The sequence below is a fragment of the Mustela erminea genome, chromosome 2 (genome assembly GCF_009829155.1).
Source record: "Mustela erminea isolate mMusErm1 chromosome 2, mMusErm1.Pri, whole genome shotgun sequence".
In the NCBI taxonomy this organism is placed as follows: Eukaryota; Metazoa; Chordata; class Mammalia; order Carnivora; family Mustelidae; genus Mustela; species Mustela erminea.
In genome coordinates this window covers 55,233,648-55,305,736 of record NC_045615.1, presented here as the reverse complement: position 1 = coordinate 55,305,736, position 72,089 = coordinate 55,233,648, and the positions used below count along the sequence as shown (strand labels likewise).

The window sequence follows — 72,089 nt, the reverse complement described above, 5'->3', positions numbered from 1 at the left end:
TTTCTAGATGTTTTTCTATATAAGTATATAAAATATTACACGAGAAGCATGTTATATCAATGGAAACTTCACTGGTTAATTAGAAAGTGATACTGGGAATATTTTTTATCAACTTGGAAAAAAGCTTGAATCCCTTTCACACACATGTCATTTAAATAAATTTCAAATTTGAGACATTTGTGTGGCTTGGTTAAGGATCTGACTCTTGATTTTGGCTCAAGTCATGACCTTGGAATTCTGAGATCAAGTTCCACAGTAGGATTCCACTTGGGGGGTGGGAGGTGCTTCTGCTTCACAACCTCTCCCTCTGCCCTTCCCTCTCCTCAACCTCATGTGTGTGTGAGTGTGTGTGTGTACACATACTTTCTCTCTCTCAAACAAATAAATAAATAAATCTTTAAAAATAAATAAATTTCAAATCTGTTAAAAATTCAAATACCTTAAAATTAAACCATGTAGGGCATCTGGGTGGCTCAATTGTTTGGGCTTCTGACTTTGACTCAGGTCATGATCCCAGGGGTCTCAAGAAATCAAGTCCCTCATCAGGCTTCTTGCTCAGAGGGGAGTCTGCTTCTCCCTCTGCCCTTCTTTCCTGATTGTGATCTCTCTCTTTCATGTTCTTGCTCTCTCTCTCTCAAATAAATAAACAAATAAATAAAATCTTAAAAAAAATAAAAATAAAAAATAAAATTAAACCATATATATCCTAGAAGACAATATGGATTATTTTGAGATGAAATCATTCATTCAGCCATTATTTTTTGCATATTGCTTGCTAGGCAGTATAAGTGTTGGAAGATGATGGCCTATCCAGGTTTAATATCAAATATAGAAATAATAAATTAAACATTATAGATTTATCATATAAAAAACTAAACATATAAATTTAAGTCTCAATAACAAACTGAAGGAAATCTTTAAATCATATAATAAGCAAAATATTTATAGCCCTTAATATGTATTTTTCCTATTAATAAGTGAGAACTTAACAGAGCTCCTGGGTGCCTCAGTCAGCTAAGCCTCTGACTGGCTCAGGTCATGATCTCAGGATCTTCGGATCAATGGCCGAGCTGGGTTCCCCACTTAGCAGGGAGACTGCTTGTTCCTCTCCCTCTACCCCTCCCCCTGCTCATGCTGACTCTCTCAAATAAATAAATAAAAATCTTGTAAAAAGTAACTGGGAATTTTAAGGCTCTGAATCGTGTAATTTATATTTATTTTGATACTCATTCTTTCTGCAATTTTGTACAGTATTTTTGAAAAGTAACCAGTGATAGATGTTTATGGTAAAGTTATATTCTTATCAAACTGATTTCTTTAGGTTGGAATAGATCTGGTTTCTTGGAAACTTGAAAAAAGTGTTATGTCTTATTTTAATTGCTTCCTTATAAATTAATAATTCTATGCTATTTTAAGTGGAACATTACATCATTTTAGCCTTTATGAAGTACTTAGATTTATTCTATCCAGAGATTTGCAAACTTCTCTTGAGGACCACAGGGATTCAAGATCAACTAGGGAGAAAAAGGACCGGGTAGAAAACATATTGGAGGAAAGGTTGACCATGACCATCTTTGCCTCTAACAGGACAACTCTGCCTTATGTGTTGATCATATAAGATTCCTTTTTGTACTTCATTTAAAGAGAGATTTCCAATGTATTAGTAGTTGTAATAGTAGCAGCAAACGCAGTAAGAAATAATCCTACTATGACAGACAAGAAAATGCCCCCACCCTTGATGATAACAGATCCTAATCCCCGGAACCTGTAAATGTTACCTTGTATAGAAAAAGGTTTTGCAGATGTAAATCTCTTGCGATGGGGAGATTATCCCAGAGTATGCAGGTGAACCCTAAGTTTATCACTGTATCTTTACAAGGGAGAGATAGAGGGAGGTTTGGCCTATAGAAAAGGTGACATAAAGATGGAATAGAGAGAATTTTGGAGATGCTGGTCTTAAAGCTTGGAGTGAGGCAGCCCCCAGTAGAGGCATACCTTCAGCCACCAGAATCTGGAAGAGACAAGGGCCAGAGTCTTCCTTAGAGTCTCCAAATTGAGTGTAGCTTTGCCAACACCTTGATTTTGGCCCAGTGTTAATTATTTAGGTATTCTGGCTTTCAGAATGGTAGAATTTCAAGAGAATAAATTTTCTGTTCTTTTAAGATACCAATTTTTTAGTAATTTGTTACTATATTGAGGAAACTAATAGAGCACCAGTAAAAATCAGTAGTCTAGTTCAGCCCTACTCCATCTTCAGTTTGGGAAATTCAGGTCTGGAAGAACTAAAGAGAATCAGTCAGGGTCACACAGTCAACAAATTAGTATTAAAACTGCAGTGCAGTCTAGGTCATAGGTCTTTGGAGTTTTAGTACAATCTTTACATTATGCCTATTGCATTGTGTGAGTTATTAGCTGTGCTATTAATGTGAGTAAAGCTGTACTAAAAAGATAAAAAGGGTCCTTTCCACCAAACAATTAAAATTTTGGTTATTTCTGTTTAAATGGAAATTATTCATCTTTCACTTTTTTTCTTTGACATTCTTCCCTTGAGATTCCAATATGTACTCAAATAAACATATACATTATTAAGTGGTACTGATGATTCAAGTGCAAGGTAAGTTAACAACTTTGACACCATAGAAACTGTAGTTATAGTGGGGTGATAGGCAATTTGCCTTTCAATGACAATGTGGTTTGCTGTGATAGCAGAACTGTGGGGGTTGCTATTGAAGACCCTAATGCTACCCAGAGATGCTGACAATTAACCCAGGTCTGATGGGGCTCAAGAGTGTGCTAATTGTGTGTGTTTGTATGTGTGTGTGTGTGGGGGGGAAGGATACATGCCTAAAAGAGGGTATGTAATATACAGCATGGTGACTGTAGTGGCTAATACTATAGCCACTATATATATAAATACTATAGCATATTTGTAAGTTCTTAGATAGTATACCTTAAAAGTCCTCATCATACACACACAAAGAAATGAAAAAAGTTCTCTAACTATGTATGGTGATGGATGTTAATTGAACTTACTGTGGTGATCCTTTTACAATGTATACATATATTAAATCATTATTCAAAATTTACCTGAAATATTGAAATGAATATACCTGAAACTACTATAACATTATATGTCAATTGTGCCTGAAATGAATATAATATGTATCTTATGCCTTTGTAAAAAAAAAAAAAAAAAACAGAGATACACAGACACAAAGAGATTCCTACCCAATTCTAGAAGTTCAAGGCAGTTTTCTTAGAGTAATGACAATAAGCTGACACTGGAAAGATAAAGCAGATCAATGGGACAATGAGGAAAGCAGCATGTTCATGGAGCTTATCTTTAAGCAGCAAGAGTGTGAACAGAGTAGCAGGCTAGCAATACTGAAGCAGAGTTGGGCGGCTTGTATAAACAGAACAGGAGACAGCAGGGGTTTCTTTTTGGTAAGCCAATTAAGCTAGTCACAAGTTTTTCAAAAGATATTTGTTGCAGATTTGAGTTGTAGGCCAATAATATCCTGAGCAAAGGAATAGGATCCTTTTAGATAGAAGCATCAATAAGTTATTGAAGAATAACAAGTATAACTCAGCTTTTCAATTAGGTGGCAACTACAAATGAATGGATATTCTTTATAGGTTAGAAAGTACTGTGCTTACATGGTTCTTTTTTTCAAACACAGTCTTATACACAAATGAAAATTATAGTTGTATCACAAAAATAACTTTTTTAACAAAATTGCTAAATTTATAGAGTGCCCTACATCTGTACTCAATAGAGTACACTATGTAGTGGAGAGGGTAATCCAACTTTCTACTGGTTTGCCTGAACGTGGTCTTGAACAAACATTGTAGTATACCTTTTGTCCATTCCATTAACACTCATTAATGCTGAACCAAAGAAATTAAAAAAATATCCATCACTTTTGTCTGTATTCTTGGTGATTCTGTATTTTTAGTGAAAAATAAAGCTGAAAGGGAATGGTGAATTATATTTGGAGTTAAGCAAGATGACTAATTAAGTGCACGTATCATTGTTTTAGAGAACAAAAATAAGTATCCAAAAAAAAGCACCCAGCTTTAAGATGTTTAAATATTTTTTGGAACAAACATTTTTGCATGAGTCCAATCTGCTGCTTTTTGTTCTGATTTTCAAAGGGATGTGTCTCCTCATACATTCCTTATTAACATATCATTTTGGAGTACGCCATCACTGTTTGCCTCTGTTGAAGTCTGTTTCTATTTAAAAGCAGGGTCCTGTTTTGAGCTTTTAAAATTTTATCACAACATATTATGAAATAACTTTTTTTTAATATTTAAAATTTGAGGTTATTACTAAAATGTAAAATCTGCCCCTGGGACAGATTTTTGGCCATTTACATAGAAAACATAACTGAAGGTCAAGTTATGGAGGAGGTAGCCTCATGAGGGAATGCACTGTGAGTAAAGTTGAAGGTATAACAGCCTTCAAGAATTGCTAAAATGAGTGTCCCAGGAAAATACTGGAAGGATAAAGGTGTCTGAGGAGGACTAGTGAGAGATGGCATGGAAGCAGGATTGTGTCATGTCATCTGTGCCAAGAGAAGACTGTTCCAGAAAGAAAGGAGCATCCAACAGTGTGGACTATTGATGGGGAATCAAGTAAATGAGGTGTGGAAAGTGTTACCAGTTTCCAGACATGGCCATGAGATGAGGGACCAATAGCAAGAAGATCAAAGAAAATCCCAAAAGATTTTAAATAATTTTTAAATAATTTTAAAATCCCAAAGATTTTAAAACCTCTAAGTCAGAAGAATGATGAGTATTAACATGGAACACTGTCAAAGAATATACACAGGCAGTATAGTAGAGAATGTGCAAAAATCTCTAATATTTGACAAATGTTTTCAAGCAGTTTGTGAGTGAAAGGAGAGATAGAGAACCATAATTAAAAGAGATAGTGGGGTCCAAGAAAGAAATTAGTTTAAACATGTTTTAAGGATGATGGAAAGACTCCAAGGAGAGGAAGTTTGTAAAACAGGAGTAGAGAAATAGTTGGTGGTATGATGGCCCTGAGAAGAAACGGGTGGTGGTTCTGCAGCACCCATCGAAATTCCTTTATGGTACTACTGTAAGCAGTTCCTCTTTTTCAGCAGTGGGGAAGGAGAAAAAAAAAGAAAAGAATGCTGGTAATTTTGGTGGTATTGAAGAAAACATCTGTTATAAATTTTTTTCTTTTCTTTTCTTCTCTTTTAAATAAATTAAGAAGCAAAGTCATTTGTAGAGCCTAATGGACATTGTTGACTCTTGGTTTATGGTTGAAACAATCTACTTGTTTTGTAATTATACCCAACAATCCTCAGCTGATTGAAAGTGGGCCTGCCTACAGCAGGTATTTGATTCCATTCAGAGCTATCATTTTTACAGAGGGGAGGAAGGCAGAGGGGAGGAGGGCAGAGGGAGAAGGAGAGAGAGAATCTTAAGCAGGTTCTCCCCCAGCATGGAGCTTGATACAGGGCTTAATCTCACAATCCTGAGATCATGACCTGAGCTGAAATCAAGAGTTGGATGCTTAACTGACTGAGCCACCCAGGCACCCTCAGAGCTATCATTTTTGACCAGGTAAGTGTTATGAAAAATATGGAGAGTTCAGGTAATTTGGGGCAATGGCCAGAGTGTTATTAAAATGGTGCTCTTAGGACTCTAATCCACAGGTGGTTAAAATTGAAGAGAAGGTTTGTCTTCTGAGAATTATGCTGAAACAATGGAGTTGGTGACTGAAAATCTCCATAAAGATGAGTGAAGCTCCAGGGATAGCACTGCAGAAGCAGTCTGGAAGGAATGAGCTTCTAGTAAGATAGTGATTCTTGAGTAGGTGAAATTTATATGTTCAGCAATTTTGGGTTCAAGATGAGGTTGTGAGTGCATTGTGGAGAAATGAATACTGAGAAAGGAATTAATAATAATATCTTATATTTATTGGGGGTTTATTATGACCCATGTAATATTGTATCTACTATTTTTTTTCCTCTCAACAATCCTAAAATGAGATATTGTATCGTACCTATTTTACAGATGAGAAAGTTAAGATACTAAGAATTTAGTAACTTACTTTGGGTTTGGAGCTGTCTGCTGCAGAAAACAGGCAGGCAACCTACTCAGTCCACATTTTTGTCCCTCACCTCTATTGCTGCTTTGACATGCTTGGTATAGAGTCGATGCCAAAGTGATCCAAGGTGTTTGTGGCCGAAGATAAGACAAAATGTTAAACTCTTCAGTGAATCAGTGAAAGTGGCCCAAATTCAGATGAAAAGCAGCATGGGAGAAAGAGGTCCACTGAACTACATGGAAAGAACAATAATTAGTCTAGTTTTTTTTTTTAAAGATTTTATTTATTTGACAGACAGAGATCACAAGTAGGCAGAGAAGCAGGCAGAGAGAGAGTGAGAGAAGGAAGCAGGCTCCCTGCTGAGCAGAGAGCCCGATGCGGGACTCAATCCCAGGACCCTGAGATCATGACCTGAGCCGAAGGCAGTGGCTTAACCCACTGAGCCACCCAGGTGCCCCAATAATTAGTCTAGTTTAACAGAAGGAATAATATGAAAGGTCTGGGAGAGAGCCTGTAGATACAAGGAAGATTTTTGATGTTTGAGGATAAGAAGATATATGATGATGATGATAAGGATATATACATAGCAAACATAATGAGGATAAGAATATATACATAATATACATGATATATACATACATATATACATAGCAAACATTTGAGATAGTTCTAGGAAAAAAGAAGAGCATTCTCAATAAAGATCCTCATCTCAGTTAAGTGAAAAGATAGAACAAAAAAATGAGATTCAAGATACTGGGGATGTGTTTGAGAAGAAGAAAGGGATTCAGATGGCTCTCAGGATGAGTTTGAGAAGGAAATGAAGAAAATGGTTTGAGGAAATGCAGAAATCATAATGCATTATTAAAGAAGATAGTGTACAGGAAGATTAAAGAGTAGGGTTGGTTATATTTTGTGCCATGACCAATGAAAACAGGCTCCAACAATCCCTTTGAAGAGGGTGCATACTGGGTTTAAAAGCAAAAAGATTGATGGGGTGAAAGCAGCCTTAGAAAATGCACATCTCAGACTAACCATTGGTAGAAATGATCTGGAGGACTTACATTGCTGATAAAAGTTATAAGGTTATATCTTAACTCAGTAGGAAGGAGCAGTGTGACTGAATAGACGGCTCTACCAGGAACATCATAAGAGATGTGGAGAACCCGTGTGCCTGCTAACCCAGATTCATTATTTATCTGGCAATCACATCCATAGAGTTGGCCATTGTTGGGCACCTGGTCAGCTCAGTTGGTTAAGTGTCTGACTCTTGATTTCAGTCCAGGTCATGATCTTAGGGTCATGAGATTGAGTCCCACATTAGGCTCTGTGATGGGTATGGAGACTGCTTAAGGTTCTGTTTGTCCTTTTCCTCTGTTCCTCCCCCTACTCACACATGCATGTGCTGTGCCCAAGGTCTCTCTTTCTCTATCTCTCAAAAGCAAAGAAGTAGCCATCATTGTGATAAAATATTTAACAAAGAAACTACTTGTAGTATACTTTCCTCAAGAAATGTCTCTTTATAAGATTTTTTTTTTTCAAAATATTGTATTTAAAATAGTGTATAACAATTTGGGTCAGACCAGGGAATATATAGCCCACTCAAAAAGGTTAGGTGAAGAATATTAGAAGAAAAGACTATTGACTGAAATGATAAGAAGCTTAATGGAATGAATAAGAGACATTAAAGCACCCAAAGACTTGTAATAGCAGGAATATTAATGTTCCTAGGCTTATAGGGTCATGGTAAAGAAGTGTTACAGGATCCAAAGAATGAGACTGCACGAATCTAGCTGTGGCAAAAATAAATAAATAAATAATAAAAGAACAGAATGGCTGATAAAACAAATCCCAACAGTGGGAGAGCTAGAAAAATGAGCACCCGGTCCTTTCTCCTCCATCCTCCCAGAGAACTATCACAAGGCAGTGGATGGTTTGGAAGGGCTGCTGTAAAATGCTCCCCAAAAAGATGATGTCATGGGCTACCACCTGTGTTGTGCCACTTATGCACTGCACAACCCCAGCAGACACCATCCCCATGCACAGCAGTACTGAGTGCAATTTATATAGCCATTCATTTAGTGCCATTCATTTAGCCAAGGCTGTGATTTATTAATCTTTGATTGTACAACTAAACTGTGTTTTTTTTTTCTCATAATAGTTACATTTAAATGGAAGGAGGTAGAGGGATGAAAAAAAATTTCTCTCTACCCTTCTGAATTTTTATTTGAGATCCTTGTAATAAAAGACAGATTAACAAGAGAAAAACAAACAGAAGTTTACTAACATGTATATCGGATTTATACTTAGGAGATACCCAGGGAAAAATGAGTAACCTGTGAGGTGTATTAGAATTTAGATTTAAATACCATCTTCATAGGGAAAGGGGAAGGGAGGTGTAGGCCTCTTAGGCGAAAGTAAGTTATTTTCAGGAAAGATGAATGGGCCCTTAGAAGAATTGATAAGAAGTATGATAGTTTATGACAAAGTTTGTCTGGGTATGGTGTCAGCGTCTAATTTCCTGTCCTGTGATAAGAGTCAATCTTTCCTGGTTGATAAAACTCCCAGGGAGGTGATCTATGACAATTGAGTTCCTTTTCGAGGATCTGTCTTTACACAGATAAGGGAAGTTCCGAGAAAGCCTCTGTCTTTCTGCTACCTGCTGTTTTACAAGTGCACGCAGCTCAAAGTAATATAACAACGCAGCATAATTTGGAATAGCATATCCTGAACTGCTATAGTAATGTTTTAGGGTGACATATTCTGGGACAGTTCAGGGGATTCCAGGTTGTCATAATATGGAATGGCAATATCTGTCACAGATCGAGATTCAATGGACAATTCAGGTCCATTCATTGGGATGCAGTTCTCATACAGGATAGTCTTACACAGGTGCCCATTTCTTTCCTGATGTTTGTTTATATATTAGTAACACATGATGGCTTGTAGCCCCCAACTGAACTCTTATCACATCAACAAATACTTTATTTTCTAGTAATGATGTGTGAAATAGACTTCCCGAATTCTCCATACGGTTCTAGCCTTGCGAAGTTTAAAGAAAGACTTTAGAGAGCACTGAATGGAACAGATGATGTTTGTAAGGGGCATTAACATCTTCATCACTGTTGTTATACTAGTCTCTTGCAAATAAAAAAAAAATTTTAGGTATTCTTAATAAAATCATGACTATCAATAATTCGACACATTTTTCTTTGGTAACTCAATCAAATGAAGCTTGGGAGAGATAGGAAATTAATGAAGAGGTAAAGTTGTGTCATTGATTCAAATTTAGAAACATAATTTGAATGTATATAAGTTGAATAAACTTTAAAAAAATAACATTAATGGTTATAAGCACTCGTAGTACAGGTGATCCTTGGACAATATGGGTATGAACTGCACAGATCCACTTAATATGCAGATTTTTTTCTGTAAATACAGTACATCATCGCAAATGTATTTTCTCTCCTTATGATTTTCTTAATATAATTTTCTCCTCTCTAGCTTTGAGAATACAGTATATAACTATACATAACATACAAAATATGTGTTAATTGACTGCTTATGTTACTGGTAAGACTTCCAGTCTATAGTAGGCTATTAGTAAAGTTTTTGGGGACTCAAAATTATATGCAGACTTTCCATTATGCCAATGTCATGCCCCTTACCCCCACATTGTCCAATGGTCAACTTTACTTAGGTTTTATAGGTAACTAGATTCAGATAACATGCTTTTGCTAGTTTAAATTCCAGTATATAAACTGTATACTTATGAAATATCTTAAATTGGTAGCCAAGTGGGGAGAAATCAGAAATTCTGTAAAACTGACCAAGGATGCTTTTAGCTAGTGTTCTATGTCTTATTCAACCATATCATGTTCTTTAAAAATAGGACTGCTAAGAGCAGATTTACATTTTACCACTTATTCAGCTTAATATCCATAGAAAGAAACCTTGATAGAGGATGGAGCAAGTTTTGTTATCAAAGTTTATGGTGAAAAAAAAAAAAAAAAAAAAAAAACCCTGACTGAGTTTATAGAGAAGCATCAGGGTCAGAAAAGAAAAGTTAATATGCACAGTGTGGGGCATCTTTTCATTCAGTCAACTACATTGCACATTATGTAAATACATGCTAAAGCACTGAAATACTGTTTGAACTATATACTGCAATATTTTAAAACTTTACCTAATAAGAAAATTGTAGAATATGATTTTTTATTAATTGTCAGAGTACAGAATATGATTTGACATAGTGTCTTCAAATAAAAGATATCTGTGACAAGAACTCATAGAAACTATAAAGAAAGAGAAGTGAGGGCAAATTTTAATGTATTCACATCTTCTGTCTATTTCCTTAGTTAGAATTTCAATTCAAGGTGTCAGGTTTTTCTCAAACTTCTAAAATAATGTAATTGTGTTGTACTGTCATTCTAAATTCCACTACATGTCACTTATGTCTCAAAGTTCAATTAAAGTGACAAGTATGACACACGTTAATAGTTTTGGAATAAAAATGAAAAGTGAGGGAACTTCTAAATGATATTTAATTATGATATTATGGTAGAAATTATTCTAGAAAGGAGGGAAATGCAATAGAAAGCAAGATTTCATATTTTGGAATTTTCTTCCCCAGAGACAGTTAACTAACAAAAACTGTAGCAGAGTTTGATTAAGTCTGCATGTTGTTCTTGACCTCATTAATGGAATCAGCTGATGGATTTCCAGATCAGTTTGTATGCAAATATAACAGAAATAGCAATGTATTTTCACAACTCATCTGTCTACTTGCACTGACTACTTTTTTTTTTCTTCCCATCTTTTTTATGCACTAAGTGATGTTTGTTGGTGCACTCAAAACAGCATTTTGATAACTGATTATATATGTTAAAGAAAAGGAAGATGTGATTTAAAAAAAGATTTCTTTATGTATTTATTTATCAGAGATTGAGAAAGACAGAGAAAGAGAGAGAGAGAGTGTGCACAAGCAGGGGGAACAGCAGGCAAAGGGAGAAGAGATTGGTGCAGACTGGATCTCAGGACCCTGGGATCATGACCTGAGCCAAAGGCAAATGCTGAACCAACTGAGCCACTCAGGTGTCCCAAAAAAGATGTCATTTTAGACATTTGTTTCATATAAGAGTATGCAGTATTTAAATACGCCCTAATGTTTTCTGAAGACTTTTCCAGCTATGATTTTCTTTATTCCTAAGTTATTTCCATGCATTCTACTATATTGGGAAGTGATTAGTAAGTACGGAACACTGCACAGTTAAAGCCCATCCACTTCCTAAGGTAGAGGAGACATCCAGTCACAATAAGCAAAATGGGCCAAATAGAGACATTTATTGCTGGAAATAATTTTATTTATTGCTGGAAAGATTTACAATTATGTGTTACATAAGTTATATCTATTTTTTAGGATAATGGATGAAGTATCAATCTGATTTCTCAATGAATATTATCTATATGGTTCACATGTTTGAACAAATATTTATTCAACTAAAGTCAGTCAATGAATAATCTCTTATAAAGTATCTGCTTAAGATACTCTTTTAACAGACATTATTAGAAATGTTTGGAGAAAATTTTATTACACACACACACACACACACACACACAAACTGAACTGGATTAATGAAGTCAATAAACCTAAAAAGGGGAAACTTAAGAAGCTTAAAGGAGGAAAATGTTTGTAAGCCTTATGACTCGGTATGCCAAAGCATGTGAAAGCGAGTACTAGTCAACCGCAACTGAAGGAAGACCTCCTCTAGGACACAGAAGAGTGACTCACTGAATAGAGTAGGTGCATTAAATAGCAGCTTATTGAAATGAACAAGCCTTCATGAAAAGACACTTTTATTTTATGTTCCATTTCAGTCAGATGGACTGACAGTCAGTGATTTTTCCTCCTTCTCTCATGATCCTATTAAAAAAGATATTCAACAACAACGAAAACCTTGCTGTGTGCACGAACAGAGACGAGCTACCACAAACTTGGAATGCAAAATTCTCACTTAGCACAAAAGTTAATAGATAATATCCACAGTTATTGAGTTAATTTACAGTGCCATAAACATGTGATCTACAGTTTTCCAAGGAAGTCACTGAATAACAGGTACAGAAAACTGTTAAAAAAAAAAACAAAGTTGTGGGGGTGGGTCCCAGAGTAATGAGGCAACGGGACTGTTGTCGCTTTCCTTTGTACGTCCTGTGAATCTTGGGATTTATGAACTGTCTGTGTGTATGTGTATGTTATTTTGAGAAAGCATAACTATACTGAGGGGAAAAATAACACCTGTTATTTGCATTAAGCAGATAGTAAATACTCTATTTACTTTAAATGGGAATTATTAATAAGCCATTTCAACTTCTTTCTGCTGCTTTATAATTTTAGTCAATACTGTACTTTCTCACAGCTGTTATTTAAACAATTTTATGAAACTTGAAAAATTAAATGTGATATGGTATTCCATTTAAATTACTTATGAAGGGTTGACTTAAAATGCTGATAAACCCTGTGGTTCAGATGTGTCCTTATTGTTTATAAATGTGGTACACATTCATATACTACAGAATATAATGCTATTTATATGCCACAGAATATGATGTATAATATATCATAGAATATTATATATACCTTATATTATAGAATATGTAACTTATGACAGAATAGAGTATATAATGTACTTTTATATATGGCATAATATGTAGAATTACTACTATTCAGCACTGGTTAGAGTTTAAATTAGCATGAAGATTCATAAAACTGATATTTTAGGGCATCATTATTCAGAATCAGATCATCAAAAATCATTTCAATTCCTTTTGAAAAATAAGGAAATATGTTGCCCACTGTTCTTCAGGTGTAGTGAAGGGTAAGGGTTCTCATTTTAATCCACTTTCTATTAAACCATCAGTCCCTGTAGATTCACAGAAAATTTCCAGCAGGCATGAGATTGAAAAGTAATGCCTACTATTAGAGGAGCTCAAGGCCCACAAAACCATTGATGACTAGATGCCTTTGTTAAATGCTCTGATTTTTTTTTTTTTATTAAGAGTTTCAATGAGATACAATTTACTCATCATAAGTGTACAATTCAATGATTTTAGTACATTAACAGATTTGGGACAACATCATCAAAATCTATTTTTAAGCATTTCTAATATTCCAACACACTTTGTGCTCATTTATAGTCACTCTTTATTTCTACCCCAGCCCTACATCACCCCATTTTCTGTCTCTGTAGGTTTTATTGTCCATCCTTTATGAATAATTTGTGATTATGTTTTCAGTTAACTAAAAGTTTGGATTATGTTGTTCAGCCAAAATTTTAATTAAATAATTTTAATGCATAATTTTGCTTAGTAACTTTTCAAAAAGCAGAATGGAATCCATGACTGCTTTCAAAGGTCTCTAACAAATGGTTTGATGTTGAGATTTGTGTTGTTGTTTTAACCCACATCCATTTAATACATATTTGATCCGAACTGGTTGATGAGCAGTTAGTGTTATAATTGTAAAAACTAACCAGATAAAATAGCATAGTCTGGGAGAAAAAAAAGAAAAAACAAACTGGTTCCCTGTAAAATTTTCTTCACCCCAGAAATTCAGATTCAGTATTAAATCTTTATGTGTTTACAATTGGCTAAAAGATTTATTCTGAATACAGATCCAGCAATTTGCATGTGTGTATTGGGCAATGATTATATTGCTAAGCTTTCCCTGAACTGAAGAGTTAGCCTAATTATGCCTCAACTTTTATAAACAGTGATGTGACTTTCTGTTTAGTGCTAGCAATATCTGCAAATTATTAGCTAAAATCATTATTTTATAATTTATTCAAATCCCAGTGAATAGTTTAGATTAAGAACAAAACACTATCATTTTGTAGATAAATATAAAATAATATAGAAATGTTTCTTTTGAAAATTATGCATTGGTTAGATGATGGCTTTGGCAGAATGAGTCCATTAGCCTAGTATCTTTCACCCCACAGCATGAGTAAGAGGAAAGGTTTGTCATTCTCAAAGCTGAAACCTTGTCAGCCTCGCTGTAGATTTATGAGGCGATGTTCTAATCCCTCATGATTATCTGTCCTGTTGTTCTCCATTACTGCTTCCTCAAGGAGGCTATTTTTTTGTGTTCTTCTCATGTCATGCTCAGTTGAAGTATAATTGACTGGAAGACCACCTACACTTATGGTGCATTCACACACAAATGAATGGATGCTAGAAAAGTTGTACATCCATTAAGCAGAGCATTAGTTTTGATGTTATTCATTTATCTATCAAATATACTTAGACATATGAGTTCTCTGAAGGCTTGTTTACTGAGAAATGGCACTTTGCTCTTAGATGAGCGAAATGAAAGATATTGCTGCTGTCAATGAATTTAAAGGCTTTTATGCAGAAGTCTGAAAAATGAGAATACATGCCATTCTTCCATTGTCTATTTTGTGGTGCTTTAAAGTGAAGTCTTTCAGCAGGCTATTTTCATATTATGATCAGAGAGAAAACACACACACAAACACACACATGTGTGCACACGCTACATTGAGTTTCCTTGCTTTATCTTTAAAGAGAAAACATCCAGAGATACAAGTCATTAGTTCTAGTTGTATGTAGTTCTTTTAAATAAAATAAGTAGATGATTAAAAATGTCAATTTTCATTTATTAGCAAAAGTAGACTATATTTAATGTTGTGTGGCATAAAAAGGAAACTAAGGAGGTAAGTTCAGTGGTCAAAGCATGATAAATTTTGTGAAGAAGAAGGAAAGGATGTTATGTAAAATAATTGTGGACATTAATATGGGTCTGAGGAATCATGAAAGTTCTTTGAAGACGTGGCAGATAGACCTGTCTCTGAAAGTGGAGGAAGACAAGTGAAAAGAAGAATATTTTATATAAGAAATAACAGGTGGGAATAATTTGAGGTAGAAAAGAACAAAGCACCTTTGAAGAAAGAGTTCAGTTTCACTGGAACACAGAGAAATAGGAACTGTGAGCTAGGTTGGGTGATATAGGGCCTCACAGGCTTTGTTATTAATGTAAGATTTTATTATAAGAAAAACATTAACCACTAAAGGATTTTAAGTTGAAGAGTGACAAAAGTGAAAGTCAATTCTTTAAAAGGACCATTTTGGCTGTCATTTGGAGAAGAAATTGGAGTAAAGGAGGTAAGCTTATGGCTATTGCAAATAGTCCAGACTAAGGAGAGCTGGTTGACACTGGCTGGGGGGATAAAGTGGGGGGAAAAAAATCTAGGAGATATTCAGGTGAGAGTTATATGAAAGACAGGCATTAATTTAGATGTTTTCATATGCATTATCTTGTTGAAATTCCAAATAATTGTAATATAGCCATCATCGTGTCATTTTTGGATCTGCAAAAATGAAGCTTAGAAAACTGAAAAATTGAAGCTCAGAGTATTAGAGACATGAAGGTGTTTAGACTAAACTTGAACTTTATAAATTAAAAATCAACCATCTCTCAAATAACAGTCAACTTTTAAAATATCACCTTTATATCAAGCTCATTTTAAGAAACTATCTTTAACATTGTCACTAGAAGCTTATTAGTTCTTAGTAGTGACACCATGTTGAACTCATGATACCTAATTTAAATAACAATGAATGACCTAATTGTTTCCTGGTTTCTTTTTAAAAATATTAGTGATATTTTGAAATTTATATGACACAAATATTTCTCTACTTATCTATATCTACTCTGTGATCATACTTCATTCTTAACATTTCTAATTTTTTTCTTTTTTTATTTTATTTTAACTTTCCAATCTAGGAGAGAATATCTAGAATATCTATTTAAGCACTCTTTAGATATTTTGATATGCATTGTTTTAAAAGGTGCCCCACTCTTACCTCTCACAAATAAAACTATAATTTTATCTTAAGTTAGTTTCTTTCTGCCTTACTGAAATTAGTCCAAATGATTTTAAGCTTAAAAATATATGCACATTAAAGTTATTTCTTAAAGAGACAAACTGTCAATATATTCACATTCCCCATTTTTTTCTGTCCCTTCTTCAGTAAGTTATGCATCTGCCCAGAGGCAGTTATTGGGCTGCAATACAGTACTTTCTCAATTGATGAAATATCTGGTAACACAACTTTAAGAAACTCACTGTGAGTTTCCAAGGAATTGTCCAAAGGTGTTAACTCTTTGGTGTAAGAAACCGAATGAACATGATAGTGAGACCACCCCACACAACAAAACCCTGACCCCAACCTCTGCAGCAGTTGGCCCAGGTCTTGGTCAAGAAATACTGGCTTCTTTATTTTTTTACACCCACTTCCAATTCAGAACCAACTAGAGAAAGCCAAATATGTTTCCCAGACTGATCACATAAGAAGCCCTGCTTCTAGTTAGCTGATCTCCGGTTTCTCCGTGCAATTGGGCTCCAATTAGAACATGCCTGAATCCTTCCTTCTTTGGTACTGTAAGGGACTACTTAGCCAGTGTGATTCCATCTCGGATTAAACAACCATTTTGTTGTTTTTGCAGTAAAATATGGTCGACCAGTCCCTGATAACAGAGCCCAGAATACAAGGACAAGTCAGGCCAGGTGGAGACATCCACTTAGTAAAGCGCACATACTATCTCCCTAACTACCAAAGAATGTGGGCCCCGCCTTTTGGGTGCCTTTTGGGTGCCAATTCTGACCAAGGTGATAGGCTAGTTCAAATAGCTACTATGGGGTGAATTTGTAATTCAATTGGCCACCCATGTGTGACCTAGCATGACTATGCAACTTTCTCTGTGTGTTGCAATCTCATTGGCCACCTGTGTGTGGCCAGGCTCAACCACATGGCCTTTGCTCTATAAAAGTTAGTCTGTGAGGCTGGAAGGGGCTGCTCTTTCTGTAAGAGGCGGCCCAGACCAGTCAGTTTGATTCTCAATACTGGCGCGAAATAAAGCTTTGCTTGACCTTCGCTTTGTATCAGTATCACTCCTTTGATCATGAACCCTAACCGGTACAAGGCTTTCCCAATTCAATTTGCCTTTTAAGTTTTGCCAAATGCAATTGATGGTGGCTGACTTCTTTTGCAAGTCCGGAATAAACAACTTCTGTTTGCGGTCAGTTGATTTGTCTTCTGTTTCCACAAGTGATAGTTTGAAAGTTGTGAGGCATGAGAAAGAGGGGGCAGGATTCAGGTCCAGAGTATATTTAGGGGGCTACCTTCCTGAGACCCATCACCTGGAGAAGAGATGAAGCCAGCAAGACAGTGGCATTTTGCGATATCCAGCAGGACTAACCTACAAGCTTAAGCTGTCCTTGCCAGGAGCAAAGGGATCTTTCCTAGAGAGGAGAGAGGGAAAGACAGAGGGTCTTACTGTGGTGTAGAAAAGGAGAAATATCTCATCCTGCATGTAGCTTTGTCAAAAATCAGCACAATTATTAAATATGTGATGTTAGGTGACCACCTTCCCTAATTACCTTCCTATGTTTTCTGAAGATATTTACTCTTACTTATGTGCCTGTCCTTTTACACGTTTTGAATACAAAATGTTTATTTATTTATTTTTTGATCATACATAGATTTTCAAATATTTCCTCTCAGTCAGTGGCTTATATTTGCATTCTCATAAGCATGTTTTTCACAAAGCAAATTAAAAAAAAAATCCTAAACTCAAATTTAACATTTTTTCTTTTCATGGTCGTTGTATACCATTATTTTTTCTTCTCTTTGTGGCACTCCAGCTGCATTTGTGTTATTCCATTTGATACTGCCCCAAAGCTCATTGTGCTCTATTCACTTTGTTCCATCATCTTTCACTCTGTGTTTTTTTGGAATAGTTTCTGTTACAAGTTCTTCAAATTCACCTTTTTTTTTTTTTTTTTTTTTGCCTTCTTTAACTAAAGTTTGACGCAATCTCTCCATAGAACTGCATGGGTCTCTCTAGTCTTTAATCCCACAAATCCCAGGCACCTTGTCTTCCCCAGTTGCTTCATTTGTCTCTTCCACATATCCAGACCACCAGACTCTTATTTCCCTCTTGGCACTGTGGCTTCACTCTGTAATAATTATAGCATTCACCTTGTTTCTTTCTATTTTCTCACACATTACTTTCTTGAGTTATCGCTAGCCCAACGACTGACAATTTATTTCAATTATTTTGTTCTGTCTTCTAAGTGTTTAAGGCAGGAGAGTAAATCATATTCCTATTACTACATAGGCAGAAGTGAAATTCCTAGTAACTTTTCTTAAATACAGATATTACGTATCTGCTAGTTCTCTCACTTTTCTCACAAACTGATCATAATTTGTCTCTGATGTTTAAATTACTCAAAGGTTTGCAAGTGATTACAGGCAGAGCACCACTAATCTACTAATCATATTTATAGGTCAATTTTTTAATCAATCAGAGATGTACCAGTCATTTGATTTTAATAGCTTAAAATCACTTTTTGTTTTATTAATAGCTTAATTATTTTTGCTTTATTAATAGTTTTTTTAATTATGTATATCCCTTTTTATTGGTTTAACTAAAAGTATCTAGAAATATTTAAAAGCATTTCACTTATTTGTTTTAGCATATTGTTATAAATTTAACCAGTTGTTACAAAGGTTTTGTTATATAACTACTAATGTATTTTGACAAAATTTAAAAAATTGAAAAAATGTAAAAATTCTTTATACTTTGTGGACTTAATATAGAGCTCTATCTTTTGTTTTTCTGATTATTAATGTATGTGTGAAAATATAATTTTTGCTTAAATCTCTAATTATATCTAAAATGTTGGGTGGCAGCAAATTCAGTGCTAATAAGTGTCTGTGACAGAAAGAATGGTTAGAGTGAAAATAACAGCTATTCTTAGATTCAGCTTGAGATACAGACTCAGTATGAGATGTAATTATCATCATATGTAACTTGGCACATAGCAACAATAAGGTGAAGATAATAGTTTAAACATACTTATTTGTAAGTGTTTTTGACATCCCACAATACAGAATATTGGACACTTGGGAAAAGTTATCTCGAACATCAGAACTCTTTTCATTTGAAACAAAGTTCTCTGTATTCTCATATCATGACAATTATCTACTCTTTGTATTGTTCCTAGGTAGTACAGGTAAAGAACAAATAATCATGTTGAATAGAAGTAAAAAATTGGAGGTGCTTGGATGGTTCAGTGGGTTAAAGCCTCTGCCTTCGGTTCAGGTCATGATCCCAGGGTCCTGGGATTGAGTCCCGCATGGCACTCTCTGCTCGGCAGGGAGCCTGCTTCCTCCTCTCTCTCTGCCTACTTGTGATCTCTCTCTGTCAAATAAATAAATAAAATCTTAAAAAAAAAAGAAATAAAAAATTGTGTTTTTAGTGACTTACTTCATCATTATTTATATTTTATCAGTTTATATGTGATTATGGCTTTGGTGTTGTAGAAAAATATGTATATTTTATTTAAAAAATTGTAAGCAAACACAGAATGTAATATTATCCAGTATATCACCAATGGGAATTTATGACAGGTGAAATGGGCATTTGAATTGCATACTTGTATTATTAGTACCAGTTATAGTATTATAGTATTATAATACTTGTATTATAGTACCAGTTACTTAACCAAGATGTTCTCTAACCTAGGTTTGATGTGAACCATACCTATTTTGTAGATATGATTAAAGTCTAATCAGTTCATTTTAAGTAAAGGAAGTTTACTCAGTATAATGTGGGTAGACCTCATTAAATAGTTGAAGGCCATAAGAATAAAAACTAAGGTTTCCTGTAGAAGAAGAGATTCTAACTCAAGACTTCTCAAGACAAGCATCAATTCTTGACAGCTTCCAGTCATAGGCCTACCTACAACTTTCTGACTTGCCAGCATCCACAATCATATGAACCAATTCCTTATAATAAATCCATCTCTCTTTCTCTCTGTCTCTCCCTCTTTCTCGCTCTCCTTCTTATCTTCCTGCTTCTCTCCTTTTTTCTCCTTCTCCCATTCCTCCTCTCCCTCCTTTCTGCTGGTCCATTTCTCTGTAGAATCCTGGTCAATATAATGGCTGTTACAATAGAAATTTAAAAAAATAAAAAAAAATTTAATTAAAAAAACCTCATGGGTGAAAATTATAGTACCTGTTGGCAAAAATAATATAGATTATTTGCCAGACTTTCACAATAAAATAGGAATAAAAATTTAAAGATACAAAGGATTTATGAAAGTCCTATACAATAATTCATATACATAAATTCATATTTTCACATTACTTAGTGACTTTTCTCACAGCAATATAGGAGGTGAAGGTATTTATTATTAACATTGTAAAGTAAATATAGTTCATCTATATTTACCTGTATGTAGTAATGCAAAATAAAAAGAGAGAATAAGGTGAAAGAGAAACAAATGATAAGGCTTATGTGTCCCAACTTGCAGTTCTGGAACAAATTTTAGCATTAATGTGAGATGAGCCATTAGGATGAGGGGAAAGACTAAGTTCCTACACTATCCTAATTTGTAACTGTCAGAATTTTTTTAGGCATGGTGACCCCACATGGAAACCAGAAGGTGAAGGAGTGATGGTTGTTAAATTAATGAGTTTGAAACCTACAGGTTTGTCAGCAGTTAGCTGCTTCTGCATGGCTAAGCTGCAGTTCCTGAATTGTCCATGTTTGGGCAGTGACAAGACCAGGTCCTGCGCTCACAAGCCTCCCTTGGCTCCATAAGGATCCAGAAGTTCTTATTCTTCCCTCAAGGATATAGCAGGTAGCTTAATCACATTAGCAGTTTCACTAAGGTGTTAAGGGGGCAAAGTAACTTCATAGTAAAGTTATAAAATGGGCAAGTGAAGCCAAGAGAAAGAGTGAAAGTATCTACTGTTAAGGAGCTCTTTAATACCAATAAGAATATATATATATATATATATATATATATATATATATATATATATATACTGTCCATAAAGACCAGTAAGAAAGAAGACTTACACAAAACTTTTACATACAACTAGCAGTCAACTACACACAACCATTCTGTCATGCTAGCTTTCCTTTCCCTCTAGATAGATTATACCTCCATAAAGAAAAAGAAAATGGATATTAGTAGTCACCTGAAAGAGACTGAATTACCTGGAAGATATTTTAAAAGGAAAGAGAAGGAAATAGGCTAAAATGTTAAGTTAAAATCTGTACTCTACTTCTATTCCCAATGGAGTTCATGAGTTCATGAAAAAGATGAGACCTGTTTAGAAAACAAAGAAGTTTCATTTTTTTTTCAAAGATTTTATTTGTGTGTGTGTGTGTGTGAGAGAGAGAGAGAGAGAGAGTGAGAGAGAGAGAGAGAGAGAGGGAGAGAATGCACAAGGAGGGGTAGTGGCAGGCAGAGGGAAAAGCTGGTTTCCCTGCTGAGCAAGGAGGCTGATGTGGACTGGATCCCAGGACCCTGGAAGGATCATGACCTGAGCCAAAAGCAAACACTTAACCAACTGAGCCATCCAGGCATCCCAAAGCTTCATTTTCTTCACATATCTGAAAACTAGTATATTGAATTCAAACTCCATTAAATTTATAGTGAAATGATTCAGTACACCATTATTAAAGGAACAATCTATGCTATTTGGCATCTTTTAATTGTTCTACGAGGAAAAAAGATAATAGTTAAGTTGCACATTCAGAACCCTTTAGAAATTGAAGTATATTAACTCATATTTAGTGTATGGGGTCTTGATAAATTCATTCTTGTGAGGACCTCTTGAAAAATATGTTTTTTTAAAATTTAGTAAAGCATTCCCCAACTTTAATGTGATAAGAATTTTCATGAACTCATGAGAAACTCAAATATCATAAACCAGCTTAATAAGGATAATACTGAGCTATTTATACATAATCCTTCAATAGCAAGGATAAATAATCTGCTGTTTACTCAGAAGCTGATTTTAACAATTTCAGAAGGGAGTTTTGAATTTCTCATCCTATGTGCTATGCAAAAGTTGGTGATAAAACTTAAAATGTAGGCCCTCAAAATCCTATATATTATGTTCCTTGTCATGATTGCAATAGTAAATGATTTTTATCATTTTGACTTTTCTATGAAGAACCAATGCTTAAAAATAAACAACTTCTTGAATAACCAGCAGAGTATTTAAAAACCAAATAAAAACAAACATCAGATTAATGAATTGTTAACAAAATGAAAGTGAATGAAATGAAAAATTATCACCAGGTTTTAAGTTTCAAAAGAAAATTTTAAATAGAATATCAATACACAAAACATAAAATTGTATTTTCTTGTTGAGAGTACAGATACACAGCTTATAAACTCAAATTTATAACATTTAGTTATATAATCATTTATTAAGAGTGACGAGGATCTCTTGAATAAAAAATTTGAACCTTATAGTGTGGGGTGAGAGTTATACTATATAGCAGCTTACAATTCAATATAATTCTGTTTTAATTTGGTTTTATAGTTACAGGTTAATCTTGATTGAGAGAGAAAGGTATTGGAAAGACATATGTTTTTTTTTAATAACTCACCATGCAATCTAATGTTCTTTTTAACTAAAAATTCCAGAAGCTTTAGAAAGAGACAGTAGAAAATCAGTAATATCGAACAATTATCTTATCTTTTAATAACTGAAGTCCCATTGATAAGTAGTCAATTTGGTGGAATTAGGGAAAGATAAATTGGCTTACAACCATTTTATAATTTGAATATCTGGAAAAATGGAAAAATGTATTTTTCCAATTCATTTGTAATATTATGATAATTTTCAGTGATATTCTAAAATATTTATCTCATTACTTATCATAGAGATAGTTATTTAAAATTTCTCAGGAAATTTCATTTTCTTAAACTGGTATTTTTATCTGCAATTTGAAGTATAGATCCTGGCAACCTATAATGGTTAAGAGGCTTCATTCAGTTTATTTAAAGTCAGCCTTGAAAATTTTAGTAAACTAGTTCTTCAAACTGATTCGAAGTGCTTGACTCAACACATGCAGAAGGCAGAAAACAATTAAAAGGGTGAACACAAGGCACTACTGATTAAAAGTAAAGTTATTATTAGATCATAAAAATGTTGAAAAAATTCTGGAAGATTTAAGTCAAAGAAGATATGATTTCTTGAGATGGCAAAAGCTCAGAGAAAACCAGAACCTGACTACTAGATCTATCCAAGTTCCTTCTAAAGAAAGTTGATGCAAATGGTGTGCATGCACCCTTTCTGATGGCTGAGTAGTATTCCATTGTATATATGAACCACATTGCCTTTATTCATTCGTCTGTTAAAGGGCACCTTGGCTCCTTCCACAGTTTGGCTACTGTGGACTTTGCTGCTATGAACATTGGGGTGCATGTACCTCTTCTTTTTATTACTATATCTGTTATCTTTGAAGCTAGAACTGGTGGTGATTATGCTAAGTGAAATAAGTCAAGCAGAGAAAGTCAATTTTCATATGGTTTCACTTATTTGTAGAACATAACGAATAGCATGGAGGACATTAGGAGAAGAAAGGAGGAAATGAAGAGGTGGGGGATGAGAGGGGGAAAGGAACTATGGGAGACTGTGGACTCCAAGAAACAAACTGAGGGTTTTAGAGGGGAGGGCGGTGGTGGAAGGATAGGTTGGTGATGGGTATTAAGGAGGCACATATTGCATGGAGCACTAGATGTTATACACAAACAATGAATCATGGAACATTATATCAGAAACTAATGATGTACTGTATGGTGACTAATATAACATAATAAAATAAAAAAAATTAAAAAATAAGGGAAGAAAGTTGAGACTAGCTTCAGATTCAAACTAAAAAAGTTTGAAGAATGGAAAATGGCTTGAAGATAGCCATATAGGTATTTAAAGAACATTTTACATACCTGAGCCAATCACACGTTTCACTTTTTCCACGCATAGAATTGCTGGGAGTAACCTGCCCAAGATTCTTACTATGGATTTAAAGATTTAAGCAACTAAACTGAAGGAATGTTTAAGATTGAAGTATATACTTTCATATTAAAATGTTAGGGTTAGGGGGACATGTGTAGCTTAGTTGGCTAAGTGTCTGCTTCAGGCTCATGGTGTGATCCCAGGTCCTGGATCCAGCCCCGTACCAGGCTTCATGCTCAGCGGGGAGCATGCTTCTCCCTTTCCTGGTCCCCTGCTTGTGCTCTCACTCTGTCTAAGAAATAAATAAAAATCTTTAAGAATAAAATAAAATAAGATAAGATAAGATAAAATAATAAAATATGAAGGTTAAGAAAGAAAGAAAGAGAGCTCAGCCCAAATAAATTTTATTACATTAATTTAATTCCAGAATAATGTCCTTCTAAAGCAATTGAGAGGGTCCCTAGTATGCCTGCCTGTCCACTTACTGGGCACTAATTAGGGATACCTACCTGTTAACAATACCTTCAAATTACTTAGAGTGAGTTGCCAATGTTTCCTTCAAGGGAGGGATCATTTTGTGAAATATAATTTTATGACCTAGAGGCAATTTACGCCACATACTTAATTAACCTAGTCTTTCATTCCTAAATATGAACTAAGAATCATTAGAAATTTGAAAGCAACTATGAGCATGAAATAGATGGACCAAAATGAGTACACAGACCAAACGACCTTGAAAGAAACATTATAATTCAGGCACTGAAGGAGGACATTAAAAATTCAAATTAGTTTCCCTTGAAAAATGCAGAAAGACGTTGTATCAAATAATGTTGTGAAAGAGCAATCTGAGAATAAAGAGATCCTAGAAATTTTTAAAAATGATTAAAATATTTAAAATATTAAATGGACACATGGGTGGCTCAGTCAGTCAAGCATCTGTCTTATGCTCAGGTCATGATCTCAGGTCCTGGGATGGAACCCCCAAATCTGGCTCCCTGTTCAGAGGGGAAGCCTACTTCCCCCTCTCGCTCTGTTCCCCACCCCCACACCTTGGGTTATGCTTTCTTGCTAGCTCTATCAAATAAATAAATATAATCTTTAAAAAAATAAAATATTAAATAGACAAAATAATAGACTTTATGGGATAGAAGATTAAGCATGTGATTTGATACTAAACATGAAGAAACCTTTCAGAAGGCAGAGAAAAAGATAAACACTAGTAAATATGATGTCAACAGTTAAAACACAGGAAGATAGATCTATGTAGCTGAAGTTTAAGAACCACAAAGAAAGATGGTGGAGACAAGATATAACCAAAGGAAGACTAGAGGAAAATAAATTGAAAAAATATATATTTATATTTATATTTATTAAATATTATATATTATTCTTTAGATTTAAAGGATAAACATCCTGCTGAGAAGATAGTCTTTCTAGTAAGATAAATATATAAAAGAAAAAAAATAGGCTATTCCTAAGGAAAGGGCAATCAGATGAAATATAATAATACTGAATACTACAGTATTGCATTATATTATTTAAAGTTTGGAAAGGAATTTAACTGATGCATAGAATCATCTACTCAATCAAAGTAAGAGAACAATATATATTTTGGACCTTAAATTTATTATTTATTTAGTGTGTATATGTGTGTGTGTGTGTGTGTGTGTATGTATGAATATGTGCACATGTGTGTATATATATGTACACACATACATATATGAAGAGATATTCCTATATGAATGTGTAAAATGTAAAATAATAGATTTTTTTAAAGTGGTGATAAATAGAGTCAACTTAGAAGGACTAAAACTATCCAGTGACCCTTGACATTTCCAGTATTTTACATATAGTAACAGAAGTACAGTGAAATGGGGTCACAGTTTTATCTCTGTGACCTACCCACAGTACTTGGTGTATACTACTTGTTTCTATGGTGAATAATTACACCACAATTGATGAGTGTGAGAGTACCTGATTTATCATGGTCAGTTCTAAAGGCATGATCCCTCAATATCCCAGAACTAGATGCTCAGTTTGCTTCCTAGCATGCCAGGAGCACCCTGTTACATAGAGTAGACCCCATAGTTCCCTAGCAGAGATGGCATGGCCTTGCTCCAGAACACCAAGGATCTATGTGACAACCCTATTTCTGGAGCTTTTAAAAGAAGAGGGCAGTCCCTTTTGCTACCTTCGAAGGCTCCAGTATGATGGGATCTGTCAGGTCCTTTGGCCCAAGAAATAAGGCTGCTTGTCCACCCACCTAGACCTGCTGCCAAATCTTCTCTTGTTCCAAACCCCACTCGAAGCTAGCAACCTTCTATGTAAATCTGATGTTAGCAATAGTTCCACATGTAGAATATGCCAAAGAAGCCTACCAAACATGCTTCACTCTTAGTGGTGAAAGCTATAAGATATAATGACTAGTCCTTTATGTTATAGGTTCCCAAATTCCTGTACCAGTGTGCTCCTAAAAATGTCCTCAATGTGATAAGTCCCTGAATCTTCACAGTGCTTAATTTCTCACCTCTTGAGGGCACATGTTTTATAAAGTATCACAAGTTCTCATGATTGTTGCTCATAGATTTAATTAATATGATATCATTAATATAGTGGACCAAGGTGATGCTTTGCAGTTTCTAGATGGTTCAGGTCTCTTTGGACTGCATTGTAATAGAATACAACAATCTGAGAGTTTTTGTTAAAGCTTAGTATGCCAGATTCAATGGTATGTTCAGGAACCAGGGAGAGTTCTACTAGATAGGCTTGTGGATCTACTGGACACATTATAAAGTAGATGTTGGTTATAAATCCATTATTATTGAATGCTTTGATACCCATAGTATAATGAGGAGCAGAATGGTGCTTTGCATCTCTGTATATCAGAGTCAATTCAGATACAATTCAAAACACTTTAAAATATCTGGGTAGTCCCCCTTCCATTGTGTGGTACCTAAGTCCTTTTAGGGAGGAGTGGTCAAATAATATATATATATTTGTTTTTTTTTTGCTACTTTATTAAAATACTGAGTTTATTTCACATGTATATTTTTGTCTCCCCACCATTTCCATTTGTCTGACCACCACTACTACTATGTCCTATCATAACATTCCATACATACTTAAAACCAAGCAAAGGGTGGAGTTCCATCTTTAAAAACTAAACAGGCATTTTGGACAACACATTCTTGGCAATGGAACCTGGACAACATTTATCAGACACGGTAGGGAAAGTTCTCACTCTGCATTATAAAAAGGACAGCCAGATATCAACTGTTACAGAAATGAAATAAGATGGAAAATTTTAACAAACTGTTTAAACTATTTTCTTAAAGAGACTTCCTCCACTGCCAGAGATCTTGAATAGCCTCTTGGTCAGTCATCCGGAAGCAATTCTTCACATAATTGATGAACTTGGCTTCCACTTTGGGAAGAGAACCACCTTTTTCTATACTTGCTTGCATTTTTGCTTTAATGTCTTCTACAGAACTAGGTCCTTTCGGTGTCTTGGGAGTCTTTTCCTGTTTTTTGAAAGATTCTTGACCTTTTGTTCTTGGTGTTGATGGTTTTGAGTCTTTTCCATTCTGGTTTGATTTCTGTGCATTTTTGGCTGGAGTATCTCGTACAGATTTCTTTACTGGAGCCTTTTCTTCAGCTTCCTCATCATCAAAATCATCAAATATATATATATATATATATATATATATATATATATACTGAGAACCCCAGTATCTATCTGTATACATACTGGGGTTCTCAGTAATGTGTTTATGTATGTGTATATGTATATAGATACTAGGGATTTCAGTTCTATATCTGCATGTTCTGCTTCCAACCCTTACCTTTAAAGAAACCAGTCCTCAGTTTTAAATAATGATGTTGCCTTCACCAACATATTTCTTTTTTTTTTTTTTAAAGATTTTATTTACTTATTTGACAAACAGAGATCACAAGTAGGCAGAGAGCAGGCAGAGAGAGAGAGGGAAGCAGACTCCCCACAGTGCAGAAAGCCCAATGTGGGGCTTGATCCCAGGACCCCGGATCATGACCTAAGCCAAAGGCAGAGGCTTTAATCCATTGAGCCACTCAGGTGCCCCTCACCAACATATTTCTAATTACTTTAGTAAATAGACTGTTCTCTGGGCCCTCTCAAGGAATATATTAGCTTTTGATACATATATAATATTTGTTTTTTACCAGCTATATTGAAATATAATTGATATGCAATATCATGTAAGTTTAATCACCATTGTGTTGTGGTTATGGTGAGAATATTAAAGCTCTACTCTTGTAGCAAGTTTCAAGTATATATTATAATATTGTTAACTATAGTCACCATGTTTACATTAGATCCCTGGAACTTACTCATCTTACAACTGAAAGTTGTACTTTTTGACCAACGTCTTCCCATTTCCCCCACCCCTCAGATCCTGGCAACTACCATTCTACTCTCTGTTTCTATGAGTTTGATGTTTTTAGATTCCACATATAACTGATATCATAGAATATTTGTCTTTCTCTGTCTGCCTTAATGCACTTACGAACGATGACTTCAGGATCCATCCATGTTGTTGCTAGTGGAAGAATTTCCTTCTTTTTTATGACTGAATATTATATATATATATATATATATATACATTATAAAATGCATACAGTATATAATAAATATAATAACATATTACATTATATGTTATATATATATCATTAGCATGGGAGTGCAGATATCTCTTCAATATCCTGTTTTAATTTCCTTCAGCTAAATACATAGAAGTGTAATTGTTGTGTCATATGGTAGTTCTATTTTTAATTTTGTGTGGAACCTTTAAACTGTAAACAACTATATATATACACACACACACACACACACACACATATACATATATATACATATATATGTGTGTATATATATGTATGTGTATATATGTATATATGTGTGTATATATATATATAGTGTCTGTACCACTTTATATTCCCACCAATAGTGCATAAGTGTCCCCTTTTCCTCACAACCTCAACCAGAATTTGTTATCTCTTATTGTCTTTAACAACAGTTATTCTAAGAGGTGTAAGATGTATCTCATTGTGGTTTGCAGTTCCCTGATAAATAGATTGCTTTGGCCATAGATAGTAAACCTGCTATAGCATGGCACTTTTCTGATTTTTTTTAATTCATTTATCAATATAATACCAAGGCAGCTCTGGCATCTCTAGTTAATGAAGACTAACATATTATCCAAGCATTCAGATCATCCCTTGGGAGAGTATTAAATTCTTTGTCACCAGAGAGTTCTCCAATATGGACAAACTTTCTTACCCAGTTTTATATTTTTCCACCTGCTGGTACCCTCCAGATTCCTTCCAGGCCTACTTCCCATTTTCTGCCGGCACATATAAACCAGAGCCTGCAGCTCCTTTGACATTTAAAACCTCTTCATACTGATTAGGTCCACTATTTTCTGCTTGAATTATACCGAGATTTTACCCATATTAAGTCTGTTGTAAGTATCTTCCTTGTATTTACATACAATTTAAAAAGACAGAACTCACAGAAACAGAGAATAGAATAGTGGTTGCCGGGGACTGGGAAATAAGGAAATGGGAGTTGTTAGTTAAAGGGTACAAATGTCCAGGTACAAGATGAGTAAGTTCTGAGGATCTAATACACAGTATGGTGACTCTAGTTAATAATACTGCACTTTATATTTATAAGTTGCTAAGAGAATAGATTCTAAACATCCTCACAACACACAAAAATGATAATTATGTGAAGTGAGGGATGTTCTGACTAACCTTACCGCAGCAATTATTTTGAAATTTATATGTGCATCAAATCATTGTATTGTACATCTTATACTTACACAATTTCAATTATATCTCAGTAACACTGGAAAAATAGTCTGTTGGACAGGAGGGCCATTGGGGGTCTATCTTAAAGAGGGCAAAGATTGTCTTGTACATTCTTTTTTTATTTGAAGTTCTTACATTGTTTGAAGCAAACAGTTAGGAAAGGGGATAGATCTGCCAAGAAGATGGAGTTGGTCCTAAGAGTTCAGAAGAACCTCAAAATTTAAAATTTTCAAATGCACCAACAGAGATTCTTCTTTCAAAATCTCTGGGTTTTATTACTTCCATGCCAGTCCACAGCCTTGCATAGAAGACGTTCTGAGGCTAAGAATTCAGGATTTTCTGAAGTTCTTCCGCTTTTTCATTTAAGTCCCAGGCTTAAATTTAGTGGTCCTGCCCTGGGACTTCAGGAGGTAAGATTCTTTTGAAATGCTGGCAAGAAATCTGTGTAACTCTATCTTTACTTTAAGGTATTGATTAATAGATGTGAGCCTGTCGTTTTTTCTCTTTAGTGTTATCAGTGGTGCTTAACAACAAGTATGCAATTCTGACGTTCTTTTATTTTCTTTTTTCATCACACTATTAAATGCTGGAGACATTGCCTCACCAAGTATATTTGCCCCCACCTATTTGTCATCCCAGTCCACTGTAGATATGGTGAAATAGGACCTATCCCTCCATCATTTGCCACTGTGATGGGACATGCAAGTTCATACGGTCAGTAAATAAACCAACTCTAGATGTCATTCTTAGAACACCTGTTCTAGGACCACTCCTTACTCTAGGACCAAGCCCGTTCCTGGGTGGAATTTCCTAGAAGTGACTGAAGTGGGGATTCTTATACTGTTATTTATTGGGGAAGTATTGTTAGGATAAGGGGAGTGAAGGAACTGCAACAAGCCAGAGAAGTTGTTAAGGAAGAATGAAAACTTAGCTGGAAACTAGCTTTATTCTGAAGCACAAATTAGACTATAATGTTATTCACACCCGTGACAATGGGTCTGACGTTCAGTCTTTGGCCAAGGTCTACTAGGCAGGAAGATTCATAAACTCCCATATGAAGGGACCAAGGAGAATTCTTCAGAGAAATAAGTTGCTCTGAGGTTTTAGTTGCTAACACATCCAGTAGCTGGGGGTTTGAACACACGAACCTGCAAAGTGTGCACTAAGGGAATTTGGTCAGGACACCAAAAGTATCCTCTCATGCCTTCTTAATGCTTATTTCCTAAATTACCATACCATAGAAAGAACATGGGACAAGCAGATGAGTCTGTTTCTTGTCTAGCATATATTTAATTCAGTATAGCAGATACATGTACACTGAGCTTTTATACAGTACATTTTTCTTTCCTTGTACAATTTTTAAAAAATATTTTATTTATTTATTTGACAGAGAGAGAGAGAGAGATCACAAGTAGGCAGAGAGACAAGCAGAAAGAGAGGGGAAAGCAGGCTCCCTGCTGAGCAAAGAACGTGATGTGGGGCTTGATCCCAGGACCCTGAGACCATGACCTGAGCCGAAGGCAGAGGCTTAACACACTGAGCCACCCAGGTGCCCTTCCTTGTACAATTTTATGGTAGTTAATATGGACTTTCAAGAACCTCCAAAAATGACAAGTATATAGATATAATATTTTTAGTCAATGACATATTGTCATATGTGAGTTTACTTCAGGGAGCAGCTATACATTAAAATGCTGGTTATTTCCATTCAGCAAGTATATTTTATCACTATCATTCAAATAGTTCCTAATATAAATATTTTAAATTACATTGTAGTTTAACAGTTGCAGATCATTTGAAGCATTTTACTAAGTTATAGGTAACCAAACATAGCATCTTTACAAAGTTCTATAATAGGGCACTGTGAAGGTAGGAAAATCAACTCTAGCACTATTAAAAGTCAACATCTGGAAACTTCATATAAATATTTTGTAGTGGGACTAATTATATCTTTTGTATCCCTTCTATTTTGTTTGCTCATTTTTTTCATAATATACAGATATAGGTTGCCTTACCTTTATCTCAAGGATCCTTCTAGAATAATATCTGAGTAACACTCACAATTAGAACCTACACTCTTCAGTCATTTTTCACATTAGGCAGTAGATAGCTCTTATTCCCCTATGCTCTACCATTTTATCATTTCTTCTTTTCTATCTTTTACAGGAGCCCTAACAAGCCTGAGTATATATATATAACAGTGAAGGTGCCCTCAATTCACAGACTCGGATATTTGTTCTATATCTCTGTTTTGGAAATGATCCAGGAATTGGGTGAAGCCCCCTCTAGAGCACATCAAATATCAAATAGCCAATATTTTTTTTCTCCCTCCTAAATGAACATCACTGGGCAAATTTCCTGTTCCCTGAGGAATATCTGAATGACATATTGCAGACTGTGCAGCCTTTACACAGACCAGAATCTAAAACATTTACAGATTAGAAAGTAAATAAGCATATAGCATATGCTAATTCTTTCCTTATGAATAGTTATTTGTGTTTTCACTATTTAATGAAGTTATGGACTGTGGCCTTTCTGTGAAAGTACGGCAATTAGGAATCAATTACACTTTATATTGAAACATTGGTTACTCTGCTGCTGTGGGATAATTGGGAAATAACTATATTGTCATTTTTATGTACTTTGGCTACATTGAATCACAGCATTTCAGTGGTGAGGCACTGGCAAATTACACATACATTTGTTCATATTAGGTCATGGATTGTGAAGACAGTGTGAAAAAACTGCTCACTTAGAATGAACTCCGAAGATAATGTGTAAGTTCAAGTAGCTATGCAAAGATAGTGAGAGCTTCTCAATTAATTTTCATTCCCAATGCAATTAGTGCCACTTAATAGAATGTGGTGCAATATTAGAAAATGGATCTAAATGCCTTGCTGGTTTTCTTGTGTGTGTGTGCTTAATTTGACTACTAAAAGGAACTGAAAAATTCAGATAAAGATTTCTTTAAGAATTAAAAATTATTTAAAAACGCAAATGTTTTGAGGATGACATATCAAAATAAGTATATGGAAAGACTTAGTAAATTGGCATCCTGTAGCCTGGAGAGGTTTTATTTGGAACTTATAAAGAGGAATGATTCTCTGCTTCTTATGTGACTGGGAAGCAAACCCTTGTGATACTGGAGAAAGATTTTGTTTTGCTTGCTCCTTTATATTTATTTCTGGCATTGATGTCACTAACCTGGGCTCCCAAGGAAAACTAGAGATGACAGATCTTGAGCCAAGAAAGTAGTTGAAGATTCGAATATGAATGTCCCAGAATTTTCACATTAAAGGTAAATATGTTGTTGGTTACTTTCTAAAAACAAAGCAAAGAACTCTAAAGAGTTTTACTTAAGTAACATCTGTGTTAACAGAACTGGCATTTATTATCTTTAGTTTAGATGACCTGTCTCAACTTCACCTTGGTGAGCTGAATTTGGCCTGCAGATGTTTTATTTCTGTGCTCCTCCTGTCTTCTTTTGCTTACCTTTCCTTTTTAATTTTGAAAAAATCATCAGCTATTTAAAAAATTCAAGAATCAAAAGAGCAAAGAAAAAGAGAGAAAGAAGGAGAGAGAGAGAAACCAAGAAATAGACTTAACTACAGAGAAAAAAGTGATGGTTACCAGAGAGGAGGTAGGTGGGGGATGGGGAAATAGGGTATGAGGATCAAAGAGTACACTTATCATGATGAACTAAAATAAAATTTAAAACATGGTAAAAATTGAGATGTCACACTCAAAAATATGTGGTTTGAAGTATAGCAGCAAAAAATTTATTAATCTGTAACATAGGTGTAGGAAAGCTTAGCTAAATGATATTTTCACCTGCCAAGAGATAACCCTATCTTATATTTTTTAAAATTATCTTGGTTTGCAGTATCCTCAAACTGAAGGACAAGGAAAGTCTTTCCTGGCTTCCAATCATACCTTTCCACGGCAACAGTTGAAAAATGTAAGTCTTTCCAAATACCTGGATCTCAAAATTGTTTCTTAAAAGCATTGTTCAGATAAAAAGGGATCACATTCTATGCTTTGAAATGCAGTATGTACTTTTCTCCAATAGGTGGGGGCAACTATGTGTAATAGCAAGAGTTATAGCCCTTAAAATAAATTGAAAGCATTGATCCAGAGCTGCAGTCAACTAATACCAACCCTATTATCTTCATTCAGACCAGCTCACCCAATGAGGTGGTACAAATACCCTATAAACATCAAACTGTTCTAAAAGCCTGATACACTTGATCACTGATTACACAATTACTTAAGAGGAGGAATCTGAGAACAGAAGTAATTAAGTACAGGAGATTTGTTTTTTAATTATAAGCAAACTAAATTAAGTCAAGCACAGAGTTACTACTGTGAAAGGAAGAATAAAAGAAATGGTCTCAAATGTGCCTCCTAAAGCATTACTTAGTAGTCAACTGACTTGCATTATCTAATAATAGAAAATTAAAACAATGGGTACAAATATGTTTTTCTACTTCTTTAGGTAGAATTAGGCTCTCTTCCTTTCATTTGTGAAATCATGAAATTAAATTGAGCTAACAATGAAGAAGTAAAATTATTTTAAATGTCTTCTGCTAGTAAATTTTTATGGGAGTATATACACATTATTTTATCTATTTGTACTATGTTTTTTCTGATGAGCCAAGTATCATTAAAAACAGGTCATCTTGAAAGTATACAGTAACAGCAGTTTTAGATTCATGTATCCTCTGAAAAGGAAGAACATAGAATGTAGTAATAGTTTGTGATCATGCAAACATAGAAGGACCTAGCTTTCCATTTTTTCAATTGTTTCTTGAAGTTAAGTTTGGAATATAGGGAGATTTTTTCCCCCTGAATTATTCTTTATTTCTCTATGATTAAAGCAAGTTGCAGTTTCTATTGAAGACATGCTCAGGAGCAACTGAAATATGAAATGGAAACATACTCATCTGTTGCTATTTGAGTATTTTAAATCTGAAAATGGCCTTTTCATAAGATTTAATCCAAACTATTGACGAGTTATGTGTTTTCTAATGAGAGTCCAGCATAACAATGTCACATGGAAGAGTAGCTTCTTCTCTTCCTCTGATACAAATGATCTGTGAATCAGCCAGAACACTGAAGTATTCTCATCAATATCTTACTTCCATCTTTTTGTGCAACCACACATGATTTTCTTTTTATTCTCAAATCAACCCTTCTCCACTCTTTGTGGTTGATTTTGTGGTGATTCTGCAGTGGTAGATAGTATGCTGGGTTCTGAATAAATATTTAATATCTAAATAATGCTTTGAGTGGAAGGAAAGAATAGGGAATAGTTATCACTAGGATACATATGTTGTAGTATTTATGATTTTGGAATATACTGATGCATGATTTTTTACTATATATGTATATATGTAACACATATCTAATGTATATAGCTTTACAGTGACTCAATTTTTTACATCAACTTGGTTCACACTTTCTTTCCACATTTTCGCTGTTATTTTTTGCTAATGCTATTTTTTCCTCTACGGAATAACTCTGTAAGTCCTAGAACATACTTTTCCTCTTTTATAAAGCCTTCAGTTATCTAGATTAATATGTAGTCTTTTCTGTAAATTCATAGCCTGTAAAAATAATAACTAAGTTTCAGAGCTGTTATCTGAGGTCCAAAGACTTTAAGTAGTTATACTGATTGTATTATTTATCTATTACTACATAACAAAGCACCACAGATGTACTGGCTTGAAAACTACCCATTTATTTTCTCACAACTTCTGTGTGTCAACAATTCAAGAAGATCCATTTATATCATGACTCTTCACAAGGCTGCCATTAGGGCATTCACCAGAATTAGAGTCTGAGAGAAAGTACAACCGAGAAGGTTTTTTTGTTTTTGTTTTTGTTTTTGTTTTTTCCAAATTCATGTAAGTGATTGGTGGCATGGGTCAGTTCCTTTGGGCTATTGGACTCAGCACCTGCTATCTGGCTTTTGGCTGGAGGCCACCTTCAGCTACTTGCCGTGTAGACCTCCCCTACATGGCAACTTGCTTCATTAAAGCCAACAAGAAAGAGAGTCTTCTAGCATGACGGAAGTTATACTGTTATGCAATATTATCATCCCAATACCAACAATGTACTCTCTTGATTAGAAGCAACTCTCCAACCCACAAAATCAAGAGGAGATGATTACACAAGGAGTGAATTTTGGATTAGAACAATTGGAGTGATTTTACAGCCTGTCTTCTATACCTATGTTCTGAGATCTACTTTGAGTTCTTTTCTTTTCTTCCTTTTTTTTTTTTTTTGTAAAAACTATATTAGTCCTCATCTCATTTGCAGTTGTCTTCATTTTGCCTCAAAAATCACCAACTCTATGAACTCAAATGAACTTATGCTTTATATTTGGTTGCACCTCAATCACCCCAAAGTAGAGAATTTTGGCATTCAATTACATGAAAAGTCTAAAAGAAGCAACTGATATTTTGGTGTATATTTCTTGTGCCCCACCATGATCCATAGTATTTATGATTTTGAAATATGTTATTGTGTGTGTGTGTGTGTGTGTGTGTGTGTGTGTATTATTTGGGGGCATTATCAGTGTTGCTTTTATCAGTGTTTAGAATAAGGAGGAAATAAGTATCTTGGTAGGATCTTGACTGAGAAGAGTGACAATCACTGTTGAAAACTCGTCACCAAAAATATGAACTGAGCTCTATGATAAGCTATGAAACAAAAGTGATCCCAAATAATATCAGAACTACATTATATATGAAGATGCAAATCCTAGATATTAAAAATTTCAAAGTAATTAACATGTAAGAGTTATTGGACCTAAAAGATATTTTACTAGAAATCTATCTAAGCTTTTCAAGAAAAATTGGAATTGTGACCCAAAGCCTGTCATTTTTGTACTTATTAGTACTACTGACATTTGTTTTCATTGGATGTAGCTGATATAAATAATTACTTATTTAAAACTATTTATAAACTACCTAAAAAATACCCGCACTTACTATGTGCAGAGTGTCTTTTTGACTTCTGCTTTAGAATGATAATCCTGGCTTGTAGTTAGAGGAAATGGATGAAAAATACAATCTGTTTTCTTTCTGCAAGGCAAACTTTATGTATATAAAATAAAATGCTTCATGCAGTTAAAAAAATAGAGTTAGCTAGCTTGATTGATAGCTATAGCTTGTTAGCTACCTAGATTCCTAGAATATGCTGAGTTTTGAAGAATTCAAAATGGCTGTATTTATTATTATTTCATTCCCAGTTATCTTAAATTATTTCTTTTTGAACTTTTTAAACAATAAATATGATAATTTATTTCTATGTTCGTATGCTACTTCCCAAGATATTTGTGTCTATAGTCTCTAGTTAAATTGAGATATTCAACTATCTTCATATTAATTTGTGTTTAAATATAGAAAATATAAAAGTTTACCACCTGTCAGATATCACTTTTATCTTAAATTTAAATTTTAAGATATTTTCCCATAAAGGGCTTTTCTTAATTTTTATTTTGTAAAAGTTATTAATGTTTTTCTTTCTTCATAATGCTCCTGGGCTCAAGTACAGAAAGTCCTTACATAGGTATTGATCTGTATTTTATTCTAGAAATGGTGTTGTTTTGTATATCTTTATTATAGTGTAAGATGTAAAATTGAGATCTAAATAGTTTTCCAAGTGAATAATGATTTTTTAACACAATAAATTTAATAATATTTTGCCCCATTACTATTTTGACAGACACGAACATTTTTCCATTTATTTCCACTGCTCTGTTTCTGCCTCAGTTCCATAATGTCTTAATTTTGATAGCTTTATATGTTTAAAATATGATAAAGTAAGTTGAGCACTTTTCCTTTATTTTGCAAAAATTTCTTCATATACTCCAGTCTTTTTTATTGAAACTCTAAGTTTTTATATTTTTTCTTCACACTGGCATTTCTTATTATGTTTACTCTATTATCTCATCTTTGTTATATAATACAGATTTTTAAATAACATTTTAATATATATCCTTATATATGTGTTTAAATTGCATTTATAGATATGGAGATGTTTTTGCATTTATAGATACAGAGATATTTTTGCTTATTTGTTTGTTCTTTGCTTTATTTCAAGAAGTAAATGAGTTGTGTATAGATTTTATCAAGTACACAATATTCCAATAAATTTTTAGACTTGTGGTTACTATAGTGGAAGTAAAACTTGTAGAAAGAAAGGGAATTATAATTTTTGACTATTAAAGAAAAAATGTTCATATTTTAAAAATTGGTGATAATAGATACTTAATATTCTTATCAGCTCTTATTCATCCAATTGGTGAAAGAAGTATCTCTGCCTTAAACAATGTGAAAGGACCAAACACCCAGCACTCAACATGGGACAGATGAAACTGACAGCAGCTTATTAGTGATATAAACTTACAGCCTGGGAGAGGAAGCATTGCATACCACGTAAGACCACGCAAGGGTTGCATTTTGGAACTCAGAGAACAAGCAGGGGCTGTGGAAGGCAGATTTTGTTGTGACAAGAAGATGAGGTACCGCCTTGTCTGGCAGAGAAGTGAAACCCATTAGATTAAGGACTGGAGAAGTGCAGTTGGTCCAGATAATAGGGACTAGCCAGCTGGAGAGCCATTCCTACTGAGTGAAGGACATATCTGGTGAAAGCACAGGAACTCATAATTGGGGGGATCCCATGAGGTTCAAAAATGTCAGGAAAACATGACATTTAGGCTTCGTATTATAATTAACCCCTTGATGCCTTCTTGTCAAATTTTTACTTTAGTGATGACTAATATTTTTAGATAGCAGAAGTACTTTTCTAGGAAACTAAGGAGATACTTTAACAGAAGGGCCACATGGTGAGGTGTTGTCAAAACCCTGGACTGTAGAAATGTCCTCTTTGTGGCCAATAAAGGTAAATGAGGTATCTGTATAACATTGGAGTAGAACGTACATGTCCCCAGGGAGCATGAATTTAGACTCAGCAGAGGATCCAGTTTCCATTTGTTTTAACTTAAACATTAGATTTTGAAGAGGATATTTGGCCTCTTTATTAAACTAACTGCTTGGGGGGCACCTGGGTCACTCAGTCTGTCTTTGGCTCAGGTCATGATCCGGTGTCCTAGTATTGAGCCCCAGGACTCAGCTCAGTTGGACTTCCTGCTCAGTGGGGAGTCTGCTTCTCCCTCTCCCATTCTCCCTGCTTATGTTCCCTGTCTAGCTATCTCTCTATCTCTGTCAAATAAATAAATAAAATCTTAAAAAAGAATTAAAAATTAAACTAACTGCTTGGACTTCTAACAGATCTGGAAGTTCCATTGAATGCCCTCTTGAAGAGCCCCTCCATCATACATTTTGAGAAGTGGAATGAGTGCCTTAATTACTATTAGTAATGGGGAATCCTGAAGGGGATCAACAGTGCCCTGGTAAGGCCTTATATTGTGGCCGTAGTATATATTACCTTGAATTATATTTTGAATATCTGTGAAGCAAGAGATTCCCAGATTCCTAAAGGGGAAGCTTTAGAAGAAGAATTGTTGCTGTCACTGTCTATACTAGACAGCTAGACCCATTGACAGTGGCCCAAAAATTAGCAACAAAAGTGCAGATGGATCGGTCTTTGCCGGAGTATCCAGAACTACAATGATTGCCTGATATTTGTCCAATTATGCTGATACCCCTTTATTAGGGACATCTGGTTATGGGAGAAAAAACAGCAACATTCCACTGACCTACATCACATATAATGTTGGTAATCCCATATGTAAAGTCAGTGAATTCTCACCATTGTTCACTCAGTTAATCCTATAGGCTCCTCAGGTAACCAAGGGTCTGAAAGATGAGTCACCTCCTCCAGTACTGTGGCATCTGACAAGGAACTTAAGACAAGGAAGGCCACTCATCCTGCTGGTAGGATATGCCAAGAGCGTCCAAGTTTGGTTCTATCCTACAGAAAGGTGGTCTTGGTAGGTGTGCCACACCTGTTGGGAGATGATTCCGAAGACATGATGGATAACTTAGTATGGAGTGTCACAGTTTCAGGGTCTATGGGTCTACGAAAGCCTCTAATTTTATGTAACCCAGTATGTGGTCAGTATGTTCTAGCATTGTATCGTGCAAGGCTAAGAAAAGCAGCTTTTGACATTCGAAGCCCATGGGTTACTAAAGGCTCTACAGTTACGGAATATCCAGAAGCAACAGCAAGAGTCCTGTTGATTTCAATTTGAGCATATTTTACGACCTTTAGTTGGAGGAATTCCCATTTAGGTAGAACCAATTTTATAACTAACAGCATTAGTAAGATTAGGTAAAATTTGTAAATGAAGAGTATGGTCTCTTGAACCCAGGTAGGACTAAAATATGTTACATGGGAGGAGGGTGTGATCAATGTAATATCATTCCTGTGCTCTGGAGAAAAGAGGGATGCAGTTAAGATATTACCTGCAAAGGTCGTGTATGATGGCAGGGCTTCTGATGTCACTCACCATGAGATCTCTTGAATTTCTATGATTGTGTGATTTAAGGAAACTGGGCTTAGGTAAGGTTTGAATCAACCTTTTCATATATCGTAGGCATGCCATGGGTCCTGCTCCTTGTAACCCTGAGGATAGAGTCTTTCCTGCAGTAAAGGCACAAGCAGCATGGTGGTACAGCGGAAGTACCCAGGGTCCACCAACCATCCTCTGCTACATGGGCTGTGCAAGTTTCAGATTCTAGCTACATATTTGTAGTTTTTGGCTAATAAGGGAACTAGTAGTTGAGCATTTCCTGCTGGATGGGGACATATATGACAAGAGCAGAAGCATTTAAGGGCCCTGTGAAGCTCAAAGATGTCAAACACTACAGGAAGTTTCAGACCTTCCAGACACGTAGTTATATGACATTCGGATATATTTTAGAAAGTGATGTAATGGCTATAAAAAAACAGATTATATCATTTGCAATTAGATAAAGTTCTAATAAAAATTTATATAATTTTTAAACGTTTGATACACATTTTATTATATATATACATATATATATATATATACATATATATATATATGATTTTATTTATTTATTTGTCAGAGAGAAAGAGAGAGAAAGCACAAACAGGGAGAGCAGCAGGCAGAGGGAGAAGCAGGCTTCTTGTTGAGCAGAAAGCCTGATGCGGGGATCGACTCCAGGACCCTAGGATCATGACCTGAGCAGAAAGCAAACGCTTAACCAACTGAGTCAACCAGGCATCCCTACAGTTTCTTTCATTTTTTATTTTTTTTAATTTTTTGGAGGTAGCTTAGTAAAACTATTTCAAGCTCACTCCTCTGGGGAAATAATCTTCTCTTTTTTCATAGCCAACTTTAGTTCTGTTAATTATATGAATATTAGATATTTATTTTTAAAATATATCACACTTACTTTTAAATACATTTTTATCCTGCATAAAGTCTTAAGAAATATGTATTATTTCTCAGTGCCTGGTATTGTTGGAGAATTTTTTTATGCATTTGTACCTGTGCTCTGCATAGATTGTGACTTGAAGTTTCCTTATTTTGCTGAAGGATTTTATTTTCTCTATTTTTTTAACATGAGTGAATTTTGAGGAAGGGAAATGAGGTCAATAACATATATAAAATATATAAATATGTAGTATAACATATACTATATATTATATATAACATATGATATATTTTCATATTCTAAGTGCTATTTATGAATGGGTGAATGTCCTCTGACTAATAAATGCAATAAATTTTGTAATATTATCACCAGTTCATTCAAGAAATATTTTCTAAGCCCTGCTATATTTAATACATTGGGTTTTGTAGATGTCACAAATCAGTAAGAATAAGTACCTGATTTCAGAAATTTGACAAGCTATTTTAGATTTATTAAGATACATTGTTTATCACTCTAGTAATCCAAACTACAATTAAAAAGAGAGAAAATGAACTAATATATCAGAAATAAAAATATTTATTAAGTTATGAAGCTATAATATGGTTGAGGTACTTGGCCAACTAGAATAAAATTAAACTACATATTAACTTCTGGATATAGTCAAGTTTCTCATGAGTTTCTCATAAATAGCACATTGTCTCCTATTAAGATTCAAAAGCAATCTAGAGTGATTTTTGCAGACTTATGATGTCAAAATATTATTAAATGCATTTTTTTCTTTTCCTTTTGTGTTTAGATGTTAATTCCCATGTCTAATAAGTTTTTAATTTTTACAAACTTCTAGAGAAGACTACATATGCTAGATCTTTCTCATTAAATAATAAATTGGTTTTTGATTTGTCTTAAAGATATTAAAAATTTATGTCTATGGAATTTTATTCATAAATAAAAAGGGACAGAATTTACATATGATTAGCATCTATCATATTCTACACATTTTTCTTAAAGATTTTGTTTATTTATGTGACAGAGAGAAAGGGATCACAAGTAGGCAGAGAGGCAGGCAGAGAGAGAGGGAAGCAAGCTCCTTGCTGAGCAGAGAGCCCGATTGTGGGCCTTGATCCCAGGACCCCGAGATCATGACCTGAGCCGAAGGCGGAGGCTTAACTCACTGAGCCACCCAAGCACCCCTACTGAGCGACCCAGGCGCCCCTATTCTACACTTTTATAAATATTATTTTTCTTAACTTCACAACAATCCAGAGAGCAGTATCTTTAATTTACAGATGAATTTGAGAAACCAGAGATACTAACTGACTTGCTCTGAACCAGAGTAACTGCACAGCTATGTAAGGATCTGAATCCAGGCAAATATCCAAACTATTTTTTTTTTAATTTTTATCCAAACTATGTCCTATTTTCATTCACAAAAAAAAAAAAACAACAACAACTGTCTCCATAGAAAAATAAGGAAACTCTCCTATCATAAGTATATCTATAAGGGTTAAATTATTTGATTCCTTTAGAACAAACACTATTAATTGGTCTTATTTTGGAGATATTTCTATAATTTATTCATTCATTTAACAAATATTTATAGAGTGATTATGATGCACCAGGCACTGTTTTATGCACTGAAGAGAGAATAGGAACAAAACCAAATCTCTGCTCCAAAAGAGTTTATATTCCAGTGAGCAAGGCATATTTATGTAAACAAACAAATACATATTGGTACAGTTATAATACGGGTTGAAAGGAAATAAAAGAAGGAGATGATATCAGGATAAGTCAAGGTTAGGGAGTTTTGCTTTAAATAGGGTACTTAGGGTACGTGTAACAGTCAGTCTACAGCGCTTAGGATGAAATTTATGCCATCAATGATGCACAATCTACAAATGAGCTCACCAAAATGCATTCTAGCAAGGGAAAACAATATTGCTAGGAAAATATTTTAGTACTATTTGGAGGAGTTTATAGAAGATAGGCTTACCAGTTTAGATGTGTTATTTCTTGCAACTTCAGATAATGTGGCTGAAAAGTAAGTTCATGGAAGGATGTTGATTTCAAGTCATGGGTAAATGATTACTCATGAATTTAGAATCATTCAGACATACACATTTTCCATTCTATCCTATGTTCTTACGGGCCTTAATTAACATTCCTTCTATAATAACAAATCAAAGAAAGTGCAGACATTCTAGAGTATAGTATACAAGACTCATTCCATTTAAGTAGTACATTTATGTTTCCTTTGAAGGCACAGCAGATCCATCATCATAAATTTATATACACTTTATATAACATTGAGCTTTTTATGGGAACTTTATTGGCCTTAACATTTATGAAATAGTAGCCATTTTAATGCCATATATTCAAACATATTGATTTTTCTCAACCCAGTACCATTGCTACAACAGCATTTCATTTAAAAATTGTAGGCTAGAGCAGCTGTCTACTGATGGTTTCTATTGATCATGCATAGAAATTTGAATTCATGGTATAGCAGAATACTACAAATTTTAGGGGTTTTGTGTTAGTTTCCATTTTTAACTGCTTACAGTGTTTTGCCTATCTTTAAGAATTATTTTTAAAGCAACATTTGTAGACAAAATAACATGGGAAATTTTTTTTGGATAAGAATGCACATCTTTTGTTCAATGAAAATTGACAATAAAGACTAAATGAAAAGTATCAGTGGGTACATACTTCATCAATACAAATACATGCATCATATTTGAGTTAGACATATGTTCGTACCAAGCTATCTACCTATATACTATGCAGCTAAAAGAAAACAACTAACCCATAAAATGGGATGGACAAAAAGTTCACACATGAAGAAAGACAAATAAAAAACATTTATTATCACTAATAATTAAAATAATGCAAATGAAAACAATAAAACAATATACACCCATGTCTATTGAATAAAAAAAATTTAACTGATATTGTTATTGAAACTTCAAAAATATAACATTAGTAAAAATGGTTTCTCAATCTTGTTACAAAAAATATTTAAGAACATGTATTAAAATACATGTTTTATATATTTTGTATAGCAAAAATAAAATACATTCTTTTGAGCATAGGGCAAAGGGAATGTAATAGAAATATTTGCACACACCACTGCATCCTGTTGTTTTTGTATATGAGCTGTAGATGTCCCAAATCTTGGCTCAAGTTCCTATTGGCCAAGACATAAATAAAAATGAGTTTAGATTAAAATATCCAGAATGCCTTAATATAAAATGAAACTATTGACTGGGATAATTTTTTCTTGAAACTAGACTGAAGTGAAGAAATATTTTCCTCGTTTCTCCTAAATACTAAACTGGAGTACTTTGACTACATCCTAAACTATATCCTTACAATAACTATAATTCTGGTTCTCATTAAGCTGTTTTTATAGCATGCATCAGTGCAAACTGATAGCATAAGGCCTACCTTAAATCACTGAATTCTAAAAGTGACAAAATAAAAGCTTCCCAACTGCAAGTTTTATACTGATCCCAGAAATAATATTTAGAATGTCTAAGTAAATATATACACTAAAGGCATATGCCCTGTCTATAACGTTTCTAAAAGCTTCAGAGTGATTCACTTAAAGTTGACAAAGGGTAACAATCCTCTTATTTCTGCCAAAATAATCCTACTAATATGCCAACACATCAAATTCTTTCTTCTGGGAATTCAACCAGGTATATTCCCAAAACCATGTGAACCTTAATCATATGAAGGCAGCCTACAGGAAATCTATCAGGTGTAAAAGAAAACCTCACTGGCCAGGGTAAGGAGCTTGGCACCAAGGAGAACTAAAAGAATGAAAATGATTATTGGAGTCAACACAGATTGTTTTATTTTATTTTATTATTTTATTTTTATTTTTTGATCTGCCCAAGGTTACCTGATTCAGTTTTTATTGTTTTTATTCATCAGTATTTATTATTTTGTGAAGATTATTTATTTATTTATTTGACAGAGAAAGAGTGAGCACAAGTGGGAGAGCAGCAGGCAAAGGAGAGAGAGAAGCAGGCTCTCACTGAGCAGGGAGCCTGATGCAGAGCTCAATCCCAGGACCCTAGATCATAACCTGAGCTGAGGGCAGACACTTAACAACTGAGCCACCCAGGAACCCCTATTTTATTATTATTATTATCTTTTATTATTATGTTCAGTTAGCCAACATATGGTACATCATTAGTTTTTGATGTAGTGTTCAATAATTCATTAGTTGCGTATAACATGCAGTGTTCATCATGCTGGATTGTTTTAGATTCAACATTTTATCCATTCAGGTAGATAGGAGTACCTTGGGATATTTACACCAATATATCAGTGATGGGAAGAAGCTCACAAGTTAATTGACCAGACAGTGTCTTGGACAATCACTGAAAAAAATGGGATAAGAAAATTTAAAGGAGACACTTTCAGGGTCTGTGCTTTCAGAGAAAAGCTAGGGGGATGTTCTGTAAGAATGTATAATAAACATACAAGTTATGTAAAGGTGTGTGAATCCTACTAAAGGGAGATTGTACCCAATCATTTAGACATGGTGAGGCAATAATTTTCCAAGTATTAGTGGCCAGAAAAATCGTCTGAAAAGCTTGGTAATCAGATTTTTGTGTCTCGACACTAGAAATTCAATTTCAGGAGACCTAGAGTGAACTGGGAGTCTCCACTTTATTTAATAGTCATCTGAAATGCCCCTGAGGTAACCCTATGTGGCCTCCTTGAGGAATGCGTTTCCTACCCAAGAAAACAATGTACTGTAATGGAGGAAAAAGCCACAATGATTTTGAAAAATCCTATTATGACCTAAGTACCAAAAGTTGATCTAGTCTCTTTATGGGTAGGTTTCCTCAGGAAGTATTGTTTCCCTGAATGATGAGACAAATGAATGGATTGATGTCTGAAAATGGCCTAGAAACTTAACTATTATTAGTTATATTCACAAAAATAGTATTAGAGTAACTTGATATGTGTGTGTGTGTATATATATAATGGCTAAGTTAATAAAATATTATGAGAATATTTATGTAAATTATGTTTAATTATATCAACTAAATTGAATAAGTGACACTATCAACATGATAATTATAACACACATTATATATAACATATAAATATATAGTTCTAATTGAAACAACAGGAAGAAAATTAAATGCTCAGGAGGATTACAACTATACAAATTATGCATATGTATAATATGTATAATAATAATCAAAAGGAAACTTTGGAAGAATTAAAATAGTTGTCTTTGGAGTGGGAAGAGAAATTTTTCTTTGTATATTTTCATAATAGTAATGATATTCTTCAAAAATGTTCACAAGTTAGTATTAAAATTATCTTAGTTATGTTGAAATTATAATTATAACGTGTGCTTTCTGAAAAAAATAGAATAGGTTAGCACTTTGGTTAATCATATATTTATGCCTATGTGTATATAGATATATTTTTATATAAATTTTCCCCAAATTCTGGCTGCTTATACCACTAATTTGAAGACAGAGCTTCCATGAAACCTTAATGATTAACTTCCATAGTTATAGAAGTAATTTTGATTATGTACTGAAAAAATAAGGCCCAAACATCCAAAGCATTGACATTTTCTGTGGGAAAGCAAGGGCCATTCACTGCCAGTAGATTTTAGTTGGTTGAAAGGGATATTCTGCCCTATGAAAATCATTGCAAAGTCACAACTATGTGTCACGGTTCCAATGCTTGCTTTTTAGGTAAGTTAGGAAGGAAAGTCCAAGAGTTTAAAGGTCATTTAGGTCTATCACAAAGTATGATCCTCAGGCTGATATCATAGCAAAACACAAGTTACTCTAGAGAGAGCCATATGACAATTTTGCAACAGAAAATAGATTCTCAGCATAAAAAGCAAGTACTCATACTTTTATTTTCTCTTCCAATGACACCCCTCCATTATCTTTCACCAAAGACAAAGTTATTTTCTAACCAGTCTTCCTTTTTCAATCTATTATATGTACTGTTACTAGAATTTTTCTTCTCTATGATCTAAAGGTGACATAGAAAGTGAGATTATTTTATTCCTGTTGTATTCTCATCTGTATTTAATGTGAAAAAAGGCTTTTATATTTTAAACTTGCATTACTAAAATGATTTATCTAATACTGACAGAAGAAATACAATCCCTAGAGAATGTTGTTATTTCTAGACTTTTTTTATATATTCTGGTAAAAGCCAATAGAATATTCCTTAAGTAGAGTCTTGGGTATTGTATTGTAATATGAAGAAAACAATAAGATTTTAATGTATCCAGATTTGATTTTTATGTGAAAAACACCCACCTTTTTTTTTTAAACTCATATAACATCCTCAATAACACTTATAACACAATATGACAAGTGGATGATTTTAAGAACTCTTTTGCTATTGTGTTATGTTGTACTACCACTGATATCTTCAGAGTACATAAGAAAATTAATCACCATTTATACATTAACTTCAAACAACTTGTTATAAGATCATAAAACTAAGTTTGTTTATCTGTTAATAATAAATATCTAAGGAATTGGATTGTCCTTTGTCAAATGACATCTGCATTGTCAAAGAACATTTGAGACTCCTTTGGCTCATGTTTTTAAATTGTCTGTGCCTAGAATAATGATTTAAAATTCTGCTATTTTCCTTGTCCCACTTCCAGAGTAAGTTCTAATAATATTCTGGGATGACAATATTTCTTCTGTTTTGAATAGATTTTGAAGGAATTATTATAATGCATTATTTTCCCTAGTGAACAATTCTAGGCATGAGCAAGAAGACTTGCTTCTAATAACTTCTAAGCAAATAGAATGTGTTTAGGTTTACCTTAAATTCTTTCATCTACATAGGCAAATAAGAATACTGACTTCTTTTTCTATAATATATATAGAGTTTCAATAGTTACATTAATAATAATAAACATTATTTAGGGGGCTCCTGTGTGTACCAAATTTTTTTGCAAATCTAAACAAGCCATTGTAAAAGATCTCCATCCAATTATTTACTGCAATCCCAAGAGGGTTTCACATTTTTATTACCAGTATATTCTCCATTAAATCATATTATGTTCAAAATTCTTTGTTCAAGACTCTTGCTCTGGCTGCTGCTGTAATGATATACTTTCTCCAGAAGGATCTAGTCAGTAGGAAGAGAATCTGGCCAGCTACTGCTTCTACTGCCTTTAGCCAAAGATATTAGAGCCACCCCACCACTCATTCTATTGACAGTGTGTTCATCCTTTCATTTATTTAAATATATTCAGTAAGATTTTAATATATATGAGGAGCTGCACTAGACACTTCACTGGGCATAAAAAGACTAGTATGTCCAGGCTCCCATCCTGAAGAAGCAGACAGTCTGTTTGAAGGAAGGAGAGAAGAAAACAAGAAGATAATACAGTATGAAAAAAGCAGAAGATCTAAGCTATGCCATAGGTAAGCACAGAGTGCTACAAACACCTAGGAGGAGGTAGGGAAAAGCCATCAGTAAAAGCTGATGCCTAAGCCGAAATTTGGATAGAAACTAACCACATAAAAGAGTGTAGGGTGTGTAGAAGGAGTATATAGTAGTAACAATTATTAACATTTATTATACTTTTAGTAACTCATAACTCACTATTTTGAGACTTCAGATAATGGGTTTAGAATCTTCAAATGAGTATGACTATCATATTGTAAATCTTCCAAAAATATCAGATGTCACCATTTTATAGTGATCACTATAAAAATTAATCTCTCATTTATCCATTATAATTAATATGATTTTATTAATATATTACAAGTAAATTATTTAATGAAATGTGATAACCACTATGTCCATTTTACAAGGAAGAACAGAAGGTTTCAATAGCATTAATTTCTTGTGGAAGACAACATAGGCAATAAGAGGTGCAGCAGAAACTGAACCAGTTTCTGCCTGATTCCATACGCTACCATTGTCACTCCAAACTTCCAGAAAGGAGTTTTCCAGCTAAAAATAAAGAAATAAATGGAGATGAGAGAGTAGTAAACTCAGGGAATCATAATTGTTTTCCAAGGGGCGGAGGATGGAGGGCTAGATCTGAATGAGGAAAACCTGAGGTCATAGTTTTAACTTTAAAGGTAATGAGAGCCTTTCAGTTTCAATTTACATTTCAATATATTTACTTTCTGTCTTGTAGGGAGAAGAAATTAGAGAGGCACAAAAAGAGAGGCCAACCAACTAATTAAACTGACCAACCATTCATTTGGTGGCAATTTGATGACATTGAACTCCTTCCATTAACCGTTAACAGTTATGCCAAACCAGTAATGTTGCCTGGGCTACTGCAGTGCTGGTACCCGGCATGTAACACCACCATCACTGCCTGAGGCTGATATCCTTGTCATAAGTGACAGCATCTGTGGATCCCCAACACCCTGATGCTGCTTCCTATGGCTATGGATCTTTAGATCTACCTGATCAGCCGTAGATCTTCCTCCATGGTGACATGCTAGAATTCTTAGTGTCTCAGAGTTGCGTTGTATTTTCTTGATCTCCAGAGAATGGAAGCTTCATGGAAGTCACTTCTAAAATGGAGGAAATGTTGTCATTAATGTTGGTTATACTTCACTTCATAAGTACCTCAGCAATATGACTTTCCATTTAATTATTTTACAAAGCTTTTAGCAGTTTACATTTTAGGGTTTTACATTGCAATCTCATTTTTTTTCTATAGCCAATGAAATGTTAAACTTAATAACTTATTTCTTAGATTGATTTATTTCAATTTATTATCTCTTGTTGCTTCAATTTATTACCTAATTTTTAAATAAAATTTTTGTTTAATCTAAGTGTAGTGGATATACAATATTATATTAGTTTCAGGTGTACAAAAAATAAAAATATTTTAGAAACATTAAGAATACTTAAACTGAATCTCATTAAGATAAAGCCTTATATGTATCCAGAATCCATTATCACTGCAGTTTTATAATTTCATTAAAATAAACTGTGAAAAACAATCTGAGGGTTTTGAAGGGACGGGGGGTGGGAGGTTGGGGTACCAGGTGGTGGGTATTATAGAGGGCACGGATTGCATGGAGCACGGGGTGTGGTGCAAAAATAATGAATACTGTTATGCTGGAAATAAAAATAAAAAAAAATAAACTGTGAATATATAGCTTTTGCAGGTGATACATATACATATATGTATTTGAGAAAATTTTCTGTTGTTTTGACACAAAATTATTTCAGCTGTCAACATCTTATTCTGTTCCAAGTGACACTAAATAATTAGCCTTCTTTTTTCCTTCCCTAAAAAAAAAAAATCTTTTACTTTGTTCCTGTGCCATGATAAAGATAAATATATCACATTAGTGCCCATGTGGTCAGAATTGATAATCATGTACTGAATCTAATCAAACCTACCAAATCATAAAGTCAGATGGACTTAGTGGGAATATATTGTACAATGGAAATAGTACATTCAGGATTAAAAGCAGACACAAGTGGGCACAAGATGTGAGGAACATGTAAGTCCCACCAGAGATCATCCAAAGCTGAAGGCCCTCTAAATAACCAAGTACACAAGATGACTCGGCCAAAATTTAAGCCAATTTCTATTCTTGACCATGAAAGTTCTTGGACAGTGGAGTCATAAACAAAGTAGACAGAATATGGGGCTATACATTAGAACAGAGACATGACACCCTCTCATTGAGGTTGGTCTTGCTATTTCCACTGCTGAATGTTTAATCTACCTGCAACAGAGGTCAATGTTATACCTGAAGGACACTATTAGTTTAAAAAAGGGACCAACTCAACATTTTGTGGCTATTTGATTACACTGGACTCCTTCCATTCTGGAAAGGACCGACCAGGGTTCAGCCTAGTCAGGACTGATTACATTTGGAGTGTGAGTTTGATTTCTAAGTTCACTGGCCCTGGAAACATGCTCCAAATGTGAAATCTACTGATATGGAAATCAATTACATAACATTTTATTGGACTAAGGGAGTGCTATATGACAGAGAAGCAGAGTCAGTGATGGTTAAATTACATAGGAATCATAAGTCCTATCATAGGCCACACTATTCTGAAATTGCTAGTGTGATAGAGTGGTAGACTAGATCCTTGAAGGCAGTGTTGAAGAACTAGCTTGAGGATGATAGCCAATAAAAATGAGGCAATGTATTTTAGGTTGCACTATATAACTTAAACCCAATAGCTATTATATGGCAATGTGTGTCCAAATGGTAGACTGAATGAGTTCAGGGACTGATGGGTTAAAATAAGGTTGGCCTTGCTTACTTACTATCACTCACAGAATCCTGAGTTTGGTGGATTTGTGCTTCTTATCCTCACAAGACATAGTGTCTAGAGTCCCAAGTCCCTTAGGGAAGAAGCTTCCAAGAAGACACGAGTAAGGGTATCTGTAAGCTATCACTGCCCCCTGGTTTCACTGAGTTCCTAATCAGCAAGCAGAGTAAGTTACTGTATTATCAAGGGGAGGTAGGCTGCTGCCATATTATGGGGAAAAGGAAAAATGTTTAGAACCTTGGTGACCTTCTTGCATATCTCTTGCTACTCCCAAGCTGAATTTAAGCCACAAGGGCACAAGAAAAGCAATTCAGGCTTGATAAGGGCATCATGAAAATGGATTTAGTATCCTTTGACTTGGTTTGATATGGATCATCTGCAGTGAAAGCCACCAAGACCCACAGAAGTGTTTGCCAAAGGAAAGGAGAAGCTAGAATGAATTTTGGCAGAGAGATGATGAGTCTCAGTTACAGTTTATAGAACAACTACAGCATCAAAATTTATAGTTTGCCCCACTGCCCCTACTCTTAAATGTTTTCTCAGCAATTGTGACCAATCACTATCCCCCAAACTTGTGCCTGGCTGAAGTAATTTAGTGTTAAACATAAGTGGGTCTATGCCTTGTGAAGTATGAACTTTAATTCTGTAGATTCTGCTGGTGACAACATTCCTTTCACTGACAAATGTCACCCTACCCTGTTATTCAGAGTTGAGTTGCTAAGGCTTAGAACTGTCCCATTCCTCAGAGAGCAACCCCACCTGAAGAAGACTGCTTGCACCACACACCCCACGGGAATGCAGTTGGTGTTGAATACCAACTGACATTCAAGATCTAGAGTTCCTCTTGAGAGTGACTGAAGTTAAATTCTAGCTAAGAATACATTGTTGCTTAGCTGCTTTACCTGCTCTGTGCTGTTTCTTTTTCTTTCTTTTTTAAAAAAGATTTTAGAGCAGACTCCCTGCTGAGCAGAGAGTCTGATGCAGAACTCCATGTGAGGCCTTGGGGTCATGACCTTAGCTGAAGGGAGATGTCTAATTGACTGAGCCAACTCTGGAGCCCCTCTGTGCTGTTTCTTCATTCTTTTTTCCTGAGAGCACTCTTCCAACATATCCCATGAACCTGTATCAGACTCTTTATCTGGGGAGCCCTATCTAAAAACATGGTAAGATACTATTTATTAATGTTTCCTTGAGGTATTCACACACTATTGATGTGTGGGAAAAAGTCTATACAACTGTTTACAAGGCCAAATTGTTCACATCCATCTATCATCTATTCATCATCTATCTATCTTTCAGCTCAGGCTTTTTTTTTTTTTTTTCCTAAGGAAGTATCCTAAAGAAATCGTCATATAAAAGTTGAATGATATATATAAATAAATGATTATTTTAACGTTGTTTTTATTTTTTAAAAGGGAGATATTCCTTTTTTTAAAGATTTTATTTAATCATTTGTTAGAGAGAGAGAGGGAGAGAGTGCACAAGCAAGGGGAGTGCCACCCAAAGGGAGAAGCAGACTCCCCACTGAGCAAGGGGCCTGATGCAGAACTCAATCCCAGGACCCTATGACCCATGACCTGAATCAAAGCTAGACACTTAACCAACTGAATCCTAAAATTTGTTTTTAAACGGCAAAAAAAAGTGCTGAATGTTTTTCAGTATGGGAATGGGTTAAATAAATCAAAATACATCCATACATTCAATGCAACAAAGTACATTTGTTGTAACATAAAAATATGTGCAACACCCCATAGAAGTAAATCAAAGGGTTTACATGATTGTACTTTCATGAGAACTGAGTTATATTGCAGGCACTGCCTCTTATTTACTATGGATGGTGAAAAAAGTACTTAACCTACATAAACCTAGATCTCATTTTCCTTGTTTTAAAAAATTGTTTTTAAAAAAATATCTCATGCAAAGCACTTAGCACATAATTAATGGTCAATATAAATTAGCTCTTCTTTTATTATTATTGTATTTTAGGTGAAAATGTTAACTAGCAGAGCACTGATTCATTGGTATTCACAGCATGGTATATATCAGCACTATATAATGTAGTTTAGATATCATAAAAGTTAAAGCATGGGCTATAGCCAGGTTCCCCAGGCTAATCCCCAGGTTAATCCTTGTTAAGAAATTTCTTAAACTCTCTGAACTCCATTGTCCTCATCAGCAAAATGGATTAAGAGAATACTTCCTTCTTTTTGGGATTACTATTCTAATAGACTTGAATGAGATAAATATCATAATAGCTAAGGCTCACTGAGTAACATCCTCCTAAGTGTCTTCCCTGTATTTGTTATCATATTTAGTAAATATAGCCCTAGTTTCTTTTTTTTTTTTTTTTCAAGTGAGCCTCTGTGGCTCAGTTGATTAGGGGTCTGCCTTCACCTTGGGTCATGATCCCAGGGTCCTAGGATCAAGGCCCACGACTCCCGAGGCTCCCAGCTCACCCGGGACCCTGCTTCTCCCTCTCCCTTGGCTGCTTCCCCTGCTTGTACTCTCTTTCTCTCTCTCTCTGTCAAATACATAAGCAAAAAGTACAAAAAATTGTTTTTATCATGTTTTATCCTGTTTTAAGGATGAGAAAAAAATCACAAATAGTTAAATAATTTGTCAAGAGTGACTTGGGAATTGAATTCAGACTGTTATATTTCTCAGCCGAACGATAACTATTTTGGTGTAATGTGGTTCCCAAGATATACTAAGGGTTTAACAAATGGTGGCTATTGTTTTTATATAAAATATATACTGAATATATGTATACATGCATATATACACACATATACAACGCATACATATGTGAGTGTCTGTGTGTTGGATATTCATGAAAAAAATGTCTGGAAGGAGTTTAAGCAACCATCATTACATCTGGGAATGTGTTTCAAGGAGATTAGAGGAAGATATTCACTTTTTAATCAAAATATTTCTGTTCTTCAGAAATATTACAATAAGCACACATTCCTTTAAAGGGAAAGTAAAAATATAATTTTAAATTACCTTAGTTAAATCCTAAAATAGATTCTCAAGTAAGACAAGTTAAAATTAGTACACCTAGTAATAAAGAACCAATTGCAATTAAAAGTTCAGAAATGTTAGGTAGGTAGGAAAAGTAGAAAAACAAGGTATCTCCTAATCAGAATTCACTTCAGAGATGGAATGTATTTGTTATATTGGAACCAAATTTAGGGGACAGAGAGTCAACAGTGTTTCTTAACTACCCAGTATATGGCCCACCCGAAGGCCTAGGTAGCATTCCCTAGCTGCACCTGAGAATCCCTCTAAGGTTCAGCTGAGCAATATGAGTAATAGAGACAGGCAGGTCCCCCTGTTCCTCATTCTTCCTCCCTTGAGGTGTGCAGGAAAAAAGAAAGTTCTACACGAAAAGAAAAAGGTGCCATTAATGTCATTAATGTATTCATCAGTTATTAAAAGAACTGGGAATATCTCTTTTCTTATTCCAAGCCAAACTATTATTCAATTATTAGTCCTAAATAATACATTTTAAAAGGAGTCCAGATAATATACATTGAGTTCAGGAGAGGACTTCCAAAAACTATTTACTCAGTGAGAAAGTCGGAAAGTAATATAAATACTATAATCTATACAAGAAAGTAAGTTAGGCATTGTTGGTGTGGGGTATTGCTTTTAGGTGTCTGTTGGTAACTAAAGTGAACATGACACAAAGCACCAAGTTACCTTTCATGGTAGGACTATTTCTAACAACTTAAGCTTACATAGTACTGGATATTCATAGACAACATAAGATGCAAAGTGATTCAAAATAAGTTTCATTAGCACAAAGAAATAGAACTTCTAGGAGTAGAAGAACATATTCTATAAAGTTCCACAATGGCTCATTCTCAAATATCCATTATTTTACTGAAGGATTAAAATAGTCCAAGTATGGTGTGGCTCTTCTAGAGAACATATCTGCCCTATGGTCTCCCTTTGGTTAGAGCTGCTCCCCCCCCCCTTTTTTAAAGATTTTATTTATTTATTTGACAGAGAGAGAGCACAGGTAGGCAGAGCAGTAGGCAGAGGCAGAGGGAGAAGCAGACTCCCTGCTGAGCAAGGAGGCCTGATGTGGGACTCAATCCCAGGATCCTGGGATCATGACCTGAGCTGAAAGCAGATGCTTTAACCAACTGAGCCACCCAGGTGCCCCTAGAGCTGCTCTTTGGGTGTCATAGAATTGGCTTGTTCTAACAGAAGTCCTGATGTTGTAAAGAGTAAAATATAGGGGGAGGGGGGAAGCATGGACACAGAATTCAAACTGGCCAGGACATACACCCTACATTTACACCAGCCTAATTATAGGTCTGGGGAAATTTTCTGATTCCCTGGATTTCATGTGGCAAAAGTAACCTTAAAGAGTTGTAGTAAAATTACTGTAACAATATAAATGACAATGTGACACATAATAGGCAATTATCAATTATAACTGTTGTTATTGCTTTTATATCCCTGAACAGTTTATTTATATACCTATAGTTTATTTTCAAAAATCACAATTTCCCTGTCCACAGTATATTGAAACAGCTGGGTCACAAATAAGCAGCTACATTGTACAGAAAATGGAATCATTGATTAGTCAAAGGAGGAGCTAGAAGGCCCAAAGGAGAGTTATACAGAAAGAACAAGAGAGTTTATTATTTCTGGCTCTTGGGTGACGTTTTTTCTTTGGACGTGAAAAGTAATGAGAATATAAGGGGAAGTGGAGCTACCACTTTTGTGCTTGTGATTTTTATTTTCATTGTGAATCAGGTGCAGCTGAGAGGCAAGGCCTGGCAGAATCAACCCCTGTGGTGGGCAGTTCAGCCTGTTCTGATAAGCCAAGTAACTATTCATTCAGTTAAAAGGGAAACTGGGTATGTTGATGTACTCAGCTTCAGAGCAAGCCAAGAGCTAAGTGCAGGGAGATACAAACAGTTCAGTGCAAAAGTACACAAAGGGATCTAACAAAGGGAACCACTTTCAGGGTGGAATGTGCCTTAACTGATATAGTACCAAGAGTTTTTCATAGTTTGGAAATGATATCGCTTCTGTTCTGGTTGACATCTGAGGCTTGGTCACTTTTAGGAGATGTTTTAATAACATTGATGCAAGTTGATTTTCTTCCAAAATGTAATGTTTGTCACTTTCAGTTTTATCTTTTATTTAGAGAAAACTAAGAATTTTTCTGCCATGTACTGGTATTATAATATTAGAAAATCACTTTATCTAATGTTCATTCTGTTCTTTAAAATGCCAGGTTCCTCATTAGGTCCTTGGAATACAAAAGTGATTCTGACAACATTGCTCCTTTCTGAGAAGTTCATAGTTGAGTGGAGAAATAGATGTCTGAACACATAATTTCAGTAATGTGAGAAAAGTGGCAATATTCACCATGCATAGAATGGCACACTTCCCTAAGAGGTTTAGCAAAAGCCTCATGAAGATAGTAACAACTCAGCTCAGACTTTTAAGATAAATGGGCATTTTCCAGATTGAAAAAGCAAAACGGACATTATGGAGAATGTCATGAGGATATTGACTCCTAGCTCATTTAAACATAAATCAGGTACTGAGGAAAATACAATGCATTAACACATTAGAGCCTCTAACAATTGGAGCCTCTAACAATTGCCTCAGGTAAGTTTGTTATTACTTCTTGATACAAAAGTGATATAGGGATCATATATAATATTATGATACTCTCATGACCACTTCACTGGAACATCTTTGCATAAATGTATTATCATACCACTGTAGAAAAGTATGAAAGGCAAAATCCAGAGCATTAATTAATTAAATTGTGAACACCTCCTCTATGCCAGACACTGGATTGGGGTGAACCGTACAGAGAAGAGTTGAAGTTACTCTATTAATAAAACAATGAGGCTGAAGAAGCAAGTATTGAGAGAAAAACTAATGGCATTTCATTGCTGCCAGTAGATTAGGAATGAGAGATGGAGTGACATAAATGACTGGTGGTTTTTGCTTGAAAAATGGGGAAAACGTGATGACATAATATCAAGCAGGTAAAACATTAGGAAGCATAACTTAAGAGGGGAAAGAGAAAATTAACTTTGGAGCCTTGGATTTCCCCTGTGAAAATTAGCCACATTATCTGGCTAACTACCTCTCCATTTGATTAAGAACAACAAATTATATAGTGATGCTTCTAACCCTATAACATTATGCAAATTTTAAAACAACTATCTTACTCCAAATTGAATGAAAACTCACAGGGATATAAATTCCTAAGGAAATTCTAAGAGAGTCCTTCAGGGAGGTAAATAGCTCCTCTAGCAATCTAATACACAGCAGATACTTAATATTTGTCGAGTAAAATAATAAACTAATGAATAAATGAATGTATAGATTCATGGTGAGATTATTTATCTAGAAAATTTACTCGTAGAGCACAGATGAGAGAAAATGGACCTGAATTAATGCAAAATAGAGTTGAAATTGACAAATCATTAACAACCTTACACTTAAAGAGTATTACCCCTGGAGATGTTCCATAAGAGGAGAAAAAGACAGTTGTCTTTGCTAAAGAGATTGTTGCTTTCTAATTCGGATAGTTGATAGCAGGCCCATATGAAGAATTCAGCAAAAATAGGAATGGAGGAGCATTGTTGATCGTGGAGAACCAGCCCTGAAAATTCATCTAAGCTCATATGCTCTCTTACCTTTAGTGGATGGAAGCATCTACTTATATTAGACGTGTGATTGGTCCTTGTGATTTTATCATTAACCCTCTAATCTAATTTAATTTGTTTCAATACGCTACTTTTCAAAACTCAGCTTAGATTCCATATTTTATTTTTATACAGAGATTAATGTTAACCTTATTTCTTGAACAGTTACTTGGGTTCAAAGCCATCAGGATCTTTCCTTTCAGTTGTATTTTTTATTTTTACTCTCATGACTCCTCCATTTCAAGTGTCATTTCCCTGCCATCCTCTTTTAATATATTTAAAGTCGTGACATTTATTACTGTTATTTGCACTTGGAACCAGCCTTTATTTTGTACATAAAGTCATTTCTTTTGCATTTTCTCATTGTTTACATTTTTATCTCTTTTCTTATTATGCAACAATTTTGATTTTTTTTTTAATTTTTTTATTTTTTATAAACATATATTTTTATCCCCAGGGGTACAGGTCTGTGAATCACCAGGTTTACACATTTCACAGCACTCACCAAAGCACATACCCTCCCCAATGTCCATAATCCCACCCCCTTCTCCCAAACCCCCTCCCCCCAGCAACCCTCAGTTTGTTTTGTGAGATTAAGAGTCACTTATGGTTTGTCTCCCTCCCAATCCCATCTTGTTTCATTTATTCTTCTCCTACCCACTTAAGCCCCCATGTTGCATCATTTCTTACTATCTAAATGACCTTGTTACACACTTTTACTATATTGCCTTGATAATAGGTTCATGTACTAATTGTATATTTTAATATTAAAGAATAAAATATTATAATTAAATCATTTAACTTAGAGTTAAACATTTAAACTATGGCAGCTGCAGTTAAATTGTATTCATATAATAAAGTATATGAATATATTACAAAATGAAAAATTATTGACAAGCACTGAGTGCTTGGTTGATACTGCTGGACAAGGTGATTATTGGTGATATAATAGTCAATAAGACAAGAATGGTCCCCATTCAGAAGTTGCTTAGATTAGAGAAAAATGAAGACAAATAAACATAATATTAGGGTGTCATATAATCAGCATGACCTATAATAGCAGAGAGTCAGAAAACTATGAAATATAAATACACATATTTGTATATATATAAATATGCACATATGCACATAAATAAGTAAATAAATACATAAAATCATTTTTAATTTGATCTCTTTACTGCTGTCAGGGTATGTATTTGACTTCAATATAATGACTTAAATGTTTCTAAAATACAGATATCCAACTGATGGATGAAAGAGTATTTGTAGAATTAACACTGTATTTTTAAAAATTCCTGGATGGATTACAGGTAGCTCTTATTAATTCAACAATATTTCACATTTGTAACACATAAAAATAATTGTTCCATTTGAAAACACACATTATTAGTGTTATTAGAAAGGATGTAAAAGCTATGTCTACTTGCATGAAAAATACTTTATTTTTTTTTAAAGATTTTATTTATTTATTTGACAGAGATCACAAGTAGGCAGAGAGGCAGGTAGAGAGAGAGAAGGGGAAGCAGGCTCCCCGCTGAGCAGAGAGCCTGATGTGGGGCTCGATCCCAGGACCCTGGGATCATGACCTGAACCAAAGGCAGAGACTTTAACCCACTGAGACACCCAGGCGCCCCTCCATGAAAAATACTTTAAAATATAACCTTATTTTTAGGAATTTTCATACACTACAGCCTTTGAATTCTGATGAATGATAAATAATATAAAAACCACATTAAAGTAGCTTTCAAATCATTTTTATTACAACCTAAGAAGTGTAGCAAGATAAAACATGAACGATCTGATTAGGAATTAAGTATTTTCCAAGAAGTGGCATCTGGGGGACAAAAACCCTATCTACTCTTTACTTTGCAGTTTCCTGAAGGGTCTAGTCAAGAACAGGAGGTTCATTCACCAAATGCTGATGATGATTTTACTATAAATTTAGCTTTGATGAGTTTCTGAACTAAATATGCTTTATTGTCCTTTCCTTCTCTGAAATTATCTTGTTCCATAATATAATGCTATCTATTAATTTTCTTCCATCAAGAAATATAAAATGCATAATGCTTCCTAAGTAAGAATGATCTGTTGAGTGATTGAGTGATGCAACTTACACATTACTCATGCTAGTACTTAAGATAAAAATCTCAGATAATGTTCTCATCAGGAAGAATTATTCCCAGATTAGTTGATAGAAGTTGAGGCAGTTAACTTTTATTTTTCATTTTAAAAATTCTAGTTGAAATAGGACTACAAGTGAAATTATTTTGTTCGCATATTTCTTTTAGTCTCTTAAGTTTGTCTTACTAGGACACACATTACATGTCTCTTAATAATCAGGATTGAAAATAGGACAGTTGGAAAATTTCAAGTTGATCATAAAAACTGATTTATTATTCCTGAGCTATTAGAGTTGGAACTCTAAATAGTAATGATGCCAGGGATGTCCAGAAAAAATGTCTTGGAATTGTTTTCGTTATACGTTAGATTTTCCTGAGCTTTGTTTGGCCACTGAATTCCTTGTATGATATCCTAAAATGGTGAGTGAATAAAACGTCCAATCTTAACTAGTTTGAAAAGATTTTTTGACAATAGAAGGCCTATATACTTTTAGAAGTGAATATGTGTCAAAGACACAGTATATAAGTCATTGACAAATAAATGACCAGTAGGAACTCTTTTAAGATTTTTTAGATTGAGGAATTGTGTTAGCTTTTCTGTAGTATGCATACTGTTTGGATGGGCAGAAAAAAAAAAGTGGATGCAATGTACAGGAGGGATGAAAAGCTTAGTCGTTCAGTGTCTACCTTCTCCTCTGGTCATGATCCCAGAGTCCTGGAATCAAGCCCCACATCAGGCTCCCTCCTCCGTGAGAAGCCTGGTTCTCCCTCTCCCACTCCCCCTGCCTGTGTTCCCTCTCTCACTATGTCTCTCTCTGTGAAATAAATAAATAATATCTAAAAAGGAAAAAAAAAAAGTATCTCTTGCTTGTCAAAATCCTCTGAGGCAGAATCACTTTGTTCACTTTCTCCTAAACCAGAAAAAAAGGACAGAAAATATATATCTAGGTTTTCACAGAAATAAATTATGTCCATAATCTGTCATGCAAAGCATTGAAATTCTACTCCATATTATAAGGATAGATTTATACAAACTTTCTGACATACCGTGCATCCCCATAAGCTTTGTAAACATTGGTGGGTAGAAAAGTCATTTTATTTTTACTAGGTATATACTTTTTGTGTGGTTTTATTGGCATATTTTAAAATGCAGGTGGAGATAATGAGACCATTGGATGGTAGAAACTTAAAGTAAAAGCCTGACTCTGCCAAGTCTGTTTTATGAGCTCACAGCTTCTATTCTACAGGATTAAACATAATAATGGCAGATAGGGGGAGTGGAGGAAAGAAAAAAATGTGTGTTGCCAGGGAAAAACATAGCCTTGAAAGTCAAATAGACCGAAGTTGTAATAAGTCTGCCTTTCTTGCTATGTGACTTTTGAACTCTATTTAAGCTCTTTGACTTTGAGATTTCTCATCTATATAACAAGGACAATTATTTCTATCTCATACTATTGATGTGTCGAGTTTCATACTTGGCACAGAAGCAGCACTCAAAAAATGTTAGCTCTTATCCCACAAATGTCATTACTTTATTCATGGTGGATTTTCAGTTAGACCTAAAAAAGACAATTTCAGCAATTTAAGAAGTTCAGTCTAAGGTTTTACTGTGGCTCTTTGAAAACTTTTTTTTAAATTAACATCATTAATTCAATTCTGTATGTGTTTTGGCTGGGTTGTGATTACTGCAGTATATGTTAAACACTTAGTTAATCATATGATTCAGAGTTCAATTAAAGAAAATAATCCTCTTTGTTTTATATTAGCAAAAACAGATTTGTTGTTGAGCATTAAATGTTTACACAAGTTTGGGAGGGGCTAAAAACAGTCTCTAGCCTGATTTTTTAGGAAATATTACCAGAAAGATGCTCCAGAACTGGGCTGTTAAGAAAGCTGCCATTTTTTCTACAGTTGGTAAGAAACCTACATTTAACCTCAGGGAGTCACTGCTACTGCTCCACCACTCTCTCTCCTGTAATCCTTGTGTACAACACGGATCCCTCAGGCAAGCTCTGCCTCTTTTTCCTTATCGTCCAATCTAAATGCAGGTTTGGTCCAGTCTATCTGATCTGTAGTACATACTTCATGTTAAAATTCTAGTTCCGAGGAAGATTAGAAAAGTAATTTTTAAGTATTTCAGTTCCTTCAGAATAGGAATTTTCATAGAAGGCATTTAGAATGGATCATTATCAAGTTAAGATTGTGTATCTACTACAATTCAACAATCGCGAGGATTACTTCCATACTTAAATTTTTAAATAACGATAATTGGTAATGAAAGGCACCTTCCTAATAAATATAAACATACTTTATGCATACAAAATAGTATCCAGGTTTTATTGAAAAAGCACATTCTAACTGATGAATCATTGAACATTATATAGAAAACCACTGATGTACTATACCTTGGAAAATTGAATTTAAATTAAAAAAAGGCACATCCTGCATGTTTGTTTCTCCCTTAGTTCAATTAAAATCCCATCATGATATCTATTACATATAATTAAAGGATAAAAGTGAATCTAATATATCCTATTTAAGATAGGTGGGCAGAGGGAGAGAGAAAGAAATTTGATTAATAAAAAGGTATATAGGAAAAATATATGTTTATAAAAAATAAAAAATTATTTAAAAAAAGGTATATAGGAAGAATATACAAGTAGCTACATTAGTCTTTATATTTGCACAAGGTAATAAGAACATTTTGAAGTTGTTCTTTCTCCTACTCATTCTGTATTTCCTTTGCTTACAGCAGTAACCACTCTTTGGGATGCCTTATCTGTTAGGGTGGTCCAAAACGTTATTCCTAAAGTATCAAGCTCTTGATGTTCCTACCTATGTGTGCTTAGTCTAATCTTCCATTAACCAACATCACCAGATACGGCAGTGTATCAAATACTCCCCCTAGCCCCTATAGTACTAATTTGCCCTTGATAATCAGAACCAGTCATCCCAGATAACATAGTATTGTTCCCTTTTTTGGGATTGCTGATCAGACAGCATGGAAAACCCAAAATGACCAGGTGGTGATCGCAATGACAAGTTCAGTGACTATTTTATTTAGTGAGAGCATTTACCTAAGAATTCTAAACCAGTAGAACTCCACAATGCAAGGAAAAGAAGATAATATCATGTGCATTAGTCATTAGGTATAGTAAAAGAAATACTAGTTTTAATTCACCTGGCAATTCCATTTTCATGTGTTCTGACTATGGGAGGACTAGCTCAGCCTTATATTGTTCTACAATGTAGAACACTGTCTCCTCTTGGATGCCACACATTCAATGGGCTGTTTCTAACTAGCACAATAGCCATCTTAACAGCTCATTCAACCAGTTACTTCCAGGTGATAGAGAAGACTTGTGACTTCTACAAGTATAAACCAATTGCCTCATTACTTTGGCTGGCAAACAAGTACAGTAATTGAGAACCAATATATCCTGATGTTGAATGATGCATTTTGTAAGCTTATAATGGCATCGTTGGAAGAAGCATGGCTGGCAGAGAAGAATAAACCAGAATCAATGTCTTTTCAAGTAGGAAAACCTTTTATATTTGTCAAGTTAACTGACTGCTCCCCTAGAGATATAGTGCTGTACGGAGGCCTCAGTGTTGTTCTCTGCTGCTGGACTTGGGCCCTCCAAGTGGCATATTCTGATAAGCCTGGTGAGAGATTAACTGTCCACATCTACTCCTTCATAGTCTCTACCCCTATCAGCATGATCACTTTATGCCCTAGATCCTTTAAGCAAGTATGGATTCCTAGGAAAAAATGCCAGGTAATATAAAAAATGCTGTCTTTTGTTCTGAGAGTTTCTCTTATTAAGTGTAGCACATAACACCCACCTCTAATTCTGGGTCTATTTAGAGAAGTTCATGAGCATACTCTTTTCCCCAACCTTTTCATAACCTACCTATTCTTAATTTTTTTTTTCTAATTCCCCAACCACCTGGCCAAATTATTGCCCACTCTTTTTTTTTTTTTAAGATTTTATTTATTTATTTGACAGACAGAGATTACAAGTAGGCAGAGAGGCAGTCAGAGAGAGGAGAAAGCAGGCTCCCTGCTGAGCAGAGAGCCTGATATGGGGCTCGATGCCAGGACCCTGGGATCATGACCTGAGCTGAAGGCAGAGGCTTTAACCCACTGAGCCACCCAGGTGCCCTTTGCCCACTCTTTTTAAAATAACTGTTAATCTATACATGCAGCCAGTTCTTTTTTCATGCAGTGTGGCATATGTGTCATTTGACTTTTTGCCAAATGGCAGGATCTTCCCCACTCTTCTTTCCAGCTAGTAGACTATTGCAACATTAGAGGCACATTTTTAAATATTTCATTTTTAAATATATATTAAAATACCATTTGTAAACAAGGTTTTTTTTTTACCCTCTGTTTCTCATTCAACGGCTCGTAAGGAATTCTCCATGTGGGCATGCACAAATGTGGGTAAGGAGGGGTACCATGGAGTAGATATAGATGCACTGAATTCTAGAATTCTAGGCTTCTAGAATGTCAATTTTACTTTTCCTTAATATTTCCTTACTATGTTTAGTTATAAATAACATATTCTTCATAATAAATATTGCATAAAACTTATTATAGTTAGAAGTAAAAAGATTAAAGTAAGAATGTAAGGGCAGCCCCTTTTTGTTCATATTTGTTAATTAGTCAGCAATTCTGATTACTATTACTGTTACCTATTATGAAACTTACGATGTCCTTGCTTCCGTCTGTTAAATGTTTCCACTTGGTTCTGAATTCTGAGATTTCATCATACTCATTAAGATCAGGAGCCATATCAATACAAACCTTATTACTATACTACAAAGAGTAGAAAACAGTATGTTATGTTCTTCACTACCAATGGATTTCAAGGACTTGATGAAAAGTCTCTCCTTTGGGCTTTCTCAAGACTCATAATTAGTGGCTGTATAAATGAATCATCTATGATTATGATATTCTAACACTGTTAACTCCTTGAGGTATTAAGATCTCTTCTATGTTAGGCCTAGAAACTTTTAGCATTTTGACAATTTAGCATAAGCCATGTTTAGATCTATATTTAAGAAACCAATCAACAAAACAGAAAGATTCTCAAATGCCTCAGCTAGAAACAATGCTCAGATTTGCTTGTAAAGTGGAGCTTTATAAATACACTTATCCATAACTAAAATTGTATTCTTCCCACCTTCATGTAGCATATTTGTAATTGATTCTCATAGTTATTCCTTATTTCCATGTTAATATATGTTAGCAAAATCTTTAGTTGACAATGATGAGTAAATTTTATCCCTAGATCATCCTAAGATCTCTTTTTACAGATGTGTATACTGTAGGAAGTAGAAATGGTAAAGCTAGAGAATAGGTGGTTCCTTGAGGTAACCACGGCAGATGACATCATCCTAAATCTTAAGGCAAATCAAAATTAGCCTCATCAGGGGGAGAAAAAGCTACTCTATGATCAACAGAAATTCATTGGGCATTCCAGGATTTCAGAGTCAACTAAATCCATATAAATGTCCCATTCTAATTCATTTTAAGGTCTTACTATTTTCCAATAATCAAACATATGTCAAGACTATAAATGTCTCCAGTACCTTAATTTAGCAATCAATAACATCAGACTCTCTGCTTATTTGTGGTAATTATTACCACTCTCCAGCAAGCATTTCTAGTTTTTACATGTCTAGACATGTACTAAGATTAAACTTACTGACCAAGTGGGATTGGGTAGAACTATATTATTATTAATATTGAGTCACTTGTGAATTCAATTATGTGTATAACTTCCTGTGCAGAGCATTTAACTTCTGGTATGAGACATTCCAGACTTTTCATTTACAACCCACATAGCCAATGTGTTTAAGAAGGAAAAACATCAGCATTTTGAGTCCCTTAGAGACTATAAAGGGAACCTCCAACTCAGCAGCAATGGACATGGAGTTTAAACTACCTTTATTTGAGCTACCCAGACTGGGGGAGGGGGGAGGGTTGTTTGTTAATGCAGCACAGCTTAACCTGTTCTGATTAATACTTTGATTAGCATGGGTGTAAGGACAATGCCTTCACTGTGTAAGAGATTATAATTCTTTTAAGGCACTTTAAAAATTCCCTGGGATTGGGACAGTGTCTTGAGTAGGACTTTGAAATTTGGGCTTGCCCTTTTCCTATTCTCTGTCCTGTCCTATTCTCTAGCACAGCTGAAGTAGTTTACTCACCCCAGAATTCATGCATTCTTCATTTTTTCATAAGGGTATATTGCAGCAGCTAATAATCTCACAAAATGTTTCCCTTCAATAAATACTTTCTCCCAGGAGACAACAGATAGTCATTTGACTTATTGCTTTGATATAACATATGATGGAATGACAGTGTTCTGTAACTCCAATATTAAGAATGATCCTCATTGCCCTCAAATAAGGCCAGGTCATATATTCAACACCAGGGCCCATTTCCTTGGGGTTTATTACCAGGCACAGGTTGTAACAGCTGGAGTTTAGTTGCAAAGGTGGAACACACTAAAGTTAACATGTGCAGAAAATAATGCATTATAACAAATGTAATTTCTTACTGAATTATTGGGAGGTAATAGGAATAGATTCTAGGTTGAAACCCCATAAATAATTTCCAAGCCAATAATAACTGGGTTTAAAAGGGCGCTGATGTTCTTATATTTTTCTTTTTCTTTTTAAAATTTAATTTTATCATGGTAAGTGTATATAACATGTTTTAAGTTCAACCATGTTGTAGCATGTATCATCAGTTCATTTCTTTTTATGACTGAATAATATTCCATTGTGTGGATACACCAAATTTTGCAGAGTTTTTGTTTTTAATTTTAATTGAAATCAACATATAATGCTGTATTGATTTCAGGTATACAGACAGTGATTAGATATGTATATACATTACAAAATGATCACCACAATAAATCTAGTTGTCCTCTGTCACCATACAGATTTGTTGCAATATTATTGACTATATGTCCTATGTTGTACATTACATCCCAGAGGGACTGCTTTCTTGCCACAAACAAGAAACTTCCTGTTGAATAAGGAATTCACTACTATAGCTACTTACTTTATAACCACAATATTTATGCTACACTACACACATGCCCATGTACACACACATACACAAATGGATATCTTGTACCTTTCTTTCTTTTCACTTAGTTTTGAATTCAAGCCTTCTTCAAGTATGTCTGGTTTGAAGAATCTAAATCATCACAAGGAATCTTGTATTCTTGTTTTGTTGTTTTATTAACTCAGCATCTGCAAAATAAGAAATCATGTTAGAGAAGAGTTGGAATGGATATTTTACTGCCTGAGCCAATGTATCTCCTGGTTTACTTACCTGGTAGTAATTTATGGAGTGAATGTCTAATTGTGAAAAAGGTTTAGAATTAGCTCTTCAATTTTGAAGTGGTCCCTCAAGCATCTACTTTATAGAATTGTTGCCAAACTTTTAGTTCGATTCACAACTTTTAAGTGTATAACATGTGCCAAGTTCTGGAGACACAATGAATAATTATATTAGTTCCTTACCCTTAAGGGATTAATAGTCTATAATGTAGGATTGACTAATCAATAGCTATAGTAATTTGGGTATTAACACTTTACCAAGAGGTGAACAACATGCTGTGGGATTAATTTAGCTTTGAGTGATTATTGAATGGATATTTGGGTACTCCTACAGGGGTAAATTTAGATCATAAGTTAAAGAGTTTCTTTATGGTCTTAGAGGAGAAAGGAAATATATATTTTGAGGAGATAAGAACATGAGAAAAACATGAAAATATGAACCTCCATATGGAAGTATATGATCCTTGACCCACAGCATGTGTACAATAAATATTTGTTGACATAAATGAGAAAAAACCTTGGATGCAGAGGTCATAATAAAAATGAACAGAAAGTGAGCCAGAACAGTAAGGGTTTTCAGATCGTTAAGGATTTTTAAAGCCCGTTTTGACCAATGAGTTATGAGTAGAAATCAAGAGGTAACACTTTCGGACCAGAGCATTTGATTGCTGGCACAAAAATCACATGCTGTTTTCTCCCCTGCAAAATCACTGATGTCCAGAAAAAGACTGTTCCAGTCACAGGAAATGTAAGAAAACAGCTCTTTCATACATATAAATTCATAGTCACAGCTTTATAATGGTAACCCTCTAAGTACTGAGGAGGATAGGTTTTACTGCAGATGCTGGAGTCAGACAAGATCAAATAAAATGCTATGTAAGAGTCTATATCCACTATAGCAGAAGCATTAGTGGAGATGAAAAAGCTCATTTAAGAGACATTAAAGGGAAGGAAATGAAAGGACTTAGTTGAAGCAAATGCATAGATGAAGAGGAAAAGGGAGAAGTCAGCAGCAAGTTTAAGATTGCCATCTTGGCTCTCTGAGTGAATGATGATGTCTTAGTCGGGACACAGACATTTAATGCTCACAAGTATCCATGTTGCCTTGCCTTTTGCAGTAAGGTAGGATCATGTAACTACTTCTCATCAACAATCTCTGAACAGAAATGATGGATGTTCCTTCCAGGGAACAACAATTTAAGTGCTGTGAAACAGTCTGGATCTTCCTTAAACTTGATGATAGTGGAGATCTAGAGCTGAGATGGCTGAACCACTTTAGGACTAGATCTCTAAGTCACTTGATGGATAGAAGCAACGCTAGAATGGCATCTCATCCTTAGCATGTGTTGAGTTAAGTGAGATAGTAAGAAATGAACTTTTCATGTATAAATTGACTAAATTGCTTTTATGACAGCTTGTCAGCTTACCACGACTAAAACAGGATAAGCAGAGGAAAAATAAAATATTTATAGAGGTGAATAATGCAAAATTTATTGAATATTTATCATATGCCAGTCACTGTTTCAAGCATTTTCATTATATGTAACAACCCATTTGTTTCTCGAACAGCTCTATAAGGAAGTACTGTTTTATTTAATTTTAGAGATGTGGAAATGGAAGCACAGGGAAGTCAGGTAATTTGATTTTATATATCCAGTATGCTGTAAACTTGAAATTTTGAACTATATCTTACACATGCTGAATTTGAGATAAGAATATCCAGTATGCATATAGAGATATGTTTTTCATGCTTAAGTGATTTAATTTTGTGACCAATTAGCATGGAGTTGATAGTTGAATCCATAGACATGATAAATGTATTTAGAATCATATTAACACAAAAAGAAGACCAAAGTAGTGAGAATATAAGGATTTTGTTTTGTTTGGTTGGTGTTTTTGTGTTTTGTTTTCATTTTTGTTTGTTTGTTTGTTTTTAGACCTGAAATGGTAAAAACACACACAAACACAGCAGTATTAAAACTGGAGTGTCTCTCCCTTGCTTTACGGTTCTAGATCTTGGTGGTCTTTTTCAGGCTTCCCACTCATACTTCTAAAGCCTGGGTACCATGGGTAGTGGAACCAGAGAGCATACATAAAGTTGAACTGTACCAAAGACCTGCTGTCAGTCTGCAGAGCTCTTCACCCCCAGGGTTAGTGGGATAAATTGTCTGCCTCTGGAGACATTACAGGGGGACAAGTACTCTGATTGCTTCCTCACTACAAACCCATACTCCCCAGGACTTGGGGACAGTAATCACCACATAAATGACCTTAAAGTTTCAAATAAATAATGAAAATAAGATGATCCTGTAAATAATGCTTCTCCCTCTGGAAGAAAGTCTTACAATTATCTAACTTTGATAATGTCTCCTTCTCCACTCTTTCTATATCATTATTATTTCTGAATGCTGAACTCTTTTAATATTTCATATCTAAATTATCTTTCTTCTGCTATATTTACCACCATCCCTCAGGTCCAGCCATTTTTGTGACCTCTGGGGGCACTTATATTTGAAATGTTGATTTCAATAACTACATGCATATAAATATCCCAAAATATCTATTTGTATTTTTATGTCTATTTGTATTTTATTTTTAGCTTGTGTTCCTGGTTCTTTCTAAAAGGTCTCATGCTCCAATGTCTTTAATTAGTTGTTCAACCAATATACAAAGAAAATTAAGTTCATCTGATGGTTAACATTTATTAATGTTCTTACTGTTATGAGATTTCTGCAGGGAAAAGTATGCTTTCAGGGAGACTATATGTTGCTAAAAAGAAAGGCTCTGGAGTCAAAGAGTTCTTTGGTTCAATCTTAACTCTGTTACTTATTAGTACATAATAATTTGGATCTTCTAAGCTGTAAGTTCTGAGACTCAGTTTTCTCATTTGTAAATTGGGGACACCTGAGCCTGTTTAACCTGCTGTGAGCATGAAATCAAATAATTCACAGAAAAATCACTGTATATATAGTATATGGCAGTCTGTCTACAAAGTAAGTTCCCTTTCCACTGGTTTGTATTTTCAGTGAGAGAGATTTTCATTCTTAGTAGTCAACTGGATCTTCTTTTTATTTATTTATTTAAAAAAAATTTTACTGAACTAAGATATATTTATATTTATTTTTTTTTGTTATTTATTTTTTTATTATGTTATGTTAGTCACCATATAGTACATTATTAGTTTCAGATGTAGTGTTCCAAGATTCATTTTTTAGGTATAACACCCACTACTCCATGAAATATGTACCCTCCTTAATACCCACCACCAGGCTCACACATCCCCTCACCTCCCTCCCTTCATAAGTGAAGCAGAGAAAGTCAATTATCATATGGTTTCTATCTTCTTTTTAATCATCTTCTTTGAAAATTTGTTTGACTGAAGATTTTGATAATTTGTATTTTAAGACAATTTAGAATATGTACTAAGATGAATATTTTTACTCAATAATAGTATGTATATCCTCCTTTAATTGGATGAATTTTATGAATGTATTATTTTAAAATAATTTAATATATATTTTTAGTCTCTGTACTTCAGACATTGCAGAAAATTTTTCATTGGCAATCATGAATGTTTTCATCTGTGGATTTTTTCACTCACGTCCTTTAAAAATGCAGCTCAAAATATTATTTTATGGGGTGCCTGGGTGGCTCACTGCGTTAAAGCCTCTGCCTTCGGCTCAGGTCATGATCCCAGGGTCCTGGGATCAAGCCCCACATTGGGTTCTCTGCTCAGCAGGGACCCTGCTTCCTCCTCTCTCTCTGCCTGCCTTTCTGCCTACTTGTGATCTCTGTCTGTCAAATAAATAAATAAAATACAAAAAAATTTATTTCATGAAATTCTTCTCTTTATTTTTATTTTTTAAAGATTTTATTTATTTATTTGTCAGGGAGAGAGAGAGAGAGCACAGACTGGAGGAGCGGCAGGCAGAGGGAGAAACAGACTCCTCTTTGAGTAAGGAGCCTGATGAGGAACTTGATCCCAGGACCCTGGGAGCTGGGATCATGACCCAAGCTGAAGGCAGACACTTAACAAACTGAACCACCCAGGCATCCTTCATGAAATTCTCTTTGTTAATAAAAACTAAATTCCTTCTTCTGATACAAATTATTATCCATTCACTGTATGTTAATTATCCATTAATTAATTATTCATTCACTATATGTTGGAAACTCACAACCCTAGTTTGCTGTGATCTACGTTCAAATCTTGGAGTCTCCCCATTATGAAAACTCTCTATTATGTTAAGTATGTGCGTGCATGTGTGTGTGTGTGTGTGTGTGTGTGTATAAAAACGTAGAAAGAAATTTAGGCAAAGTCCTTTAGGAATGTGATTTGAGTTACAATAAAGATTAATGCTTTTCATGTGCAATGATTTCGATCAAGTAATGTGATTTATGAAAATATCTTGGCCTTATTTTACTTGAGAATTTTCAATCAGTTTTCAGTTTTCAATTCTGACTTTTTCTGATA

The 72,089-nt window shown here is 34.6% G+C and overlaps 1 protein-coding gene across 1 annotated transcript; it reads right to left on the bottom strand.

Annotated features, from left to right (window-relative positions):
* Positions 1-26,940: 26,940 nt before the first annotated feature.
* On the bottom strand, positions 26,941-49,621 carry LOC116582141 (nucleophosmin-like). The gene is made up of 2 exons (XM_032329552.1): positions 49,596-49,621; positions 26,941-27,604 (listed from the first exon to the last, which is right to left on the bottom strand). Exons 1-2 carry the CDS (start codon positions 49,619-49,621, stop codon positions 27,259-27,261), a joined length of 372 nt encoding a protein of 123 aa, XP_032185443.1. The 3' UTR covers positions 26,941-27,258.
* Positions 49,622-72,089: the final 22,468 nt, after the last annotated feature.

Excerpts from the sequence above, each read along its gene's own strand:
- LOC116582141 (XM_032329552.1), bottom strand. The coding sequence starts at position 49,621 with ATGGAGGAAGATCTACGGCTGATCAG. Across the intron at positions 27,605-49,595 it reads GAAGATCTACGGCTGATCAG|TGATTTTGATGATGAGGAAG; the intron begins GTAGATCTAAAG and ends ATATATATTTGA.